At 39.2% G+C, this 60948-nt stretch overlaps 2 protein-coding genes across 4 annotated transcripts; one reads left to right on the top strand and one right to left on the bottom strand.

Annotated features, from left to right (window-relative positions):
• Nucleotides 1-18057: 18057 nt before the first annotated feature.
• si:dkey-181m9.8 lies at nucleotides 18058-44392 on the top strand. Of its 3 annotated transcripts, XM_036555943.1 has the most exons (21): nucleotides 18058-18261; nucleotides 20487-20577; nucleotides 21884-21949; nucleotides 22037-22203; nucleotides 23336-23502; nucleotides 24577-24650; nucleotides 24816-24962; nucleotides 25973-26077; nucleotides 27284-27517; nucleotides 29009-29100; nucleotides 29182-29370; nucleotides 31907-32089; nucleotides 33611-33709; nucleotides 33972-34061; nucleotides 34340-34454; nucleotides 36452-36570; nucleotides 38495-38608; nucleotides 38698-38764; nucleotides 40503-40596; nucleotides 41316-41484; nucleotides 42031-44392. In XM_036555943.1, exons 1-21 carry the CDS (start codon nucleotides 18217-18219, stop codon nucleotides 42211-42213), a joined length of 2610 nt encoding a protein of 869 aa, XP_036411836.1. In that variant the 5' UTR covers nucleotides 18058-18216; the 3' UTR covers nucleotides 42214-44392. The 3 variants fall into 3 exon arrangements, 2 of the variants coding, with proteins under 2 accessions (XP_036411836.1, XP_036411837.1); XR_005005913.1 differs by lacking the exons at nucleotides 38698-38764; nucleotides 40503-40596; nucleotides 41316-41484; nucleotides 42031-44392 and adding an exon at nucleotides 37387-37661 and having other exon boundaries at nucleotides 38495-38597; XM_036555944.1 differs by lacking the exons at nucleotides 38495-38608; nucleotides 38698-38764; nucleotides 40503-40596; nucleotides 41316-41484; nucleotides 42031-44392 and adding an exon at nucleotides 37387-37763.
• Nucleotides 44393-44462: 70 nt separating this feature from the next.
• Nucleotides 44463-59878, bottom strand: impa1 (inositol monophosphatase 1). Its single transcript, XM_036555945.1, has 9 exons — nucleotides 59834-59878; nucleotides 51775-51870; nucleotides 50055-50188; nucleotides 49859-49963; nucleotides 49697-49742; nucleotides 48476-48584; nucleotides 47330-47438; nucleotides 46714-46865; nucleotides 44463-45093 (listed from the first exon to the last, which is right to left on the bottom strand). Exons 2-9 carry the CDS (start codon nucleotides 51835-51837, stop codon nucleotides 44963-44965), a joined length of 849 nt encoding a protein of 282 aa, XP_036411838.1. The 5' UTR covers nucleotides 51838-51870; nucleotides 59834-59878; the 3' UTR covers nucleotides 44463-44962.
• Nucleotides 59879-60948: the final 1070 nt, after the last annotated feature.

Below are 60948 nucleotides of genomic sequence, written 5' to 3' on the forward strand. Positions count from 1 at the left end.
TGCTTCGAGCGAGAGTTGGCAACGTGGTTGGCCAAGGCCAATAGTTGGATCCGGCACAGAAGCAGCACCTTCGCTGGCTTTGGTGGTATGGTGGGCAGCAGTTGCACGAGAATTGATGCTGCAGGCTGTGAGGAGTTCTGCTGCATGTGGAGAGGAAGGTTAGCACTCAGTCTCTGGAGGACTGGGGACATGCATGGCAGAGGAGCATGCATTTGTGTTGACCGGGACAGCGGACATTCAGAAACCTTTGCTGCGAAGAGACAGCACCCCAGAGACTCTGCTTAGGCTTTTACCTTGAAGGGGGGGTTATGTAGCGTCCCATTACTGACTCACGCTGCCGTGGTAGCATGGGAAGCATGGCTATGCAGAGCGTCCATGCACGGAAACTCTCGATAGCCACTGCGGCGGTAGGAGAGACTTTTATTGTAAATAAGTTGTCATTGTTGTTAGCTTAACGATGTGTACATGTGTTGCATGTGTTATTCTGTGCTGGGCTGTGGGGTAATTGGTGCAGTCTTAGTGCCTTTAAAGCACAATGTTTCCCGCCATCTTCTTCTTCACTGACGCCACAATACACTGTTACAGGTAACCAGGTCAGCTGTAATTGAGTAAATGCTACCTTGCTGCCGGGCTGGTTTCAAGGCGAAATGGCCTTCTTTCAGGTCAGCGCCCTGGCAGGTGTATGAAGGGTTAATGCAGGGTTTCAGATGGACTGCTACTCTAGTTCTGCTGTTAAATGTACTGTGGCAGACTGGGGGCAGTATGTGTGTGCGTGTTTTAGGGAGGGGGGTGTGTTTAACGGCTGACTGCTCTTTTCCATCGGGGCGGCTCCTCTCCTGCCTCCACCCCTCTGGTAAAGCGAGCTGGGCCCCAGCCGGGGCTGCCCACTGGCTCTCATTAAGAGATACAAAATCATTATGGATCTCTCCTCCGTTCGGCAGGCCCGTCCAAAACCTCTGGCGGCTCGCGACTGTGGGCGATCATTAGCAGATGACAAACCCCATTACCCAGCCCCCCACACTGGACTGGAGTGGATCTGACAAGGCCTCTTTAGCCTTCAACCAGATCAAATACACTATGAAAACACTCTGCCTCTAAACACACACACATATACACACTCACATGGAGTCGGGTACGTATGCACTCTTTTCCTCGCACTGATATTTAGGTTCGCTTTCTTCTCTACATGACTTTTTTTCAGTAATGCTTCCTTTCCGACACTGCTTGTTAGAAATTGCAGCTAGTCTGGATGGATGTTAGAAGTGATGAAAATGATTGGCTTGCAATGCACTTACAGTGAAATATTCTTCATGCTTCTTTGATTTTTTTTTCTTTTTTTAACACTGAAAGGTTTTTTTTCACCTAGCTAGACCAGTGATGCGCAAAAAGTTTGATTCGGCCAACAAGAAAATTACCCTAATCCCACCCCCTCACCTAATGAGAAAGCAAACATAGTTTTTATGTTATATACACAGTCATACGCAAACGTCTGAACACTGGTTGCATGTGAAAAGAAGTTAATACATCCTCTACTGGGAAAAAACTTAAATATGATATTTTGGTCTGCAAATTCTAGTGCACAATTACTATTTATTGATTTGAACACACCGGGAAATTAAACATAAAGCACAGTGTGCCATAACTTTTGCACAGGCCACGTTTTATGTTTTATTTTTTCCCCCAATATGTTAAATTCATGGGCGGCACGGTGGCGCAGTGGGTAGCGCTGTCGCCTCACAGCAAGCATGGCCTGTGTTCAACTCCTGGCCGGGCGACCAGGTTCCTTTCTGTGTGGAGTTTGCCTGTTCTCCCTGTGTCTGCGTGGGTTTCCTTCGGGTACTCCGGTTTCCTCCCACGGTCCAAAAACATGCAGTCAGGCCAATTGGACATGCTAAAATTGCCCCTAGGTGTGAGTGAGTGTGTGAATGTTTATGTCTGTCTGCCCTGCGATGGACTGGCGACCTGTCCAGGGTGTATCCTGCCTTCTGCCCAATGACAGCTGGGATAGGCTCCAGCACCCCACCGCGACCCAGAAGGATAAGCGGTTTAGATGATGTATGTATGTATGTTAAATGCAGCAAATAAACAGTAATTGTGTATTAAAATGTGCAGAAGTGTGTTCACTGTAGAGGATGTGTTCACTTATTTTTACTTAGAAAATCAACAACACGTCATTAGACCAAACGTTTGCAACTCCAACTTAATCCTATTTTCCTTTTAAAATTGTATTTTTAAAGTACTTTAGTAACATAATACAGCATAATGTTATAAAATACATTTTCATAAAATTGATTTAAAACTTTTGTACACTGTTTTTGTGTTTTTGGCCTTTGGCCCACCACACACATTGTGAGCATGCTGGGTTAGACTTTCATACTCCATAGACAGTTTACATGGAGTCAGCCATGTGCATTCTTGTACTTGCAGGCAGGACCCAAGCAACCCATTGCTTTTAAATGTATAGGGGCGACACCCCGCCACATTTTGAGTTCAGGAAGCTAATATCTCTGCTTTCCCCAAACTGAATGGACTGCTGACCTATAGGCATGAACAGACTTGGCACGATCTCTGTTTCAGCTGAGGGGGTGAGGCATTTCCCAAACAACAAACAAACATTTTTGGTTTCATGTTTAGTAAGAGGAGCTGCAGCTCACTAATGCTGTAAAAAAGTTGTTCTCAATTTTTATTAAGTATCTGTAATAACTGTGTAGTTACACATCAGTAATGCATATAGTATATTCACTGTTACAGATGAATTACAGTAGTATAGCATACACTGTGACAAAAACCTCATACACAGTTTGCAGCGTTTTGCTCAATGATGCACAAAAAAGTTTTTTTTTTTCAGGTTGTTATGGCTACTCTGCTTGCACAGATCTCCAGGGGGGCTTTCTCTGCTAGTGCCACAATATCGTCAACGCTTCTCCTTTCGTGGCGTAACCAGCAAGCTGACTGGCTCTTTTTTTTAACTGGTGGGACTTGGTGGGTCTGCTAACAGACGCCATGTCAAGTGTTACAAGCTTTCCCACTCATATTTTAACCAGTGACCGTTCTCCTCCTTTATAACATTTCTGACTGAGCAACTTTAGAAAATCCCACTCATTTCAGCCCAAAGTGTCAAACTTTATGTACAAACACAAGATCAGACTGCAAATGAACTTCAGTTCATTAATTTTTAGGGGTAGCCTTATAGTCCACAAATTTTGGTTTGTTATTATTTTGAGCCATATTAACACTCATTTACCGAACACATATCATCGCTGCCACGTAAAACCTTGTATGTCCATTTCTGTCGTTTGTTTATTATTTTATATCATTTCAAAACTTCAGTTACTCTTTGTAACAGGTTAAAATCTCATGATGAACGGACCAATAGAACTGGTCCAAAATCGTGTTAGGTATAAATTAAGGATATTTTTCCTGCTCCTGTAAAGTTACCATTTTGAAGATATGAGGCAATGATATACATCTTGCACTTTTGTTGTTATTGTTTATTTATTTTATGTCTTCTAAGAAAATGAGTTCTGACTTTTATCTCTTACATAAGCACTGTTGACTTTTTTGGAAAACAATTGAGAATAAAGAGCTAAAAATATGCAAAAGTTATGTTAGCATTTCTTTTCAAATTCTGTACCGAAAGTGTATCGTATCATTATGGAAAAGAGCAAAACATATCATATTGTGAAATTTCTACATTGTTACACCCCTAAGAAACAGTGCCCATGTATCACCTACAGTTTTCCTTCATGTAATTGCACAATTGATACAAGTTGATAGACGTTACAGCATATTTTCTCTTATAGAACTGCACATGTAATAAGGTGCTATTTCTCCAACAAGACTTCCATTTTCATTCCTTTGACAGGTCCTGGTTTTATCCAAGAGCGTTTTTCCATCTGGTTGGACTTCACGGTCCCACCCACATAAAGCCCTTCCGCCCAACACACACAAAATGACTGGGTTGCATTGCACTTACGGTGAGACATTCTTCCACAAAGGCCAAGTAACGATTTCTCATGCTGCATTTGTGGTGTGGGTTTTTCTTTTTTGCTTTAAAGTGATGTTCAAGGTTTTTCATCTAGACTTCGTGGTCCCACCCTCGTAGCCAAAGCCCCTCCAGTTGACACACTCATAGACTCACATGGAGTCAGGTTTGCTTTCTTCTCTGCTGGCTCTTTTCCATCAGAACCGCTTGTTTGAAGTCCCTCTCATTGAGTGTGTGGATGAAATGATTGAAATGACTGAGATCAAAATGATTGATTCTGTAGCGGAAGGCTGAAAAAAGCGAGCGAAGATTTCTCGTGCTGTATTCATAGCGTGGCTCTTTCTTTTTTTTTGTTTTTTAGAGTGAAGTTAGAGGGTTTTTTCATCTGGTACAACTTCTTGGTCCCACCCTCACAGCCCCACCGCCCAGCATCGGGTTTTAATTACATCTCTTTGGTCGGGGCCATTAGCTTTACTTTGCACTCCAATCCGACTCTCTAGTGCTCGCTAATTTAAAGGGTTCTTGAAGCCTGCGGGACTTTTTCATATCCTTTCAGGCAGAGCGTGCGCAGAACGCCACCACTTTCATGTGGAAAACAGTGTGCGTGTGACAAAGGCACTTAGCTACTATTAATGTCTGCATCACTAAGCCTCACTGAGGTTTTTAAATGGGCTGTCAGGCAGCGCTGGGCTTTGAACTCAGCATCAGGGTTGCCTAACCAAGAACCAACAAAGGCTGTGGAGCTTCGCTGGGTGTGCGTGTGAGCGTGTGCGTGGGTGTGTGTGTGTGTGTGTGCGTGTGTGTGTGCGCATGTGTGTTGATAGGCTTAATGCACAGCTGGGGTAAATTCACTCCATTGTGGGCAGCCTGATGTTTCTCAGCGTCCTCCAGAGTGAAGTGCAGGGAGAGCCAGTGTAATGAAGTGTGCTCCTATTGTCTGGAAGTAGGGCAGTGGCACAATGTGCTCACGCTGGACCAGGCTATCTCGCCCTGGCTGCGGAGAGCTATTATGCTACCAGCCAGGTGATTCACACCAAGAGACCCCAGAGTACTCTCTTGGAAGAAAAAAAAAAGAAAGAAAGAAAATCGTTTCTAACGGGCAGAGCTGTGCTATTGCTGGTTGTGAGCAACTGTTGTTTTAACTGCTCAGTAGAAGTGATGAAGTGGTCAGTGTTTTCTAGAATGTCCAAAAATTTTAGGCAAAGCTTTTGCAATGTAAGATGTATATATACACCCTATATATATACCCTGTACACACATATATATGTATATATATTTCCAAAATAGCAGCTTTATAAGGACATTGGGTCATTTATTTTAGTCCATTCATCATGAAATTTACATACAATGTAAAGGACAACAGCTTTTTTAAAACAAGTAAATAACTTAAAAACATCAATGGAGATACAAGGTCATATATTTATGTATGTACATTTGCCTATGGAACAAAAATAATACTTTTTTTCCAATTTTTCCAATAATTTTTTATTGATACATTCATCAAGAAATTTCACTAAGAGTAACTGGAGTTTTCAAATTATGTCAAAAAATGAAAAACAAAACAGAAATAGAGACATAAAGTTGTGTTCTTTTATTGTTCAAGGGCATAGGAGGTCATATACTAGGACATGATCTTTTGCTGTTGTAGCCCATCCACCCCAAGGTTGGATGTGTTGTACATTCTAAAAAGCTTTTCTGCTCAGCCCTGTTGTAGAGAGTGATTAACTGAGTTTACCGTAGCCTTTCAGCCAGCTCAAACCCTTCTGGCCATTCTCTGTTGAACTCTCTCAACAAGGCGTTTCCATCCACAGAACTGCTGCTCACTAGGTATTATTACTTTGTTGCACCATACTGAGTAATTTTGGAGACTGATGTGCATTAAAATCCCAAAAGATTAGCAGTTACTGAAACACTCAAACCAGCCCGTCAGACACAGAGATCACATTTGTAACCATTCTGATGATGTGAGCATTACCTGAAGCTGTTGGCCTGTGCTGCCACATGATACATGTGTGTATAATAGTTCGTCTTAGTGACTAATAACAAAAGGTTAATGTACATATACTGTATCATACTGCAAATGTTAAAAATATGCATATTTACATATCATTCCCTTACATATCATTCCCTTAAAAACAAATAACAACTGCATGAAGAATAATTTCCAGTTTTTTATTGTGCATGTACTGCTAGTTTCAGCACATCTGGATTTGTAAGTGTCTCCTGAGCGGCCTTCAAATAGAGCAGCAGAACTGCACAGCAGGAGGAAATGGGGCTGGACTATCACTCCTAGCTGAAGGAAAACTGTATTAGTTTTACTACTTTTCTTATCTGTCTCTGTCCACTCGCTAACTCTCTCTATAAATAGCCCCTGTCCTCTGTCCACACACTGCCAAAACCTACTTTTACATCATGCTGCTCAGTAGGCAACCAGTGTCAACTGACACTGACAATTCACAGATACAATACTTTAATCATATAGTTAAAATCTTAACCATAGGATAGAAACAACAGCATTGATTTGTGCTACTGTTGATAGTGAGTTATTGTTGATGAGTGATGGAATGGGAAGAACAATGATTTGCAACTATGTGTTCATTTGATGAATTCAGAATGAATGAAAATGATTTTTTTTGTGAATTGTTATGGTTCTAGGAAAAATCAATATAGAACCTTTATGTCAGGTAGAGGTTCCTTCAATTTAAAGCCCCCTAGTGGCCATTCTGTGGAATGGAAATCACACACACACACACACACACATCATCTAAACCGCTTATGCTTCTGGGTCATGGGGGAGAGCTGGAGTCTATCCCAGCTGTCATTGGGCGGAAGGCAGGATACACCCTGGACAGGTCGTCAGTCCATCGCAGGGCAGACAGACAGACATATACATCCACACACACATTCACTCTCAATTTAACATGTCCAATTGGAGAACATGCAAACTCCACACAGAATGGACTCTGGTCACCTGGCCGGGAATCAAACCCAGGCCCTTCTTGCTGTGAGGCGACAGCGCTACCCACTGCACCACCATGTATGTCTACACCATTGCAGGTCTGTCTGTACGTAAGATATGGTGACTCTGTGTTGAGCTGCTAGTGAGCAATGAGGGGTCAAAAGGAAAGGGGTAAGAACCCCCTGCTGTGTAAACAATTCACATATCTCCACAAAGACGACAACGCAGAGATAAAACTGACCGCACAAATGCAGCTTTCTTCACATAAACAAAATGCTGCTACAATGTACAATATCATTTAAAAACAATAAAAACACTTTCTGAATTACAATCAGCCAAGAGCCAACAAGAAATGAGCTAAAGAGACATGTGAATATCTGTACATCGATATTAATATCTATACATATATCGCTGCTGTGGGAACAAAATCTCCATTTTTGTCATTTTTCAGTTTTAACTATTTTAAAAAAGCCTGTTGTCCTTCACAGTGTGTGTAAATTTTTTTGGGAATGGACCAAAAGAAACGGCCCAAAATAACTTTGACTTACATTAAACCATTGACTTACATTAAAAGTAAAGTGTGTTTTTTCCTTCTCCTGTAAAGTTACCATTTTGAAGATATGAACATTTGTTAAAATTCACATTTATAAATAAGCACTAGGCTACAGAAGGAGTGATACTGTAATACAGTAAAGGAGCTTTGTTTAATTTCAGTGTAAAGTGCCAGAGGTGTCCACTGTGGTTAATAAGCGCCACAGCTCTGGAGAAAAAGCTGTTTGTGCGCCTGGTTGTGCTGGTTTTGATAACCCTGAACCTTCTACTAGAGGGGAGTGGCTGGAAGATGTGGTGTCCAGTATAAGAGGGGTCAGCTGTAATTTTCACACTCATTTGTAAGTCTTAACATTAGTTACAAAACATGCTCATTTGCTGACATGATCTGAAACATGCACTGACTCTCTGTACCGAGCTCTGTCCTTTTCATATTAGCGAGCGTATCTGCGGTTTCTGCTTAGTTGCATCATCACCACCAGCCACAGTCCAGTCTGCTAGTCTTCAGATAAGCTTCCCAGTAGCACCTTTGCTTATTCTAGCAAAACCATTAATGACTGTAAATGCCTCACCAATTGTTGTAGGCTGAAGGCCAGTGTTTGGTTCCTTAATGCACCAGCAGCCTTCTTTTCAAACTAGTCAGCACGCAACACCACCCTGGGCCTCACTGCACCAAGACGCTTTAAAGATAGACTGCTGTCCAGTTCAGCCGCACAATACTAGCAAAAGATTAGTATTGCCATTAAATTGATACATAGAGAGATTGTGAAACACCTATTTAATAATATACAATTTATACAAAAATAAATATATTGGAAAGGAAATAATGTGACATTAAAGAATGAGTGACATTATTTTGGCTACAACAGGTTACTTTTGTTGGCTAGTTGAACTTTCCATCCTGTGATCTGACTGGTTAGACGAATTTTTCCTGCTGCAATCTGACTGGCCAGTTTAATTTCAAATCCTTTGATCTGATTGGCTGGTTGAAATTTCCCTTGTGCAATCTGACTGGCAAATTAAATTTTTAATTCTACAATTTTATTGGCTGTTTTTTTGTCTTGTGATCTGTTAATTTTCCATCCTGTGATCTAATTGGCCAGTTTAACTTTTCATCCCATTATCTGAATGGCTGCTTAATTTTTTCACTTACTATCTGAGTGACTAGTTACATTTTTCCTTCTATGATCTGTTTGGCTTGTTAAATTTTCCATCCTGCAATCTGATTGGCTGGCTTAATTTCTTTCGCTATGATACGACCAGGCAGTTTAATTTTTAATCCTACAATCTGATTGGCTGGTTTAATTTCTCCCGCTATGATACAACCAGGCAGTTTAATTTTTAATCCTACAATCTGACTGGCTGGTTTAATTTCTCCCGCTATGATACGACCAGGCAGTTTAATTTTTAATCCTACAATCTGATTGGCTGGTTTAATTTCTCCCGCTATGATACAACCAGGCAGTTTAATTTTTAATCCTACAATCTGATTGGCTGGTTTAATTTCTCCCACTATGATACGACCAGGCAGTTTCATTTTTAATCCTACAATCTGATTAGCTGGTTACATTTTTTTCTCCTGCTGACTGGCTAGATTAATTTTTCATTGTGCTATCTGATTGGCTATTTACTTTTTCTCTCCTGTGATCTGATTGGTTGGCTAAATTTTTCCTCCTGAAATCTGATCGGTCTGCTGAATTATAGTTATGTTTATGATATACTTAAATTGAATTGCTTGCTATTGCTACATAAATTGCTACATACTGTGATCACAGCATGCCTTGCAATACATTAAAAATGCTTTGGTTAATTTATTAATGTGCCAAAGGTGAAGACCTAACCTGTATTATTTTAACCACATTAATTAACTTCAGTTGGAATCTATGAATACCTTAATTCATCAAAATACCCACAGAAGCTCTGGAACTGTGTGTGGTCAAGCTTCTCACAGAACATGGCAAAGATTTGTTTAAGGTATTCACTCTTAAATTTTCAGGCTTCTTCTAAGGCCAATATTGTGATATCGATAAACAAAAATGTATGTGCAGCCCTCATATCCGATGGCTCACATGATTAGATGCAATAAAACAGATACAAATAAACTACATAGGCAAACTGCATTTAATACAAATGAATTACCATCCATCCATCCATCCATCCATCATCTAAACCGTTTATCCTTCTGGGTCGTGGTGGGGTGCTGGAGCCTATCCCAGCTGTCATTGAGTGGAAGGCAGGATACACCCTGGACAGGTTGCCAGTCCATCGCAGCAAATGAATTACCATGAAAATCTAATGTTTAACTACAATATCAAACATTTAACATGACATTTAGAAGCTAGTTCTCACTATCAGTGAAAGAACTGACAGCATGAAGCATTTGTGTGCCATGAAGCATGATCCTTTCCCACCAGTGTTGACCCCTCTATCTCACCCAGAGAGCTCTTTCATTAGCAAAATTAACACAGACAACAAAAGCTTCTGTTTACACATTTTTATAACTGGAGCCAATCCCTGCGTTCAGCATTTATTGATCAGAACCAATAATGTGGCTAACAATAAATGAAAGCAAAGAGAGCCAGTCAGTTTGGCCTCATTTGTATGAACACTTTAATGCCCTATTGGGCTGCACTCACTGTCACCTTCATTACTGATCTGGTCAACCCATTCTTTCAGTTTGTAAGGACTAGAGCATAAACCAGCTTGGCTGTGGCAGTTATTGCTGGTGATAATAAAGGCATGTTAATTATTTCTCACTCGTAGCTCATTGAAACAAGCGACACTGTGTGGAAAGTGGAGATTATGCTGTCATTAAAGGGGAATTCCACTCTCTTCAGACATCTGGTTCCTATCACCACCACTGTGAACGATTCCGATGGAGCATTTCACACCAAACTATCCTGAATGACTCTGTTTTCATCTTAATCATTTAATTATGCAGTATATTGTGAAAAATTAGAAGAATGTCCCTTTAAATTGACCAGTTTGTAGACAGCACAAATTCACTGTACCGTAACATTGTTTTTATCTTATTAAGAACAACTTTCAAACAGAGGACTGCCAAAAACAATACATCACATTTCCACAAGGACATGGGCCCATTAGTGTCTTTCTTCAGTTGCCAGATTGTCCCTGAATCATGTTAGTTGATGCAAAAAAGGGTAAAAGCTTAGAATTTTCTTAGACAGGTGTCTGACAGCCTCCATACCTTCATAATCACCATATCAGTCTCCATGATGGCAGCACAGGTTCAATTGCCTTGACTTCAGTAGTGCATTTATTTTAAGAATTATACTGCCCCCCAGTGTCATTTTTACAGTACTACAAACTTGCTTGAGTACACAGTAGATCTTTTAGATTTTTGATGCTTTATTCTTCCTCATCAACTTCATAGTTGACTATACTGCACTTACAACTAAAGGTTGTTACGGATGGAGTCTCTTTGGGTTAGCTATGGATAGCTAACCCAAAGAGATGCCATTCACCCATTTAAAAAGTCCATTTAAAAAGTCATCCTTCTTTTAAAACTGTCACCCCTTTCTACTCTGATCTGAGATGTCAGTTAAGATGTCCATTATACATATTTGAATTCCATACATATTTCAGTTGGCCTTGATGTATTTGGAGTACCTTCACCTCCATTCAGTTGATGAAAGCACCACCTCCCACTTTTCTTTTATTTAACCTCTGAATAAACTGCTAGCTTCACACTGATGTGTAGGCTAACTGTGTAATTTGATGGATGAAAACATTTTAAGCAACTGATTTTGCACAACGGTTGGACCAGCTTGCTCAAGGGGGAGGGTTCCACTAAGGCAGTGGTTCTCAATCCTGGACCTGGGAGACTCCTGCCCTAGAGATTTAACTGTTTTCCCTGATTGAGCTTACCAGTCAAACTGAGTTGAAGGGGGTGTGTTAGGGCAGAGTGTCATGATGGAGCTCAGTGACAAGGTGCAAAAATGATTAAACAAATGCATTTTAACTCACTGTCCATTTCAATCAATCATCGTCCCCATCTTAAGGGCTGAACACAAGTGTCAACTTCAGCAGCAGAGGTCATTACGACCTGGTGTGTTTACCTATTCAAACCCATTTCAAAATAATGGCGGGCAAAGCTGTTTATAAGCCATGGCAGTGAACTACTTCAGAATGCTTAAGATTTTAAAACAATACCCAGTTAGCTAAATGTGTCCCTTTTGTGGGCCACATCCTTGGGTTTGTTCTGGCCCTGTATACACCTGGGTCCTTGGCCCAGATGTGGCAGATTTGGCCCACAAACTGCACAGTGAGTAGATCTAACGAATGTGGCCCAAATCTGGCCCAACTACACTGTTGGTGTACAACATGCATGCCAGAACTGGCCCACCTTTTGAAGCTGTTTGGCATCTGGCCCTATTCTGGCCCGCATGACCAACATCTGCCCAATAGCCAACAAAACAATCGTGTAGAAAAGCCAGAATCAGCCCAAAACTCTGCTATCTGGGTAACGTTCAGTTAGCTGTGCTTTAGGTTGGTACTTCATCTGTTGCACATGACTGCTGATACAACTTTATCACTTTACCAGAGAACTTGTAGAGAGGAGAATTGCTACTCTGCAACGTCCTCCGCTTTCTCAAACGCTAGAGGGCGCTCCCCGCCTGAGTCCAAAATGAATGGGTTAACATGGAGCATTTGAGCAAAATCATATCTTATACATGCTTAAATAATTTTAATATAAATGAATGCATTCATATCCTGAACACTGAACAGCATAACATTTTAACACCGCTGCGCATTTAAACTTAAGTTTAAAATAGGAGTTTAAAACAGTTAAATTGGAGTCTTAAATAGGAGTTTAAAACAACACCTTATGTACGTTCGTGATGTCAGTGAACGCGAACAGCCAATGACCTGCTCCACTCACAGCCAATCAGCACTCAGTAGCAGTAATGTTAGCATCCTGCTGCCCAAAACCTTTGCTGTAGAAAAAAGGAAACATACAGGTAAGTTTTCTTTGCTTTTTAATAGAAATACTACTTTTTAAAATTAAAGGAAAGCTCTGGGCAAGTCATTAGAAACTATTTTAACTTTTAAAAACTGTGTTACACCAAGTTTACAGCTAGACAAAATGATTATTGACCAATTTTTATGTTCAAACTTCTTAAAAAAGGTAGCATAGTTTGCCAGTTAGCTTACTCAGGTGTACTGAAACACCACTACTACGTTGATCAGATAGCTGTAAACAAAACCACTCACGCTGATTGGTCCTCACCTGTATCTCAAGTAATTTTGGGGAAGAGTCCGCTGCTAGGTCCGCATGATGTGGTCTTTGCTCAAGCCCATACTAAGAGCAGACAGAAGGCACCAGTGAGCACCGCACTGAACACCAAAATGAGAAATGGGACACCCTACGGCCTCGTGGGCACACGCAAATGAGAACTGTAAGTGTGCCATTTGGGACAGAGCTAATCTTGGTCCTGGGAGACCACTGTTCTGGAGATTTTAGTGCTTTTCTTGGTCTAACACACCTGATTCAGCTCAAGCCTTCCTGAGCTGATGTGTTTTTTTCCTAAATAATCCTGAAACTGCTTCACTGTTTGTCCAAGGTACCTCACTAGTACAAGTGATGAAACTTCTTCAAGCTTCTACTACAACAAAATGTCCAGTCAAGTGTAGAATCTCAACCAAAAGGGCAACTCAGAATCTGGCACAATAAACATTTGGAGCACACTAGCAATGCTGGCCAGAATTCAACACACTTCTTCAGCATGTTAGTGTTTAATGCCCCTAAAAGTTCTAAGTAGTTTAGTTAGAACACAAGTTCTAATTAAGTATTCAAGTTAGAACACAAGTACGTACTAGCTTAAGCATTCTAGGTAAAATCCAAGTGCGGTTTGGGATGCGCCTCAGTTGTTCTAATAGTTTGTGCTACCCATTGAGCAGTCATGTGCATATCATTAGCATAGCAGAGTAACCTAAAGTCTCTGTCAATTTCATGCTGGTCTCAGTTGGTTTATTCTGGTTGGGTGCTAGTTAAGCTGGTCACCCAGCATGGTCATGATGGTTGACCAGCATACCAGCATAACACCTAAACACAATATAGGCTGGTTTTGCTGGTGATCAGCATATTAAAGTGGAACTGCACAGATTTCCAAAATGTGTGCATAATTAAATGGTTAAGATGTAAACAAAGTCATCCACAGTGGCTCGATGTGAAACGCTCTGCTCTAGAGAAACTTATCGAGTTGGAATTGTTCACAGTGGTGATAATAGGAACCAGACGTCTGAAGAGTTTAATGCCTCCCTCACAAAAATGTATTACGTGAAGTGGTTATGAATACGCTGCCTGATGTCTGAGGAATTGTTTTACTAAAGTTCTCAAATAAAAATTTGGCCTATAACATATGTTTTTAAAAGCCATTTATGCCTGTACATGTAGGGCACTGTGTGGGAAAATAGTTGCCAAAGAAAATGTATTTTTCCAGATTTACTACTATTTTACCACAAACAACATCACATATAAAAAATCAGATGATACGTGTTGGTTGGCTGGTTTTGGAGAGTAAATAAAATGGCAATTTTGCACTGTAGACAACACAGCCACTGGGTCCAATCACCACCTCTGTAAAGAAATCTAAGTTGGCAAGTTTTACATCAAAACAGTCTGAATGACTTTGTTTACATCTCACTGAAAAAATCCCCCTTTAACGTCCATTAGACCCGATGACTACTTTAGTCTAAACGAAGCCACACCCCCAGGCTACAGCTATGCACATAGCCCTCGTTTAAGCGGCCAAGGTGGAGGTATAGCAACCATCCATACTAAAGCTTTAGGCGTGAGGCAGAAAGTAGGCTATACATTCTCTTCTTTTGAAGTTCTTTTTCTTAATATAAGTGATCAAGGAACACATAAAAATTCCTTTACACTAATTACAGTCTACAGGCCACCAGGGCCGTATTCTCAGTTCTTACAGGAATTCTCTGAGTTTCTATCAAGTCTAATAACGCTTTCAAATAAAATAATAGTTGTCGGAGATTTTAATATCCATTTAGACAATCCCCAAGATGCACTACGCAAGGCATTTATATCTATCATAGACTCCATAGGTTTCACCCAAATCATAAAGGGGCCCACACACTACCACAACCACACTCTAGACTTAATACTGACTTTTGGTGTAAACATAGATAACTTAGCCATTCTCCCCCAGAGCACAGCAGTCTCTGACCATTACTTAATCTCTTACGAAATTCACTTTAGTGGTAATGTGCGTTCATCACCATGTTATTGTGTCAAGCGGACAATAACTCCCTCCACAGCTGGTGGCTTTATTAGAAACCTTCCTAAATTATCAGCCGCTCTCATCTGTCCATCTAATCCTACTGAGCTAGATGCTATGACCAAGCTCTTAGAGAATAGTTTTCGATCTACTCTAGATAGTGTGGCCCCATTAAAAAGTAAAATAGTAAGGCAGAAAAAACTCGCCCCCTGGTATAATGACAACACTCGGGCTTTAAAACAGAACGCCAGACAACTTGAGCGTAAATGGCACTTGACTAAGCTAGAAGTGTTCCAGTCCGCCTGGAAGGAGAGCCTTACAGACTATAGACAAGCACTTGCTACAGCACGCTCAGCTTATCTCTCCTCTCTCATAGAAAACAATAAGAATAATCCTAGATTACTTTTCAGCACAATCTCTAAACTAACAGAGAACAAAACAGTTAGTGAACCCCAGATGCCATCAGCCTATAACAGCAACGATTTTATGAATTTCTTTAGTGATAAAATTGAAAAAATTAGGCAGAAAATTCAGAATACGCAATTAAACTCTAGAAACCTGCTTCCCCATAATGCCAGCCTGAACCTTGAAAATATTATAATTCCTGCAGAGAGGCTGGAATCGTTTACCTTACTCCAAGAAAATGAACTATTTAAAATAGTCTCTTCCGCGAAATCATCTACCTGTATGCTAGATCCGATTCCTACAGGTTTACTCAAGGAAATTCTGCCAGAAATAACCAAGCCTATTCTGTCAATAATAAACTCTTCTCTTAGCCTTGGGTACATCCCAAAATCTCTTAAACTAGCAGTAATTAGACCGCTGATTAAGAAAGCTAACCTCGATCCATGCGAACTTTCAAATTATAGACCCATCTCGAATCTCTCCTTTATATCTAAGATCTTGGAAAAAGTTGTAGCAAAACAGTTAAGCTCCTTTTTACATAGGAATCAAATACATGAAAAATTCCAATCTGGTTTTAGGCCACATCATAGTACAGAAACAGCACTAGTAAAAATTGTAAATGATCTATTATTATTTTCTGACCAAGATCATGTGTCCTTGTTAGTCCTCCTCGATCTTAGTGCGGCATTTGACACAATAGACCACACTATCTTACTAGACAGACTAGAAAACCTTGTAGGGGTAACAGGAACAGCTCTTTCCTGGTTCCGGTCCTACCTCAATGATCGGTATCAGTTTGTTAATATAAACTGTCTAATTTAACACTTAAACTTAACAATTTCTCAGTTGCATCAAGCTCATATGTAAAAAACCTTGGTGTCATTATAGACCCTGATCTGTTCTTCGACACACATATAACTAATATTACTAGAACAGCCTTCCTGCATCTCTGCAATATTGCTAAATTGAGAAATGCATTATCTCTACAGGATGCAGAAAAGTTAGTTCATGCATTTATTACTTCAAGGCTAGATTACTGTAATGCCCTGCTGGCTGGATGTCCCAGCAAAAGCATTAACAAGCTTCAGCTAGTCCAGAACGCTGCAGCCAGAGTTCTTACAAGAACCAGAAAGTTTGACCATATCAGCCCAGTTTTATCAGCCTTACACTGGTTGCCAGTAAAATTTCGGATTGATTATAAAATTCTCTTGCTGACTTATAAAGCACTAAACGGACTCGCCCCGCTGTACCTGAGTGAACTTCTCTCTCACTATGAACCATCCCGCCTACTTAGATCACAAGGTGCTGGCTTACTATTAGTACCCAGAATTAATAAAGTTACGTCAGGGGGGAGAGCTTTCTCATACAAAGCCCCCCAGCTTTGGAATAGTCTTCCTGTTAATGTTCGGGACTCAGACACAGCCTCAGTGTTTAAGTCTAAGCTAAAAACCTACTTGTATATTCAAGCCTTTGGTAATTAGTTTTCCCTGTTAGTTCTATACCTGCCAGAGTCTCTGCTAACACTGTAATTTGTGATCGGTCACCCATTACAGAACTAACTCTGTGTGTTTTCCTCTCTGTGTGTTTTCCTTTCTTTTCTTCGCCGAGTTGAACAGCTGCCCATCCTGTGCGTCTGATGCTGCTGCCTTTTCTGCCTCGATCGGGTGCCACTGCTCGCCAGCCCTCTGGACCGGGTTACCAACATTGAGCCTCCTGCTGTACAACGCCGTGCAAACCTCACCCTCACAACCTGACCCCACTGATACTACTGCTGTTGCTGCATGAACTATTCAAAATTATTCACTTGAACCAATCAATCATTCAAACTAATTCAAATTAATCAATCACCCATTGACTGTGTTTTTCCTCTCATTCTTTTGCCGAGTTGAACAGCTGCCCATCCTGCTGCTGATGCTGCTGCCTCTGCTGCCTTGATCGGGTGCCACTGCTCACCGTGCAAACCTCACCCTCACAACCTGACCCCACTGATGCTGCTGCTTCTGCTGCATGAACTGAACTATTCAGATTAATTGTTTCCTTCACGTTTTACCCTGTTTTTGTACTATAATACTTTATACTAACAATGTTTACTATCCGGTGTCGACCAGAGGAGGATGGGTTCCCCTTCTGAGTCCTGGTTCCTCTCAAGGTTTCTTCCTGTTTCTCTTAGGGAGTTTTTCCTTGCCACTGTCGCCACTGGCTTGCTCATGGGGGCTCGGACCCGGACTTCTTTTTGTAATGCTCATTTCCTTGTAAAGCTGCTTTGTGACAACACCTGTTGTAAAAAGCGCTATATAAATAAACTTTACTTACTTTACTTACATTGCTGCTGACTGGCAAATCAACATCCAAAACACAATGTATGCTAATTTTGCTGGCCAGAAGCAATTTAAGTTAAAGGGGAATTCCACCGATTTTTTCAAAATCTCTGTATAAATTTGTGGTCTATGCTGGTTTTTGTAGCAGGGGTTTGAAACGTTTTCTTGTTTTTTTTATGTTAGGTCAGTAGAGACTCTTTAGCTATATTACTACTAATCCCCTGATTAGGTGATTTAGGCTGACAAAATATCCTAATAATTATTTCAATGTTCGTAACATGTTCTAATAAAGAGATGTATGCTCTCAAAATATCCTACCTGTAGTTTTGCTGCTGGTAGCATTCTCTGATGCGGTGGTTTAGGCTATCCAAATATCCTATCTAAAGTTCTAAGTGGAGCACTACCTATAAATACGGGCTACAGTAGGACGTTTCGACACGGTAACCCCGGTTTCTCTGGCAACCACGCAGTTTCGATGATCTTGTAATCATACGTCCCTAACCCGCAGTACTGAGTTAGCCATGTGTATGATTTGTAGATCTCACACACTGACGCAAGCACGGCTAATAACGACGACGGCCGAAAGAAAACCGAAACTCTCTCTGTGGCATGTAAACTTTGAGCTATGACAGAACTTGTGGACATGAAACTACTCTCCTTTTGCACTTGACGGCAAACAGCACACTAGCACGCTGTCAGCTTGTTTTCCGAAGGGGTTCGAGGACAATATCAGCCACTGTTATGTCGCGAGTGACATCTGATTTGGAGTATAAAACACTAGCGGAGGTGGGTTTTCGCGTAATGTTTACGTTAGCTGGCTTAGCTAAGCGGCTAACCCGGCTAGCTAGTTTGGTTCACAAGGTTGTAGCAGCTTAGCTTGATGGCTCCAGAATAGGACGACTTGCTAGACAGACAAGCAGTGGTTTTGGAGGGCAAGGCTAGCTGTAAAACAAACGGTTTGGCTGTCAAATAGCTGACTGACGAGGCTGAAGTTGGATTCCTATCCGCCAGGTCCTTGTTCGAATTGTCCCGTTCCACCTTAAGTGGTGCAGCAGTTACATTCTGGCGCTTAAGGCAACATTTAAGGTGGAACAGGGAAATTCAAATTAGAAGCTGGGGAATAGTAAGCCAGCTTTGGCCTCGTAAATAATTTGCTATTCAGAACAGAAACTGGTAACTAGCCTGAGAGGCTGAGGCTTGTTGTGTGTTTAACCGTCTGACAGGAATACTAATAGCTTAACTAGTTGGCGATGTCTCCATTTGAGACGGCGAAGCTCCTCATCCAATGCTTGATATCTCTCTGTGTGAATGAAGGTCCTATGTGGTCTTAAAGGGGCACCCTGGCCAAAATTTAAAAAGTAAAATGGCTAGATCTGTCGTAAACATGCCTGCTCGCCTCGAACAGAAGTGGCACAATAGTCTTAAGAGGGCGATTTTCTGGTTAAAAATTGGAAAAGCCTCCTCTGATGATGCATTTTGAAGGTGGGAGCCTCTAAGGGGCCGTGGTTAAAAAAAAAGTAATGACAGAAGTAGATCATTGTATTCCCTCGCGATAATTTAGTATTCCTTTGCAAAAGCAAATGCAGTGGATTTTTCAAAGTACTGCAAAACGTCTGCGAGGGAACGCAAAATGGCACTTTAGGGGTCCCGTAAATATTCGAAGGAGCAGGCTGTTAGATTTGTCCCCCCCAGCTCGTTGGCTAATGTAGAAGGAAGGCAGATAACGTTAAGAAAACCACGTCTGCCTTTATTAGCCTCCACATCGGTGGATTTTTTGTTTTATCACTGTGGGGAAGGTTTCCAAATGATTTTATGATGTCCGTAATGCATGCCGGGTAATGTAGTGAGGAGACGCTAATGGATGCAAATCCAACAATTGTGAATTCTCTCAAAGTGATGAGGCTGAAGGATGCAGTGTCTATGCTGCACAATGTTACGTAACATGACAGATAAGATTAAATGTTAGTTTTAGGCCCGAGTACACTTTTAATAAACACATATCGCTGTTGTTGGAAGAAAACCTCATATCTCCAAAATGGTAATTTTACAGGAGAAGGAAAAAACCTACTTCACTTTTAATGTAAGTCAGTGGAACCAGAACTTTTTCCAAGTCATTTCGGGTCTTTTCTTTCATCATGAAATTTACTTACTATGTAAAGGACAACAGGTATTCAAATTATGTCAAAAACTGAAAAATGACAAAAATGGAGATACGAGGTTTTCTCCCGGCAACAGCGATATGAATGTCTTAAAATTGCTGTTATTTATCAGGTTGAGAATGCTGAAACGTGTTCTCTGGAGTGATGGAGCACCTTTGAGTACCTTTGGGATGAGTTGTAGTGACTTTTGTGATCCAGATATAATCCAACATCAGTACCTAACCTCACTAATGCTCTTGGGGCAGAATGCAATCAACTTCTCACAGCAATGTTTCAACATCTAGTATAAAGCCTTGGCCAACTCACAGTAAATACCCTTAATTTCAGAAGAAAGCTGGATGAGCAGACTTCTACAAACATTTGGACATGTAACATCTAAAGTTTTTCAGGAAATAGTAGTTTGTGGTGTGGCTTGATACCAATGTGTAGATCATTTCCACAAAAATATATATTCCAGCAAGAGACTGTCTCTCTGTTTACTTGCAGTGTTTTTATTGATGCAATATATATAATTCATGTGGACATTATGTACACAAACCGTCACTTTTTAATGTAAGTACCACTTTTAAAGCTTTCTTAGCTGTGACTAAAATCTCACTAAAATGTGACGGACGAGCAGAACTTTGAACCTCCCATTGGCGCAGTCTGCAGAGAAAACTGAAAGCAATTTCTTTTCTTCGTCAAGCACAGGCCCATGTCACAGTCTGATCAAGCTGTCACAGAAAGCGTCTGAGGCTGATCAGGGTGGTTTCACCCAGGAAGCGACCGGTTTTGCGGCTTTGTAACTTGTTTGCTTGCTTGTCTGCTTGTTTTTTTTTCAAGTTTTCTCATGATGTTAGTCTTTGTCAACAGTGTAACTATTGCTTCCCAGCGGAAGTTCTGGCTGATGTCAGGGAGGTCACATCAGCTTTTCCAGATCTGCAGCTGCATGTGGACTATTACTGTAAGTTTGGATTTTATGGCTTTTGTGTAGTTGTTCTTTCCTCCGTTTCTTCCTCCAGCTTCCAGCACAGCATTTTAAAGAAGGACTATTTAACCTCTTTAATTCCTCGGGACCACCGGTGGTTCCAAAACGCACTGTCATATTCTTTACTTCATAACTTTCATATTTTATGAGCTGCATTCAAAAGGTGGGTGTCATATGAGAGCTGTAACTGTCTTCTTTCCAGTCAAATAGATGGGTAATGTAATTTTAAAACTTTATTATAAAAGAAGCCGAACTTGCAATTTTTTTTCCTACTGAAAGTCGACCCATTTTTCCACAATTCTGAGCTAGAAACTGGGTCTCAGATGGCGTCTCTTCAGTGATCTGCTCTGTAAAAATTACTTTTATAAAAAAATACAAAGAGCGTCTAAGATTTTTGGCTTTCAGCAGTAAATTGTAAGCATATAACATTATGTGTATGATCATAAAACACATTTTCTGTTAATTTGACGGGAGCTTTTACATTACAGTCATTTCATGCAGGTACTGAGTAATTTGTCTTACGAATTGGGCATTTAAATTCAGATGGAAAAACCAAAATATACCTAAGAGCATAAGTGGTTTTAATAATGTGTTTAATATTTTGAATGTCTGATTTTTGGTTGCAACTAGCAATTGATTTTTCATCCCACTATTTTTCAATTTAATGATTAATCTAGCAATTATGCCTTCTGCTGATTACTCACTGTGCCTTGTACAGCTCTGTCATCATTCAGTTCTACATGTACAGCAAGCAGTTTCTTCTGTTATGGTGCAGCTAAAGAGTAGCCATACGCTTGCTGTAGTGTATTGCAATCTGTCCAAATGACCTTATGTCTCGTATGACCATAGAGACCCCAGCTATTGGCCACCTCAAAACCAAAATTTGGTAATCTAAGGTAACTGTAAATAAAGAAAGCATTTTGCTTACACAAATGACTGTATTTCAGGAGAGATATGTGTGTAGATTAATGTCAGGGACCTGTTTGACTCTCGAAGAAAATATTTATTTTTTTCGGTAATGACATTTCGTTTACTTTGACGCTAATATTACTAGAATGATGGGCGCTGCCAAAAGAATGTCTTAATCTACTTGTTTTAATTAGACTGTAACAGTTTTTTATACAGTTATCATGGATGTAATGCCTAGTATCAACCAATATCTCTGAAACAAAATCAGTATTGTTGTGTGACACCAATACCAGTGCACCTGTATGTATCGTCCAATAGTAGCTAATACTTGCAGTCCTAATGTTGTAACGTTGGGATCTTTTTGCCTCTACAGATTATCCGAACAATGACAGAAAGAAGCTGGTCCATTTGCGTGGCACCGTCCCTATTGCGTATGAAGGTAATTACAGTGCCCACAAGAAACAGCACGTTTCTCCAACACCATATGTGACACAGCTCAGGAAATGTGATATTATTGGTTTCCAAGGTAACAAATACAACATCCCAGTGTGCATCTGGATCCACGAGACCCACCCTCAGAACCCTCCACGGTGCTACGTCTGCCCTGCCCCCTCCATGGTGATTAACAGCAGGAGCAGCAGTGTGGATGCCAAAGGCCATGTTCTTCTTCACTGCCTCAGCAACTGGAAGACTGTGAGTCAGCCATTCAGTGAAATAATGAAATAATGACTAATGCCTAATGAATTCTCAAAGAACAGCTGGAGTATAAGTACAAAAGTAGGAAAAGAAAAAAAACTCCACCAATTTTTTTTTACATTTCTGCATAATTCAGTTGTTGAGATGTAAACAAAGTCATTCAGAGGGGTTTGATGTGAAACAGTTAATTGCAGAGAAGCTTACCTTACAACTTTCTTTATAGTGGTGGTGATAGGAACTGGATGGCGATGTCTACAACACAAATATATCCATTTTATGTACTATTCAAATCCACTATTTAAACTACAAGTGACTTCTGATGGTAAAATAATCGCAAAAAAATCTTTGGCTTATAACATCCTGCATGTGTCTCTCCACCAACTGAATTATGCAAAGATTTAGAAAATACAGGGTGATTTAGAAAGATAAATTCGATTTCAAAATGATTTATTTCACTTGTAAATCATTACAGAACAATGCAGTAAATTGTAAATGGTTTAAATGAGGATAAAGTTCATTATGTAATTTCACAGTTGCTCAATTTGGCCTCCTCCAGCTGTACGGACAACATCAACGCCATAGTCAAATTCATCCCATACTCGATCGAGCATGTCAGGTGTTGCTGTACTCACGGCTCTTTCAATGCGATTTCGGAGATCATCTAGTGCTGAGCTGAGCTGTTGGAGGTTCACTTCCATGCCAACAGTCAGAAACTCTATGACCTCCTCTTTCAGTTGCTATGTGATTGGTTCCTAGACGCCTCACGGTTGTAAAAATATGGCGCTTTGAAATCGGATGAATCTTTTTGAATCACCCTGTATTGGTGGAGTACTGAACTTATAGAACTGCAGTAGACCTTCTTAGTACTTAGAACTTTTGTGTGCTTGTTAATCATCCTAAGGAAGGAGTGCTGTTCTTTTCTTTTTGATGCATTCCTGATTTAAAATAAAATGATAAAGCTGCTGAATGAGAGGTGTGGCCAATTACAAATATAACTAGGTTAAAATTAGATTTCTTTCCTTGCAAATATACCTGAGCCAAAGTAAAGTACACTAAAATAAACTGACATGAAAAAGGAGTTTCTATGATTTAGATGAGCACATCAGTTCCATCTCTGCATGTTTGCCAGGGTTGGTCCAACCTATCCATTGTCTTGGAGGAGATGGTTTCGGCATTTCAACGGGAAACACCCCTTTTCGCCACTTATCCAGTTAGAGCTGCCAAACTACCTCCTGGCAAAGAACATCCACCTGTGGAATGGCAGGATGGTCCCAAACCTACTTCAGCTCACGGCAGGTAGGGGCTGGTCGATACAGCAAAAATATTATATCACAATGCTGCAAGACATTTTTACTACACACAATATGCATCACGATATTCTGTTTTTTGGAGATTAAATATGTTGAAATGAACAAAAAAAAGCATGTAGGGCCACATCTGAAAAATATTATTGTAATAATAAACCTGCAACTATAATGACTTTACAGATTATATTCTGTTTAATGATTATTTTGAGTCCTTGGCTAAAATAAGGCTCCGCCCATCAGGTAAAACTCTGTTTCGCTGGTAACATAAAAACTATTTTGTTTTGTTTTTATTTAAAAACCAAGCTCATAATAAATCTAAATCTTTCAACTTTAAATGAAATCAAAAAGATCTAAAAAACCAAAAAAGTTAAGTAATACAAAAAAATGCGATATTTTCACAAGTTTAAGTTTATTGATTAGGGACATTTTTTTTTTTTACTTTTTTACTGTCTTGCATTGAAATAGATGATAACGTAATCTTTGTAAATATCTAAGGTTCAAAGAATACTGTTTTTGAAAAGTTATTTTTTATAACTGTGGGACCACAGTCTGAACTAATTGGGTAGTATGCTCCATGTACAGTCAGTGGTTCAGCTCCTCCATTATTGTTCCCCCGCACTCTTGTTCACACACCATGCAGATTCTTACAGTGGAGGCCCTGGAGAGGAACTGGATCTTCCCATTTTGCGGTTGCTTTTGTTAGTTTGCTACTTTTTGACTTTTCCATAGGTCTCCCGTGATCACTGAAAGTTCAGTCCACTGAAGGTGCTAAATGCATTACTTTAAAAGACATTTAAAGGCTGTATTTGAATGAGAGCACTACAATCGCAGATTCTATCATAGCAACATGGCGCACTCTGCAGCTGTGCTTCAGCCTGTACTACTACAGATTATGCTACAGATTATTAAGTCTGTCTAAATAAATTCATTAATATAGTTTAAAGGTAGTGCCATTAATATATCACAGACCTAATAAAAATATAAAATAGAAAAATTAAAAATGCCAAATGAAGTATAGTCTAGTAAGATTATTTCTTTGTTTTTTTGTTTGGCCTAACACCAGCACTAACTCAGTGCAGAGGAAGTCCTCTCATCCTGAAATGTCCTCATCATCAATGACCCAGTCTACCAGCAACAGTAAGCTCTCACTCACTATCCAGTGCCTGTTTTATATGGAATAGTTTCCTTGTTCCTTTTAAATCATCACTGCTAAAGTGCTCTGCACATTCCTTGAGCCTTACATGGTTACCAGCTTCACAGTGCTTTCGTTTTCAATTTCTCACTCACTGTAATGTTCCTCAGCTCTGCCCAAAAGTGCAAGGGGCGCAGGAGAAGGGAGCGGTGTAAAGCGATCCTACACACAGGAGTTGCTGGACTTTGGAATTACATTTGGCACGTCTGATGTCCAGGACAACCCTCCAACAAACCCATTCATCACCAGCGCCACTGGTAAAGCTTCGTGTTTTTTTTTTTAGGTTTTATGGAGACCAGAGTGAAATATACGTGGTCTACGAAGGCGTGTCCTTCGGAGGCTGCTTAGACCCGCAAAGGCTGAACCGAAATGAGACGGTCTTCCCTACGGCGGCACTGCTGTTCCCACGAAACCCCGCTCTTGTCATGTTATTTTAAGATCTTTAAAGATGAAGCCAGAAACTTTGATTTTAGTTGTTTATTTTTTTCATTTATTAGAGCTGGAGATGCTTCCCCGCCGGCTACTGATGAGATTTGTATCGTTAGCCATTCGCCTCAGTTTAAACCAAATACTTATATTTAAAAGTGAACTCAGTGTCGGCTGGCGAAGGATGCACCCGATGGATCCTTTGTTGCCGTGGAAAAGAAGGACACATTTCTCAGCTGCATATGAAGGAGACTTCGAAATGGGACAGCCAAGTCGTGCGGCTGTGATGCAGTCGGCCTTCAAATGCAGCCTCCGAAGGACGCAGCCCCTGAAATGGGACACACTGACAGAATACAGTGTCAAAGTTTGTATCTGTTTATAGATACTAGATACTTTAAATGATCCACATTATGAAAGAACACATTTTCCTCACTTGAACTCTATATATGGAAACTAAATGGCAAAAACACCTTGTTTTGAATCCACTGTTTTTGTGATGTCACCAAAAAAGCAACACATTTATATATGTCAACCTATTCAACCTACAGCAGTTTAGCCCTCCCCATTCACTTTGAAATTATGAGGAGTGTTTCAGGCTGGACTGCTTTCTGAAAGTGGCCTTCCAAGTAGAGCAAAGCTCAAATAAAATACAGGGAAAAAAGTAGGATATGGGCCGTTTAAATTAATTTAAAGTATGTCAGAACCTAATTATAGAACATTTTATTGTTTTTCAGCAGGGCCTAAGGTTCTGATTTAGTTTTCTTTGTTTTTTTTATCTGTGGTGTGCACAGCAAACGGTGTATCTCTGTGCTTTGCAAGATCGTTGTTTTGCCTTTTCTAGCTCCGAACACAAATGTCTCCAATCCAGATGACATCGACAACCTGTTTAAAAGCCTTCAGCTGGAAAGGGTTGTCAACATTTATCAGCTTGACCAGAAAGACAACGGTAAGGAACAGTCTCTTGAAACTACACGCTTTGATTCCAACACAGTTGGTACAGTAAGTAAAATGCAAATACAAGCAGAAAGTGGTGATATGTAAATCCACTTTGACCTGCGGTTAAATAAAACAGCACAGAAAAAACAGATATACGGTGTTTTACCTTATCAAGATCATAGTTTTTTGCAAATATATCCTAAATGGATGTCTGCAACACTTTTATGCAATGAAATGTTAAAAAGAATAGACTGGAGAAAAGACTTGAACAGACTGTACAATACACAGCAGTAGCCATATGTCACCAAAGCCTAGAGACTTAACTTTGCTACTATTGGTATCTAATAGTGACTATTGACTCTGTATTATATTTATTGTGAAGAATCCTCTGGGCCTATCTTGTGCTTTGTGAATATAGTTCTTGTGATCTATGTTCTTGTTATTACAAGATTTTGTTATTAAAATTACAAACAATGTCCAGAAACGCCCCCAACTTCTTTGGCCTCAAGCTCCTCTAAAATGGACTGATGCACAGAGGAAGTGTGTACTGTCATCTGATGAGTCCACCTTTCAAATAGTTTGTGGTAATAATGAACTGGGCCAAAGAAGAAAAGCACAATCCAGGTTGTTACCAGCGTAAAGTTTTAAAGAATGCAGAGAATGCAGGTGCTAAACTGGCCTGCCTGCAGTCCAGACCTGTTTCCTGTTGAAAATGCGTGGTGCATTATGAAGCATAAAATATGAGGCCCCCGTAAGACTTGTGCAACACTCAAATGGCAAAAATTCCGCTTTTAAAGCTGGATCAATTAATGTCTTTAGCCCCCAAACTATTATCAGGTGTTGTTAAAGGAAAGCTGATATAGCGCAGTGGTGAACATGCCCCGTTTATGTGTGGCAGGCATCAACTTTTTTTAAATTTGCAAGTATGTGTGTTGATATACAAGCAAGTTTTAATGTTATTATTGTTATTCAAAAGCAACACCTACTTTGCCCATTTGAGAAAGTAATTTGGCAAATATTTGTGTACTTGCCACAATGTTACCGCAGAGCATATGTAGCTTTAATAGTAATCATTACATTTGGTAACCTACATTTTGGTAGCCTCATTTCATGTTGTGTGTATCCCTAGAATTAGAAGATAAAATGATACTAAATACACATATTGCTGCATAAATTGTGAACGAATAAGAACTTCTCTGTACTCGTCCCCTTAAAGATATCCCACGTGCCTGGAGATGTGATGACAGTCGCTTTGCCCAGCCAGGGTTGTTGGATAATCGGCATAGGGTGTTGGTCAGCCGCCTCCCCACGGGAGTCTCTCCTAACAGGATGAAGAATAAGCTCACTATTTACTTCCAAAGGAAGCAGAATGGTGGAGGGGAGGTTGTGGCGGTGACATACCCTTTTGCCCTGCCAGATCAGGCCGTGATTACCTTCAGACACTACAAAGGTATTTGAGGAGATGAATGACGGAAATAGCAGGGGCATAAATCTCTGGCCTTTCTGATTACATTATGATTCTTTAGGAAACCATTCATAGTATCAGTACATATTAAATACCAGAGGAGTGTAAGTGACGTCAGACAAATTTTATAAGAGAGCAAAATTTTAGCGGTCTCTGTTTAATTTTGATCTTTAACGTCAAAGCTGTGGTCATATTTTAATGAAAAAAATGTTTTGGCATTAGATATAATGAGTGATAATTATACATTTGATATGTGTCTTTTTTGTCACTTACGACCCTCTGGTTCAGCAATTTGATTGAAATTCACAATTATTAAAAATACACTGGATGTAGATTGATGTAGATGTGATTGAAGGAACTATTTACATAGTAGTAAAATAAACAAGTAAACAATACATTTTTTTTTGTAGTTTTATGTTTGAAAATAGTTCAGAAAATAACAAATTATTATTATTGTCATTATTATAATTAGTATTATTATATTTATTTATTTTTTTATTATTGTTATTGACGCAGTTGGAACAAATGCGTCACAGTGGTTTGAAGCTTTTTTCCACCTCTATCAAATCCTGAAGTAGATTATAAGCACAGACTTTAATGTTCTTTAAAGGTTAACTAAGGACGCGTCCACGTGTGATTTTTTTTTTTTCTGTTTTTAAAAAATGTCCACAGCAACATTATTTTTGAAAATGTCTCTGTCCACAACAGAGCGCACAAACAACTCATGTCAGCTTGTGATCATGCCTCATAAAATTTAATGTCAAATGCCTCAGGAACAATATTGTGAACAGATGCATTGCACAACACATTGAGTGCAGAGCTGAAGAGATCTTCTATTTTGATTTTTAAAGTATATCACCGCCAGAAAATAAAAGCTTAAAAAGTAATAAAAATAAATACCTCATGCTGTGATGGGGCTTATGTTTTCATGGCTATATCACTGTCGCTGTAATGCCCACGCAGTCCTGATCAGGCGGACAAGTGGAGTTCTTCCAGATATCATAAGTCCAGTAGAGTTTTTTAAATGTGATTTTGGTTATTGATCACATATCTTTAGAATCATTGAGAGACTTTTAGTATTTGCAGTTGAATAGACACTCCATCTAAAAGAACCGTGGGCAGTAGGTTCTGGTGCCCATAAGCAAAGCAATTTGAGTTATAAACATGTTTTCAAGCTGTTTGTTGCAGAATATACTGAAACAACCTAGTTGTCAGTCACATTTACCAAGAGTTCTGCATGTTTGTTAAACAAAAACAACATGAACCACGTGCAAATTAACACTATGATGAAAACACAGAAATCTCCACCTTAGAGAGCATTTTCAGAAAGTTTTAAGTAACATAAAATGCCTGTGTTGTGTGAGCTGGATAAGTGTGGACAAGGCCTAAGATTCTTTCAGATATGTGGGTTGTTTTTTGATTAAATGCTGTCATGCTGCTATCTAATGATCTAATTTGTGTGAGTGTTTGATCCAGATGCAGAGCATGTCCTAAAAGAACCAAGACGGGTCATCACGGTGGACGAACAGCAAATTCTCATCCAGCTGAAAAAGTTTCAGGGTTCTCAGGTAAGTAGACTGCAAACGAGCTGACACACTCAGACACTTTCCTCCAGATTTTTCCTCTAACTTAGCGGCCTCCGCCGCCAGGTACCAGTCCCGGAAGGCATTGGGGGAGAGAAAGCCGAGATGTTCAGGAGCATCCTGAGCCTGGAAGGCTGCAGTTTCAGCCCTACCGACGTGCTGGAAGCGGTGCAGGCGTGCCGAGACCTCCCGTCCGCACTCAAATACCTCTCTCATGACTGCCCCATCTGCCAGGAACAGATGTCCTTCAGTAAGGTTAGATAACACTGAGCCCTTTCTTCTCAAAGTTCACAGGGTTGTTCTCAGTCATCTGGGGGGTTTACTGTTTCACCTGCTTTAGATCACCTGATCTGAAACTGTTTTGTTTTTTTTTTCAATGTTAAAGGAATAGTTCATCAAATAATGTAATTTACATCGTTTTTCACTTATCCCAGATGTAGTCTATGAGCCAAGACATGTTCGGCCCAGATTTTGCTTCTTTAGATTAGGAACTACAAAGGCTGATGTTGCTAACAAACAACAAGTCAATAGTCAGTCAAATCTTTTCCTTAAGAACAACTTCAAAACTTTTTTCAACCCATGCAAAATAAAGGTTCCACAGACTTGCTGATGTGGTTTAGAGCGCAGTGTGACTTACCCTAAGCTGTAAAAATGAACAAAACTTCATTATGTAGCCAAACACCGCAACTGGTTTGTGGTGTTCGGCTACATAACTGGACTGGTCTACACATGCACGCATGACACGCAGCTAAATGGACGTTACAGATTATGTTTGTGATTTCTGTTGTCACTTTTTATAAATAACTGTTAATCATGAATGTTCAAATTGAATATATATGTTTAAAAATGAATACGCAGAATTTTCTGCTCTAATCTAGTGTTCATATACCTGATGTGACGTGAAGGGGAGTTGGATTCTGGGGGGGAGGCAGAGGTCGGCACAACGCCATTGTCTAAGCGTTTGGCTATATGGTGAAGTTTTGTTTTATAGCTCACAGTGTCATACTATGATCTCTATGTTCTAAATTACAACAACAAGGCTGTGCAACCTTGACTGAAGACCTGGATACAGTTTGGCAGGTTGAGAGAAGTTTTTAAGATTCATTCACAGAAAGTATTTGGGAGACTATTGACTTCTAGTGTTGGTTAGCAACGTTAATAACAATAATAATAATAATGACAATAACAATTAATATGTTCAATTTATCATCAATTAACTTTTAATAAATGCAGGAATTTTACCAGCATTTTGGCATCAGTGTTTTGTTGAGCATAGGGCGGAAGCGTGCAATATTGTTAATTGTTTAAAGTTAGCCTCATAGCTCCCGCGCTAAAAACAGAAGCAACATTTGATCAACAATGTCTGGGGTAAGCAAAAAAATTGTGTACATTTGATATATATGTGTGTGTGTGTGTGTGTGTGTGTGTGTGTGTTTGTGTGTGTGTGTATATATATATATATAAGTCTTTAGCTTCTGTTAGTGAATGTGTATGTCTGTGTGTCTGCCCTGTGATGGACTGGCAGACTGTCTAGGGTGTTCCCTGCATTCCACCCCATGAGGGCTGGGATAGGCTCCAGAACCCCTGTGATACAAGAGGATAAGCCGCTTAGAAAATGTGTGTGTGTTAGATTGACATTTATTGAACGATTAATCGCGTACAACGTTTATTTATGTTTATTTGTTTTTATTCATTCATTCATAATTCAGACTTTAAGATGGCTGTTACTTTTGATTTTAGGTATGCAATATATGTTTGGTCATTTATATACAGTATAAATACATACAGTGTCTCAAACCACGTAGGCAAGTCTATATGAAACTGCTTAAGTGGTTTGAGATAAGTGTGTCATGATTTAGGAATGCAGTTTCAGAATGCTGATTTCAGTACATGTTGGCAACATTAGCCTTATAGCTTTAGTGCGAAACTAAAGAAGCAAACTTCAGAAACCAAACGTCTTTTTTTACATTTAGGATAATAAAAAAAAACATTTTTTAACTTAAAACCTTCTGTTAATCCAAGGCACAGGTGCATTGCCGCATCAGGACAAAAAATAGCTAAACCATTATCAGATCTTATCTCTAGGTAATACTGATGTATTTACTTCTACTGCTGCCACCCATGAGTTGAATCAGTTGTACTATATCAAAAAAAACACAACACAGCACAGCACTTGGATTCTCTAGGACTGAAACGAGACCCAATTCACTTAGTTATACGTTATAATCCTGATATTATAATTATCATGTGCTAAAATTAAGTGAGTAGTTCTTACTTTAATGTATTAGCCTTTTAAATGCTACACTCTTAAAAAAGATGGTGCTTCAGGGGTTCTTTAGTAAAGAAAATGGTTCTGTATAGAACCATTAGCACTCAAGGAGCATGCCTATAAGCATAAATGACTGATAGAGAATGTGCCATGTATAAGTTGTAGATGGTTCTATATGGAACCTTTTTGCAAATGGTTCTATATAGCACCCAAAAACGTTCTTTAGTTGTTACAATATCAAGCTTGTAACAATAGAGGAACCCTTTTGTGTGCTATATAGAACCGTCTATAGCACATTCATGCGCATTTTCCATCAAACTGAAGAACTGTTTCATGATGCAAAGAACCCTTTAATCATGCAAAGGGTTCTTTGAGTGATCATAGTTCTATATAGGACCATTTTCTTTACTAAAGAACTCTCGAAGCACCATTTTTGTCAGTTTTCGCGTCAGACATAAATTGAATCACTTAACTGATCAATTCAAATTAAAGTGAAACTCCTGTTTTTTCTTCTTTTCTCAGATGATCACCATGACACACTGCTCATGTACATTCTGTGAAAGCTGCTTCAAGGCCTACTTCTCATCCGTTATTAAAGAGAAGAGCATTGTCCATGCGGTTTGTCCACTGTGTAACCAGCCTGATGTGCGCGGGGCAGGACGCAGGGAGGAGTCCATGGAGTACTTCAGTCTATTGGACACGCAGGTGTGCAGGCCAGACTCTGCAGAGTACCTGGAGGTCACTGAATGTTTTATACCAGGGGTCATCATTTTTGGTCTTGAATAGAGCTTCAAATATTTGTCCAAACCTGATGGTAGTCAACTGCTGTTGGGGCAAATATGTGTCAGATTTCACATTCTGGATCACACAGACCACCTCCCACTTTTAACAGATTTTATCCTCCCCGCTTAATGCTTGAGATTTTCTTCTTACTTTATTCTTCGCTACTTAAATCGTTTTTAATGTGGTTCGCTAAAGTCATGAGAAAACAGGACATAAACAGTGAGTCGATTCAGGAAAGTTGTTTAGTGCAGCCAAAAGAATGTTTAATTTGTTTGGCCAAACGTATTTTTATGTTCAGGATGTTCTATGTAACGTGCTCTATGTGCAGAAATAGAGCTTTATTTTTAAACAGGTGAAGCAAAGCAGTATGGAAAGTTCTTCCGGACTATAAAGAATGTGCGATGCGGTTCAAAAGCATCATTTGGCAAAGATATTCATTAAAGTGGGTAAACTTATTTTTGAACAGCTGGTGATTTTATTAGAGAATATTATTTTATATTGTTTTATATTTTGTTCATCCCCACTCTAGTGATCCCTGGTATTTTCACTACATGGTAAGCAGCGCTGTCCTTCAGATGTTACCCCCTTGGTTTGTGATGAGTCAGTTTCGGACAGAATTTTATCGTACACGGGTCAGCTTAGTGTCAGCGTGTTGAATCTGCGTGTTCAGTGTGCTATCATGTTTTCTATCACTGTATAAAATATGCTTAATTTATTGTTGAATGCACTGTGGCTGGACCTGATGACCCCTGATGTAGACAATTACATTTTCAATGCCCAGGGGTCCACATGTGGTTCTGGAGCAGAATTAGATTTTTTGAAAAATAAAAAAAATAAAATAAAGTAAAAATAAAATCATCCTCCTTTGCAGTAAAATAAAGCTCTGCAGATCATTCAACACAGGTTTAACAATTAGGAGGCAAATGGATTTTTTTTGCGTTTGTAAACGCAACCACTCAGCTGGTTTCTTGATACGTTTAATCTGCAATGAGAAACTGTCAAACACTGAAAAGTTGTGAGCTTTTCGCTCACCAGCTTCTTGTTCCCGTTCCACCTTAAATGGTGCAGCACCTCAGGCATCATTTAAGGTGGAACAGGAAAATTTCGTAAAAAGTTGAGAGACATTTTATGAAAGACTATCCACTTTCAAGGTAAAGTTTCCTGCCAGAGATGGGAGAAAAGCAGCTATAGTTGAGCTAAAGCTTAAAGCAGAGCAAAATAAGTCTGTGTTTTTGTTTATATTTTTAGCCTATACTAGTACATTAGCACATACTTTACAGACAAGATGGTAAAATAGACATAAAATGTTGTGGCTCCCAAGCTGGTTTGATTTTTGCTAAAAGGCCAAAATAGCCCTTTTTTAACGTTTGGGTTGCTGACCCCCGGTGTAGCTGATCTTTCTGCATCCTTCTTCAAGCTCAGTTGTGCTTCTATTGCTCACAGATCAGGCATTATCTGGACCCCCAGACCCACGAGCTGTTTCAAAGGAAGCTGAGGGACCAGGCTCTGCAGGAGATGCCAAACTTCCGCTGGTGTGCTCACGTAAGCACTTCTCTTCCTCAGATTCCCGTACACCTACACTAAGAACCTTACATGTTTTGTATTTTAACATGACTTAGATTTTACTTAAAGTTTGTGGAGACCAGTCAGCACGATCACATTTACGTTTATGCTAGCTGCCCTCTAGTGATTATCATTCGCTATTAGCAACATTAGCATTTTTAGGTGAATGTAAATCTCTCTCTCTTTCTCTGTCTCCCTCTCTCTGTCTCTCTCACTCTCTCTCTCTCTCCCTCTTTGGCAGTGTTCTTTTGGGCTCCTCCACGAGGCTGACAGACTGAGGATGGATTGTCCCAGTTGTGGAAAGAGCACATGCTTTAATTGCAAGAATCCTGTAAGTACAGCTTCTGCAAGAGGCCAACGCTGCATGTTCAGCGTGCTAATTTGCAGTTACATCATAAAAGGACCCGTTCCACTGATCGCGCGAGTTGTTTTGTTAATGATGGATGAAAGTAGTTATGAAAGTTATGAAGTAGCATAATGCATTTGTGAACTTCTTGTTTTTGTTCATTTTTAGCCTCACCAGGCCTTTTTTGATCATGCTTAAGGTGCTGTTTTTCTATTCTCTTTCATTTGGACATCTTCATTCATTACTGAATGCCTGTGTTGCAGTGGGCTCCTCAACATGAAGGACTTTCTTGTGAGAAGTTCAGAGAGTGGCAGCTGCTCAACAGCCCTGAATATCAGAACTCGCGACTGGAGCTTCTTCTCAGCAGGAACAAAATAGGTCTGATACTAGCTACTAAACCCCCATGATAATAACCCAGGTTATTTGCGGTATGTAAGTGTAAGGGTCCAGCCCTCTGCTGGCTGCCGGCGGTGGCAAGGTGCCCAGCCTGCACCACCAGCCGCCAGCGGAGGGCGACGGCAGCAAGGTACCCAGCCTGCGCCGCCAGCAGAGGCCAACAGTGTCAAAGTGCTGTAACTTCAGGGAACTCCAATTCCCAGAAGCCCTCGGGCTGATTAGGCCCAACCTGACACACCTGTGGACTCCTGTACTTAAGGCTGTGGCAAACAGCAGCCCTTTGTCACACCTTTGTAGAGGGGTGACCAGTACAGTACACAGCCTAGGTGGGTATTTAAAGAAAAAGAAAAGAAAAGAAAAACAAAAAGAAAAGAAAAAACAAGAGAGTAATTGCCCCAAAACTACTCACTAACTGCTTCAAGCCATACAAAAGGTGTTTGCTCCACTAAGATCAAACAAGTGAAACATTAAGTCTGCCTTCCCCTCATAATTACAGTGGAAGTGTCTTTTGTTTTCTCATCTTTTATTTCAAGTGTCTAGTTCAGCCTTTGTTTGAACACGCTGCGGTCAGCATTTCCTTTGTTTGCCCTTTTCTCCACCTTTTTATTTCCTGTCCCTTGAGGTGTTTTACCCATTGTCACCTGTGCTTCCCGGTGGCGCAGCGTTAACTCCACGGGCCGCCAATCAGTACCTGGCCCTGGGGCACCTCAGCCCCAACGTGCCAAATTCACATTACATTGCCTCAATAAATTTATTGAACATCCTTTCTCATCTTTGCACTTGGTCCGCCTCCCTGCCGTCCTGTAACAGTAAGTTAGAGGTGGGCAACATGAAAATATTTTGACATTTTTGTTGATTATTGCAGTGAAAAGAAATGATCACAACCTCTCCAGCAAACAGTTTAAAAAAATTAAGATTTTTTCTACAGATGTAAATGCACAGTTACTTTAAATTTGATTAACATATTAACTTAAAAAATAAAGATACAACAGTTGTCATGACTTGTGCAAAAGTTTGGACACCTTTTGGGTTGCAAAGTTTTTATTAGAACTGAATTAACTCAATTGGCTTGTTAGGAAAATGATTATTAGGAATTGTCAGCTAATTTCTCTGACTCTTCAAACCTTGATATCACTCAGCAAGCATGGGCTCCTCCAAGCATCTGGCTGAGCATATAAATACATACATACATACATACATCATCTAAACCGCTTATCCTTCTGGGTCGCGGTGGGGCGCTGGAGCCTATCCCAGCTGTCATTGGGCGGAAGGCAGGATACACCCTGGACAGGTCGCCGGTCGGCATATAAATAAATGAAGCTATTTGCCTATGAAGCATGGAGAGGCTATAAAAAATTAAAAAGTGCTTCCAATTTCAAAATGTCATTTGGCCAAGGGTGTCTAAACGTTTGCACACAACAGTATGTCATAGTGCGCTTATCCTGAGTACTTCTCCATATATGTGCCATATTTTAAAATGTATTAAGTTCAAAATATCAAAAACAAGTGGCAATTATTTTAAACAGACCATTCCAAGACTAACTTTTTTTTTGGCAACGTATTCTTTCAAAATTCGTTCAGAACGCTGTCATTTGAACGTTTTTTTTGCAGACTTTTGCAAGGTTGTTCACCGAATACCTCTATACAGTTCTGAGGTCATGATCCCATCAGCGAACACAAACTCACCATCGCAGTTATAAGAAAAACAGCCAGAGACTTTGATGTTTCCACCTCTGTGCCTTACAGTAGTCATAGTGCACTCTGGTTGGAATTCTTCACACAAAGAGTCTCACATCAGTTGATGTTTTCTTGTTGATGATTTTGTCTCATCACCTGCCCTTAATTTAAATAGACTAACTTTTCTAACTGTTCTTTTTAATGCATACTTCTGCTGTGGTTCTTCCGTAACATTTTAATGTGTCTTTTCCATTATCAACATTGTGAATTTAAAAATATTTTTGTGTTTTTTTTTTTTACAGATTGCCCAAAATGCAAGTTCCGGTTCTTTCTGTCTAAAGGTGGTTGTTTACATTTTAAATGCACTCAGTGCCAGCACGAGTTCTGTGGAGGCTGCAGTCGACCTTTCAGAAACGGCTCTGTGAGTCTTAACACTCTCCTCTCTCTCTCAATGCTGTACCTACAGTCAAACCTAAACGTTTTAAATCTACTGGTCATTGCAGAAGTACATTTTTGTAGATTTTTTTATTTTTTTAATTGAAAATAAGTTTACACAATCTCTACAAGGAACACGCATAAATATGACATTTTACTGCCAATTTTAGTGCACAGTGTCTATTCATTTGCTGAATTTAGCGTATTGGAAAAAAAGAGGAGGGAGGAGGTATGAACTTCCTCCAAACGTCATTCAACGAGGGGCATCCAAACCTCTGCCCTACGACCACATGAACAGATTGAATGTTACTTGTAACATTCACAGCCACCAGGAGGTGCAGATTTCTAGGCCTTGCTCCTATAATTCATTAAAATTAAATTCTAATATAATCTTGGCCTGTCAAATTATTGAATGAATTAATCGCATATATTTATTTATTGCATTTGTCTTATTTGCTAAAATTTAAAATAAAAAAAAGCCATGCAGTTCACATGAACCTGAAACTGATCATGAAAATCTTATGATTTCTATAGAGTTAACATAGTTTCAATTTTCAGCAGAACTTTCCAGTGAGAGTAACAGTGGCTGCATGTTCCAACCAGTGTAAATACTGATGCTGTGCATTTTGGAGATGTCACATTTTGTTCTGACAGTAATGATACCATATACATCCACCAGCCACTTCACAAGTACACTTCAGTGTCCACTTACCAAATAGATGTACTTTGTTGTTCTACAATTACAATCTGTTCCTGTGCATGATTTCTTATAACCTCTTTTTATGTTGTTCCTCATGGTCAGGACCCCCCACAGGGCAGGTATTGTTTGGGTGGTGATCATTCTCAGCACTGCAGTGACACTGATGTGGTGGCGTGTTTGTGTTCTGCTGGTCGGAGTGGATCAGACACAGGTTTTAAACACCTCAGTGTCACTGCTGGACTGAGAATAGTCCTCCAATCAGAAATATCGAGCCAACATCGTCCTGTGGGCAGCGTCCTGTAACTGTTGCTGAAGAAATAGAGGCTGACCAACACACCTATGTGTGCAACTATGCAGCAAGTTAGTGGACCAGCAAGGTAGGAGTGTCTAATAGAGTGGACAGTGAGTGGACACAGTGTTTAAAAACTCCAGCAGCACTGCTGTGTCTGATCCACTCGCAGCAGCGCAACACACACTAACACACCACCACCACGTCAGTGTCACTGCAGTGCTGAGAATGACCCACCACACAAATAATATCTGCTCTGTGGTGGTGCTGTGGGGTTCCTGACCTTTGAAGAACAGGGTAAAAGGGGGCTAACAAAGTATGCAGAGAAACAGATGGACTACAGTCTGTAATTGTAGAACTACAAAGTGCACCAATAAGATCAGTGGAGCTATTAAAATGGACAATAAGTGTAGAAACGAGGAGGTGTACTTAATGAAGTGACCAGTCTGTGTATTTAATATAAAACGTCAGTGGTTCCAACTCCTCCACGACTGTAGCCTCTCGCTCTCGTTCGTACAACTCATGGATTCCAGTTACAGCGGAGACTCCTGAGAGGAACTGGAGTTTTCCACTTTGCTATTGCTTTTGTTAGTTTTCTGCTCGTTGATTTATCCTTAGATCTCCTGCGAGCACTGTCCAGCCTAGTCTGCAGAAGGTGCTGAAAGTATCGCTTTAAAAATCACTTAAAAGCCGTATTCGAGAGAGCTACAGTCATGGATTCATAGCGTCATGCAGCGCACCGCAGCTGGTTTCAGCCTGTACTACTACAGATGGTTTGAAGGGTCAAACTAGGAAAATGCTTTTAAAATGAATAATTTATTCTGTTAATATAACTATTAACATGTTAACTAATAAAATATGCTTTAGTAAGATCAAGTACAACACTAATTAAGCAGTTCTTTATCTGTGGTGTCTGTTTAGACGTGTGATTTCTCAGCTGAATGCAGCGCTAAGGGGTTACATGCCCACCACCCCAGGGACTGTCTGTACCACCTCAGAGACTGGAGTGTGGCCAGATTGCGCAATCTGCTGCAGGTGGGTAGTTGTGCTTTCACTGAGCCTCTCTGTTTAGATGTCCTCCTGTCTGTTTCACAGGCTTAATAACCTCGAATTTTCATTTTCAGCACCATGGAGTTGCGCATCCACTCATATTCAGACAGAGGGACGGCTCTGCGGGGAGCTCTCAGAGAGGTATTTAAAAGATTGAGAGTATTTTGTGTGTGAAACCACAGTCAGAGATTTTAGAACAGTGGTTGCTGTGGTGTTCCTATGCTGCTATGGCATTTTAGAACAGTTTTATACAAAATATTTCTTAGTCACAGGACATTCAAAAAAAAAGCATTTCTGTAAAAAGCGCAGATTAAAATGTTCAGTTAATACCAGATTTGTGTTTGTACGTAGAAGAGGTGATATTTTATTCTGATTTGAATTTGATGAAGTTATTGTATATACAGTCTTTTTTTGTAGAAAGAAGAAACAGTCTTTGGATTTTTTTTTTTCATGCTTTTGTCATTTTTAAACATTGAAACGAACAGGAAAAAAGTCAGAAGTGCAAACTCAAACCTGACTCAGACACTAAGTGTAATTAAGTTAGCTCGACAGCTAATAAAGCTTAAACGTTAAAGCAGTTGGAGACACCTGATGACTGTTTTTGATAACTTAATTGAGTCACCTTTGGTTTCTATGGTATTCCAGCTTGATATTTGGGCGTTGCTTGGTGGTTGTTAGGTGGTTGCTAAGGTGTTGCTAGGCTGTTGTTATGATATCCAGGTGCTTGCTTATGTGTTGCTAGGCTGTTACTATGGTCTTCCAAGTGGTTGCTAAGATGTTGCTAGGCCATTGCAGTGGTATCCCAGGTGGTTGCTAAGGTGTTGCTAGGTTGTTGCTGTGGTATCCAAAGTGGCCTCTAGGTATTCTTATGTGTCTATCTCTGGTGGTTGCTACTTGGTTGCTAGGTGGTTGCTATGGTGTTGCTATGCTGCTATGGCATCAGTTGGGTGGAACAGATGTATTTACACATTTACAAAAAATTACAAATTTAATTAGGTCTATATAGTAATTCCAGGTAGTTACCTTTGGTTTCTGTGGTACTCCAGCTTGATATTTGGGTGTTTCTTGGTAGTTGTTAGGTGGTTGCTAAGGTGTTGCTAGGCTGTTGTTATGATATCCAGGTGCTTGCTTATGTGTTGCTGCACTGTTGCTGTGTTAGCCCAAGTGGTTGCTAAGGTGTTGCTAGGCCGTTGCTGTGTTATCCCAAGTGGTTGCTAAGGTTTGCTAGGCCGTTGCTGGGGTATCCCAGGTGGTTGCTAAGGTATTGCTGTGGTATCCAAAGTGGCCCCTAGGTATTCTTATGTGTTTATCTCTGGTGGTTGCTACTTGGTTGCTAGGTGGTTGCTATGGTGTTGCTATGCTGCTATGGCATCAGTTGGGTGGAACAGATGTATTTACAAATTTTACAAAAAATTACAAATTTAATTGAGTCTATATAGTAATTCCAAGGTGTGGGCAAGGCTTTTGTTATGATATCCAGGTGCTTGCTTATGTGTTGCTACGCTGTTGCTATGTTCGTCCAAGCGGTTGCCAAGGTGTTGCTAGGCCATTGCTGTGGTATCCCAGTGGTTGCTAGGGTGGTACTAGGCTCTTGCTGTGATATCCAAAGTGGCTGCTAAGTATTCTTAAGTGTTGTATCTCTGGTAGCTGCTACTTGTTTGCTATGGTGTTCCTATGCTGCTATGACATCAGTTTGGAGGAACAGATGTATTTACACACGTACAAAAAAATTACAAATGCATATGCAGATGTAAGTGGGATTATAATTCCCCGAATGTAGCATAAATGCTGTAATTTCTGTGATCTTTGCATTGCCACTTCATTGTTTGTTTGATTTTCGGTTTGAAAGTGCACTGAGTCCCGATTGTGTCTGTTTTAGGTGTGTGTACTGTGTTGGAACTCAAAGAGACGGGCAGCATGAGAGAAGAGGCCTGTGGACGTGTGGCGTTCAAAGAATATAATGGTTACTGCACGTATGTCGCACTTTCACTTTTTATGCCGCTGCTGCCCCCGATTTACACAAAAGCCTCAACAACTAAATATTTTTAGTGTGCATTTAGTTTGTCCTTCCTTTGCCTTTATTACAGCTTCCAGTCTTTTTAGGAAACTTGCTTTCAGTTCTTTAAAGAAATTTGAAAGATTTATCCTCTCACAGTGGAAGGATGGACAGAAATGTTTGTGGAGTTTTTTTAGAGCTGAAGCAAAAGTGGAGCTTGATTTTCCTCTCTCTCAAAGATGAAATCTTTAAGTGCTGTTTATCTGATGGGGACAGTTTTGGTGTCTACCAAGTCTTGCATTTTTCATTTTTTTCTAATCTCCACAGAAATATCTCCTGAAAAATGAATGTCTTGTACCTAATGGCCATTTTGACTGGAAATTAAATAAATTAAGCACTGTCTCTGACTTGCTCAGTACTGTATCTGGCACAAACCAGCTTTTCAAAGTGGATATCAGCCTCCTTTCTGATTAAAATTAGGAATTACTTTAAAAAGATGATGATTTCTTGAAACACATTCTGTCATATTTATCAACCATGACCGTTTAATGTTTCCCCTGCATTAACTATTGAATGGCCTAAACCATTAAGTGCATTAGAGCAAGGTGAACACTAACCTGCACAGTGACCAGGGCTGCGGTTGCAGGACCTCCATTAATCACCTTGAATAATCTGCCTTCTGTTTTTATGTTGAAGCCTGCATTACAAGGAGTGTCTGGTGGAGCTGATCAACCAGAATGGACTGGATCCTGTGGTGCTGTTTGACGAGTCAGAACTGCGGGCAGAACTGGACCGGTGGAAGGTTCCCATCCCGGACAAACAGCCTCACGAATCAGAAAGGCTGTACAATGAGCGCCTACGGCAGGTTAGACAGCCATGGAGTCACCGTTAAGTCTGTCAGTGTAGAGGGAGGCTGACATTATTAATATAAGTATTATTAATAATTGTTGTTGCCTGAGATGCTGTAAACATAACTGGACATCAGAAGGTATTTGACGAAGTTTTCATTAATATGTCAGTTTTTTTAAGAACATGACCAAGTTACATTGGTTATCAGTGTTTGTGAAGGTGTTGCTAGGCCATTTCTGTGTTATTCCAGGTGGTTGCTAAGGTGTTACAAGACCATTACTATGGGATCGCAGGTGGCTGACAGTAATTTCTTTTGTGTGCCTTGAGATTTGATCACCAATTTTTATAGGGGATGTCATTATTGTAAATACATCTAAAATTCCAAATTCTTAAGAGCTTCTTCTAAAATTACTTGTTGTTAGATAAGAGCATCATTATTAGAATCATATTGTGCATGTATTTGAAACCAAAGTCCTTTTGTATTATTGGAAACAACAATCACAAACCATTGTGTCCTTTCTGCTGTGTTCTCATTCAACTGACATGGGTGTTCTCTCTTCAGATCCTGATGGAAAGGGTTGGTTTGTCTCGTGCTGCTGCTCCAGGACTAAAACCCCTGGCTCCTCCAACACCGTCCCCCTCTCCCTCCTCCCCCCCGGCTGCTGGCGCACCATGGTACTCTGTGCTGAACCCAAGCAGATCTGTACCCGAGGACTCCCAGCTGCTGCTGCTGCTGAACGACTAAGACCGGACCTTCATCACACGCACCAAATACACCCACCCTGCCAGTGCGGCCAGCACCAACTAGGTCCTGTCTTACTCACAAACCATGAGTAGGTCTGAGGTTTTGTTGCAGCTGAAGAGTAACACACCTGATCAAGCTGGAGCAGTAACCTTCACTGCTTACCCATGTTATGTGCAGTACAGTCTGTAAGTATTTGCACCATGACATATTTTTGTTCTTTTGGCTTAATAGTCCAGCACATTGGGTTTGACATTAAACAATGACCATCAGGATAAAGTGCAGAATGTCAGCTTTACTGTAAGGCATTTATGTCTGTATTTGGTGAATGTATGTTTTGTACATAAATACCCACTGATGAACCGTGAATATTAAAGCTAGCTTTTCAGTTCAAGCCATAAATATATCAAATATCAAAAAAAAAAAAAACAGCTCTACAATAATAATTTCTGCTGGAGCCCTTATGGAATTCTATTTTCCATTTGTTTGCACTGAACCAATGGCAATTCACATGAATATACAGGGTGATTCAAAAAGATTAATCCGATTTCAAAATGATTTATTTCACTTGTAAATCGATACCGAACAATGCAGTAAATTGTAAACGGTTTAAGTGAGGATAAAGTTTATGCCATTTTACAAGTGCTCAATATGAACCTCCTCCAGCTGTACAGACAACATCAACGCCATAGTCAAATTCATCCCATACTGGATTGAGCTCTTTTAGTGTGATTTCGGAGATCACCCAGTGTTGTGGAACCAACGACGAACACTCTGAACTGTTGGAGCTTCACTGCCGACAAAAATCACATTGCACAGTTATGCTGGATACACTCTTATTGAAGTGGAGAACGCAAAACGCTTTCTGCTCAGGGGTCACATCTCCTCGCAGACTGAAGGGAGCCATCTTCTGGTGACAGTCAGAAACTTTTACGTTGGTATGTGATTGGTTCCTAGGCGCCTCACGGCTGTAAAAAAATAGCGCTTTGAAATTGGATGAATCTTTTTTTAATCATCCTGTATTTTGGCCATTCAAGTAAGCATGGACAATTGGAGCTAAAAGACATTTCTTGTTTTACTTGAAGTTTTTATCAGACATATTTTATCTGTTTTACCTTGTATGTAGCAGTTTTACAGTGACACTTTCAGTGAAGCATAGAACTTCTGCAGTTTCCTTTCTTAACAACTGACTGAAACCTGGTTAGACCACAGCTCGTCTTCCCAGCAGTGACTTATGTAAAACTTCCTGAATGCCTAGAGTGATGTCGTTCTTGCCACAACCAATATAAATCAAAATCTGATTGGTTGATTCCACTGTCAGTTTCTTTATATTCTGGTAGTCAAGCTAATGTTCAGCTCCTGAAGTCCTAACCAACAGGAGAGCTTGTTTTCTGCTGGACATTTCAGAAATTGTTTAAATACAGGCGTGATGATTCTATTTGAAACCTCATGATGTCCTGCTTTACTGCCACTGACTGCCACTAACTCTATAAAGTGAATAAATGTAATGCATGATCTAATAATGTGACAGATCACAAGTGGACGAGAAACATCTGAGCAACCAACTGTCTAATAACTTTTTATTTGCTAAAACTGGATGACAGTTGACCCAATATGGATGTTCGTACCCTCAAATTAAAGCTGACATTCTGTCCATTATCCTCACAGTCACTGTTCAGTTTCAAATCCAACAGGACAAAGCCAAACCAGCTATAATTGTTATTGTCCTAATACTTACTGACCTGGCTGTGTTCTCTCTTCAGTGCTATTTTAATATGTTAATAAGGACAGAGTGAAATTCCCTGATCTGGGTTGCAGAGCAATGATCTGAATCATGCTGTATAAACTCAACCAGGTGCACTAACTCTGCTTTAGCCCTTAAAACTACAGTAAAGCACTTACCATATTAAAATAACTCTCAATTTGTTAGAGTCTGATTCCAGCCCTGCAGATGTTTCATATTGTGAGAGTTTTTTAGAGAATAACTGTGTTTTAACTTGTAAATTGTTAATGTGCATGAATGCAGTTTATTGAGCACAGGAATGCACTTTTTGATGTCAACTGAGTAGTGGGTGTTTAAAAAAATGAGTGCTGCAGTGAAGACATTATGCCAACACTATTAATATTTTATCTTTAACTTTGTGAATAACTGTGAAAATAAAAGGTTTATTTTTTTTACTGTGTCCCTGTTTGAATTTTCAAAATTCTTCACAATAACAAATAACAGGCCATAAGTTGAAAAACACAAATTACAAAAAAAAATGACAACACAAGTTTCAGCTGGGGATGCACAATGATATCAGATTTATATCGGTATTGGCAGATAATTAAAAAAAGATTTTGACAAACAGATTTCACTTTTTACCGATATTTCAAACACACTTGACTGATTGATTGCTTGACTGATTGACTGACTGACTGATCAATTGATTGTACTCCAGTAGAGCAGAATGTCTGCATTTTACTGCCATCTGTAAGCATACGTCAGATTTCTCCGTAATGCTAATCCAGGTAGATTTAGTCCCAATTTCTACATTCTATAAAATGATTAAATATCAGCATTAACAGATGTGTAGGTGAAAAATACTGCCGTAGGCCTAGAGTTGGCAAAAAAGTACATCTTATGAGCTTTGAAGTCATAAAGACTGATATAAATATAATTGCCAGTGTTTTGTATAAAATTCATGGAAACATGGTTATCACATAAGAGCAAAATAATAATTACAGTATACAGTAAATAAATCTGGCATATTCATTGTTTGGTCTGTAGAGGTGCGTCGTCCCTGACAGCAGGATATGCCTTGATCTCTTTGACGATTTTTTCTGCAATTGTCTTGTTATTAGCAGCAATGATTCTCCTAGACATCAGGTCCATTGGTCCACCTGCAGAGCATCCACGGTTTTCATTAAAGCCAGACTGGTATGACAGTCCCTGCTTAAGCTGAAGTGATGGCTCAGTTAAAAAAAAAAACAATCCTTAACCCTAAATGTAGTCAAGCAGCCAAGGCATGCTTGGTGTCCAAAGTTTGCTCCATTAGTTTTGCTGCTACGTGGGACTATGAGGCTTATGTAGCTAACAAGTAATGGAAGCTTATACACCAACAATTAGCACCGCACAAACTGCATACCTATGCAGACTTGTTGAGTAATAGCTAATAGACTTGTTTATGAGGGTTCTAACACTGTATGACACACTGTTATCTGTAAACATGGATGGCAATAACAGGCAATTCGAAGCATGAGCTTTGTCAATAAATTTGTCCATTACTGACTACATTTGGGGTCAGGAGAACAATGCAAATGAGATTTTTTACTAAAACTATTACTTTAAACTAGGGATACACAGAAATTGACAAACGAAAGAGAAGAAAAGACATTTTTGACCAAAAGAAAAAGGTTAAACAGGCCAATAACAAGATGTCAAAATCTAAGATGTTAAACAATTTTAATGGTAATGATAAATTTCACAGTTTCTACTAGGGACATTAAGAAATCACTGTAATGACTGTTCAGTCAAAGTATTAAATGGAGTGAAAAAAACCCAGAACTTCACCTTTTACAGGTCTGATACAATTTAAAACGCATCCTGCTAACAAGCCGACACCATCTGGAGCCTCAGTTTTTTGCCGAAATGACCAAAATTCACAAACGATGGCTGAGGTGCAAAGAGTACAAAAAAAATAATAAATAAGAATGAGTTTTCTAGAATAAACAACTTTTTTTGTTGTCAAGGGTCTTTGATGTCATGGTACATATTGTATTTTTTTAATTGTTTATTTTTAGTAAACCACTTTTATGTGTTGTCAGCCTTTTTTTCCCTCCCCAATTTAGTCGTATCCACCCACTCGATCGAAAGGGTTTTCGGTTTTGATTTTCTGCTGAGAATTGGTCCTGAATTTCTGAATTTTCATTTCAGCGCATCACTATATAAACACAAAAGTTAAAGGGCTGCTGAAGTAAAGAAGGAGTGTCATGATGGTGGGCTGAAATGCAGTAAATAAAAATCTTTAAATAAAACTTTCATTTTAGTCACAAAAGCCAAAAAGTGTTGGAAATGTAACAAGATGCTACAAAGAAAATAAGAGCACAAAAAGCAGGGGTAAGAAATATCACAATATTTTAACATATGGTGATAAATTACATTACAGTATGCTTTTCTGAGTATAGTGTGGATATTGTCAGTACTTAAAGAACACTGACCAACTGCACGTTTCATTACAAAGACAGCATAATTAGGCCTGTTTAATTAGTCTTCGTAATTCTTTGTATTCGTAAGTTTTGATGGTATATTGTGTCTGTTCTAATGTATCAAACCTCATAAAAATCAAAACTCTGATGCAAATCATGTTATATTAAAATGTCTACCAGTATCTCAATACTGTATTTCTGCGATATCGCCCACCCCTTATACAAACAGAAGAATGAAAAGGAGAACTAATACACTAGACATATGCTGCCTTGAACAAATGTGTTTTAATGTGGATCTCTGAGAGCTGTTCTTACCCTCGAAATCCATGAGTACTCCTCCTGCCTCCTCCACGATGACTGCAGCAGCTGCAATGTCCCAACAGTGGATCCCAATCTCATAGTATGCCTCCACACAGCCAGAGGCAACCAAACACATGTTTATCGCAGCTGAACCGGCACCACGCATCCTTAGAGAGCAGCAGAGAGAAATGAGAGAAGAATGAGAATCTGTTTTCTCTCAATCGCCATGTTTCTATCATAATTACACAGAACCATGCAGCTGAGTGACTCAGCATCAGGAGTAGTTACTAAAGGTAACATTAACCTGTGCTACTATTAGGGCAGCACAATATGGAGAAAAACATAGTACTGCTACATGCTGTGATTGCAATATTCAAAAGTTTGTCATATGCACAAACAGGCAGTTACACTGCACAATAAAATTCTTAGTCTGCACCACCTCCCAGACTACAAGCTCTAAATATAGAAGCAGAGTAAGGAGGGGAGGTTCACATTGTTGCTGTCCAAAAAAGATAGTATCTCCAAAATACTATGTTTTAGGGTGAGGTCAAAAACCTCTTTTAATGTAAGTGAATATAAGGAGTGTGTGTGTGTGTGTGTGTGTGTGTGTGTGTGTGTGTGTGGTACGTACCCGTGCAGTGGCAAACACAGAATCTTCCTCATGTTGGAGAAAATCCTGTCGACCACTTCTGGATCTCTGTTTGAACCGAACTCCGTGGCAATGATTGACTGATTGATTTCTGAAACAGAATTTGGATGTATCAGCAGTGTAACTTTTAATGTTTATAACTGTACGCAAGTATATTCTGCTGTATACAGTACATCAGTTCAGGACTCTGTATTATATACTGAATATTATATCCACCTACATCCACCTTATTTTTCACATGACCGCTGTATTTCAGGATTATGGCCAAAATATCTGGTCAGGGATCGGAAGCGTCGCTCATGGCTGTTTTAGCTAAGTCAAGGAGCATGTGCTTACTTTTTACGAGCTTAAGCTTCCCTTATTTAGATATTTCGATTATTCATTATAGGTAAACATTCTCAAAAAATGTCTGTTGTGCATCTCGAGAGAGAGTAGACAGCAGGACGTTTAAAATCTTTTTTGCAAGACAATATTTACTTGCGTTTAGTGTGACCTTAGTGTTTTAGGGTTAAAGGGGTTAAGCTAAAATAAAGAATACTGCACTTCAATACATCAACACCTGTAAACTCATGAAAACCTGGCTGTTAGACAAACGTGCGTTTGAGTATGATTGGAAATAGTAATTCAACTAAAAGGGCTGCTAACACTCATGTAATACTTACAATAATAATGGCACAATATGTGGCGCAACCATCTAAGCATTGGCCCTTTCATCAGGAGATCGCGAGTTCGATCCCTGGTGATGCTACAGCCATCTGTGGCTGGGAGTCCAAGAGATCAGAATTGGCCTCGCTCTCTGGGTGGGTGGGATGTCTCCCCCATCGCTCAACATGATGCTAGCCAGTATAGACATCTGTCAGCTTAGGTGACAGAACCGGCGGTTGGCGCTTTCCTCCGAGTGTGTTCAGCTGTCTAATGACGTTGTATCAGCAGCAGTTCAAGAAAATGCGGTGGTGCCTCACAGGTCTCTGAGGGAGGCTTCGCCCTCCTAGGTAGTATCTTGTGATTGGGGGAGTCTTAACTAGTGGGTGGAATTGGATATGACCAAATTGGGGAAAAGCCCAAAAAAATAATGAAGCTAATCCTAATTGTTTAGATTTAAATGCACATTTCCAAGAAATCACTAACCTTTCTGGTCTGATACGTGGAGAGGTTCTCCATTGCAGAATGCTCCCTTCCCTCTGCGGGCCATGTACATCTTATCCTCTATGCAGCTATACACCACACCAAACTCTAACTGGAAGAGAAGCACAAACACTGCACTGTACACAAGCAAAACAATGGCATATGTTAATACACTGATCAGGCATAACATTATGACCACCTTCTTGTTTCTCTGCTCAATGTCCATTTTATCAGCTCCACTTACTATATAGGGGCACTTTGTAGTTCTACAGTTACAGACTGTAGTCCATCTGTTTCTCTGCATACTCTGTTAGCCCCCTTTTACCCTTTTCTTCAGTGGTCAGGACCCCCATGGACCCTCACAGAGCAGGTCCTATTTGGGTGGTGGATTCTCAGCACTGCAGTAACACTGACGTGGTGGTGGTGTGTTAGTGTGTGTTGTGCTGGTACGAGCTGATCAGAAACAGCAGTGCTGCTGGAGTTTTTAAACACTGTGTCCACTCACTGTCCACTCTATTAGACACTCCTACCTTGTCAGTCCACCTTGTAGATGTAAAGTCAGAGACGATAGCTCATCTGCTGCTACACAGTTTGTGTTGGTCATCCTCTAGTCCTTCATCAGTGGTCACAGGACGCTGCCCACAGGACGCTGTTGGCTGGATATTTTTGGTTGGTGGACTATTCTCAGTCCAGCAGTGACACTGAGGTGTTTACAAACTCCAGCAGCACTGCTGTGTCTGATCCACTCAGACCAGCGCAACACACACTAACACACAACCACCACATCAGTGTTACTGCAGTGCTGAGAATGATCCACCACCCAAATAGTACCTGCTCTGCGGTGGTCCTGTGGGTCCTGAGCACTGAAGAACAGGGTAAAAGGGGGCTAACAAAGTATGCAGAGAAACAGATAGACTGCAGTCTGTAATTGTAGAACTACAAAGGTCACCTATAGAGTAAGTGGAGCTGATAAAATGGACAATGAGCGTAGAAACAAGGAGGTGGTCATAATGTTATGCCTGATCAGTGTATAGTCACTATCATAAGGAAACACTGTATCTCTGAAACAACTAGCAGAAAGAAAAAAAAAGTTAAGATTTTATCCCAACATATTTTGGATCATTTCTACTGGTCCATTTCTCATGAAACACTGAAAAAAAAACAGGAAACATGAAACAGCTTTTAAAACGACAGTGACAATAAGCAGGTTGCAAAGTCTCTTACCGTCTTATTAACAGCAAAGCCAATGCAAACAGCAACGAAAGGGTATCTGTGGAACATTAAAAGACAATATCACACAATAGATCACACTATAAACACAGTGCAAATAAAATAGTGTAACACCTCTAAAACCATATCAATATATATCTGAGATGATTGCAGTACCCGTGCACAAAGTTAGTGGTTCCGTCCACCGGATCAACGATCCAGGTTGGATTGTCTGACAGAACGCACGGCTCTCCAGCAGCCACGGACTCCTCGCCGATAAAGCTGAAACATACAGACATTTCAAATTGGGTAGAAATAAACATAGCCGAACAATGAGCTTCAGTACAGAGTAAGAATGCGACTATCACGATACCCATGCTTCGGGAACTTTTCCTTCACGGAATCGATTATAAGCTGCTCCACTTTCTGGTCAGTCTTGGTGACCAGGTCCACCGAGGAACTTTTGCACAAGACCTTCATGTCATTGTGTAGAGCATCCCTGACGATCTGCATTAAAAACAAGGACACACAGTGTTACTGATGTGAAGCACCACTCTAATGAAGCACCAGAAGATACTAAAGTGCTGATAGCACCCTCTTGTGGAGAATCTTCAGCTAGCTAAACAAATGTGAGTGCATGAGGTTCAGTGAGTAGGTTAGCTCCTTAGTTACAAGTTGCAGTATTGGCATAAAGCTGGAACCAGAAGAACATGCTGCATCAGATACTGAAGGGAACAAATTTCCTTGAGGCACAACATGACATAAAGTGAAGTAGATCACAAACAGCAGCCACATGTAGACTAACAAGAATAAGCAGCACCCGACTGAGATGAGAGGAATTCTTTTATCTTAATAATCTTAATATGGCACCTTTAGATGTGTTTAAAACATGATATTATAATTTTTCTCCTACTGGAGAAAAAAATAATCAAAAAAAAAATAAAGTCATTGAGCTTCGATCAAGGATTACAATCATTTTGTCTTTTACCTAAAATGATTTTCAAAGTTTCTGCTTAATTCAAGCATTTTCATCAGTCATGAGCAGTTTGATGTGAAATTGTAGAGAAATTTACAATTTACCAATTTACTCTTTACTGCAGTGTGATAGGAACCAGGGGTCGCGATGTCTACAACACAAATATAGCCAATTTTATTTACAAGCGACCAGTGCTTCTAAGTTTTAAATGTATTGTTGATGATAATAAGATAGCGGTAAAGCTGAAAGAAAAAAAGTTTTACTTTGGGGACTGTTTTGCCTACACTGTTAGTAATAAAGGTTCTGTGCTGGTACATTTTTCGTTCATCAAGGTACAAACAATGTAAATGTTCCCTCAAAGGTACAACAGTGGTTTTAAGGTCTAATTGTGAACCTTAAATAGGTTTTTCCAGTTGAAAAGTACATATTGGTACCTTTTCATAACCAAATGATTTAAAATAGAACAGTAAAATAAAAGCCTGGAGACGAGGCGGGGTGTGTGGAGTCAACACAACTTAGAAAATTATGGTACAATTATGTTCCCTGACTAAAGGTACTGAGGGAACCACCTCAGTGACAGTTTACTACCTTTATTTCTGAGAGTGTAAAACACCCTGAACGTACCTCTCTGCCATGAATGTGTTTTAAAAAGAGGTTTTAGGCTAAAACAATCTCACAACTTCATGGAAGAAATGGTTATAAGGGAGCTTTAGAGGTGGATGTCTGGTTCCTATCATGACCACTGTGAAGAATTCTGACTGTGCAAGTTTCTCTAGTATGTAGCATTTCATATCAAACCACTCTCAATGACTGTGTTAAACTTAATCATTGAATTATGCAGAAAATCTGGAAAAAAAATGGAGTTTTACTGAAGCAGATTGAGTGTTGTAGGTTTAGATGGTCATCTTAGGTGAAGTGATTCAAATCAAGCTCAAAAAAAAGGAAAATATCAGATCTGTATAAGAATCAGTAAGAAGGTCTGAGTATCTGTATTGGTAAAAAAAGTGGTGATCTGTCATCTCCAGACAGTAGTCGCTGGGGGTGGGGGGCTGAGACGCAGGGGGCTGAGACGTAGGGGGCTAAAACCCATCCACACATGCTCACACACAAAACGCACCTCTCCTGCCTTCCTGGCCACAGCCACAGCGTGGTCCATGGCTTCCTGCCAAAGATCAGCCATCTTCAAAGCAGCTTTCTTTCTAAAAATAAAAACCTGAAAAAAAGACAATTAGACAATTAAAGCAATTAGAATTGGGTTTCCCCAACAAAACTCACGATGCTACAGTATAAAGAATATATTCACAACCGTCACCTACACCAAAAAACTGCACCTGATCAGCATTGATAGAAGAGAGCGAAGCACAGCTGAACACAAATCAAATTAAAACATACATTTTGTTTCCGTCACACACCATTTATTAATTATAATTAATTAATTAATTACTGAAACTGAAAATAATTACATTACTGAAACTGTGTCAAACTGTGGCAAATTTATTTTTGACCAAAAAGGAGAACATCAGTGTGAAAAAAGTAAACAATTTTTATTATATATGACATCTATAGTATGTTTTGTGCATAAGAACTTCAAACAAATGACTGTTTTAATTTTATTTGTGAAGGCCTAATTGTTACAGTGTATTTAAACTACCTCCACCATGTGGAGGCCACACTTTAGCCTGGCTAGCTTTCACTGTGTGTTGTTTACATGCTTTAGAATGATGCTATATTACAGCCACCAAAAGATTAAAATACGTGTGAATTCTGCGACTCATGCATACAATTCAGTAATCTGATGCTGAAATAAGTTACTTTATGGAGCAAAAAAGTCTCCAGGGTGATTCTTGATAAAAACCTAAACAACTACTGTTTAAGATGATTTCCCTATGGAAGAACAATAAGATGCCCAATCTGAACCTATTTAGCTACATGAAACATCCATGTTACATTTGACCCCATTAGTTTGTGCCACACATCTCTCTAGCATAACTCAAGCATTCACATTAATTCATTACCAGAAAAGATGAACTGCCATGTAAGGCTGGTCCTTTTACTCCTTAAGTACTTTTCCATTATTCCTTATAAAGTGATCTGGCTAAAAATAATTCAAAATGTGTCACCCCCTCAGCGCACACTCTCCTCTCCTCTCAGCCCCTAATGGGCTTTAGTCAGTCAGCCACTAACAGCTGGCCTCCACGCTCCATTTGCAGGCCTTTGCAGCATAAAACACAGAGCGAAAGCTACAGTTTGAAGATCTCTGTCTCATCCATTCTGTTAAACCCTCTCCGCTCTCTCTGAATAGGCGCTGGCAGAGGCGGTGTGAGCTGAGTCAGTTCTACTGCATAGATAAACTGAGATCAAGTATGTTAGATTTAAAGTCTGCGGCTGCTTTATTCCACATGACGCTGCCAGCAGTGGCTTCCGTTTACTCAGTTCTATGTACTTCAGTACAGTTTCGACAAATTGCTACTTTTCTTTCAAATGATAATACTTTTCCTCTGTTCCCAGTGGTGGACGAAGCACACAGATCATGTACCTGAGTTAAAGTAGAGATACCCAAGGTAAAATATTACTCCAGTAGAAGTAGAAGTTCCTCCCTTTAGACCTCCACTTGAGTAAACGTACAAAAGTATTTGCCTTCAAATGTACTTAAGTATCGAAAGTAAAAGTACTAAAAGATTAATTATGACTTTAATGTCCTAGACTCTTACACCAACTCATTTTAGGTGAAAATACTCCAGTGTCACTCTGGACATAGTCTGACACTGATGTCTATTAAAATTATCATAAGCACAAAACACTGAAGGCAAACAGCTTCCATCAGGTAGAACCGAGTGGCTTTTTGCAAACAAGCAAAGTTTCAGTTTAAGATTTATTTGCAACATACAATGGTTACAAGTTTCAGTTTAATAAAAACTTTAAACTCAGATTCATAAATGAGTTTTCCTTTACTATATTCCATCTGTAGGTCTCTGTTCATAAACATAAACTAGCCAAAACAAATTTACTATAAAATGAACACGTCAGTCACAACTGCATATGAGTACATATTTCTATATTGTGGTCTGTTTACACAAAGTTAGGTTAGTTCATCATTTATGTTGAATAGACACTCCCAAAATTTTACGCTGCTGCACTGATGTTGAACCGTGTGCTGCACTGGGTCGGTCTGTCCAACAGGTCAAAACAAGCTCAAAGTAAAGTGCGCGCTGTGCCCTGATTGGTGTTCTTGCTTCACGCTTCTTTCATTTTGACCTGTTACATTTTTATACACACATAAGACAAAAGGAACGACAGATTTCTCATAATGTAGTGGAGTAAAAAGTAAGATATGTGGCTTTGAAATGTGGAGTGAAAGGAAAAAGTCACCCAAAATAGAAAAACTTCAGTAAAGTACAGATACACAAAAAAACTACAGTACAGTAACGAATTACATTTACTTAGTTACTGTCCACCACTGTCTGTTCCATCTTAGTCTTTCAAAAGAGAATTCAACATATTTTTCACATTTTCTGCATTATTTAATTGTGGAGAGGTAAACAAAGTCATTCAGAGTGGACTGATGTGGTGTGCACTGTAGGGAAACTGTACAGTGGTGGTGACTTGAACCACGGGGTCGTGATGTCTTCAATGCAAATATACCCATTTGTTTCCTATCCAAAACAACTATAAGTGCATAGGTCACACATAGAACAGTCTGAAAACAGCTGCTATAGTGTAAGTGAATTTGACCGCAGAGATTATAGGCCTGTCTGTACAGCAACCAGAAAAACATGTTCTTTCTTCACCACGCAGGGTTGCCAGGTGTGCCATTTTCTCAAGAAAAAGTCTGACAGTTGCGGGGGTGCATTTTTGTTACTCCAGCTGCAGAAAAAAGGTTTGAATATGAAAACAAATTGTCTTATAATTGTAAATTGATCCTAAGGTTGAATTGTTGACAACCTAAAAACACACAGGCATGTAGAGTAAGCCCTTTAACCCTTATTGACAGTGGTGGACAGTAACTAAGTAAATGTAATTCGTTACTGTACTTAAGTAGTTTTTTTGTGTATCTGTACTTTACTGAGGTTTTTCTATTTTGGGTGACTTTTTACTTTCACTCCATATTTCAAAGTCAAATATCTCACTTTTTACTCCACTACATTATGAGAAATCTGTCTTTCCTTTTGGTTTATGTGGGTATAAAAACATAACATGTCAAAACGAAAGAAGCACGAAGGAAGCAGACCAATCAGGGCACAGCGCGCACTTTACTTTGAGCTTGTTTTGACCTGTTGGTCATACCGACCCAGTGCAGCACACGGTTCAACATCAGTGCAGCAGCGTAAAGTTTTGGGAGAGTCTATTCAACATAAAAGATGAACTAACCTAACTTTGTGTAAATAGACCACAATATAGAAATATGTACTCATATGCAGTTGTGACTGACGTGTCTTTTTTCTGAATTTATACAAACTTTCATTTTATAGTAAATTTGTTTTGGCTAGTTTATGTTTATGAACAGAGACCTACAGATGCAGTTTAGAAAAGGAAACTCATTTGTGAACCTGAGTTTAAATCTTTTATTAAACTTAAACTTGTAACTAAGTAATAAATCTTAAACTGAAACTTTGCTTGTTTGTAAAAAGTGATTTCAGAGCCACTCAGTTCTACCTGATGGAAACTGTTTGCCTTCAGTGTTTTGTGCTTATGATAATTTTAATAGACATCAGTGTCACTAATTAATGACATTTTATTAAAAGATTGGTTTACCAAGAGTGACACTGGAGTATTTTCACCTAAAATGAGTTCATGTAAGAGGCTTGTTACAAAAAATGATAATAGGACATTAAAGTCATAATTAATCTTTTAGTACTTTTACTTTTGATAATTAATTTAAAGCCAAATACTTTTGTACTTTTACTCAAGTGGAGGTCTAAAGGGAGGAACTTCTACTTCTACTGGAGTAATATTTTACCTTGGGTATCTCTGCTTTAACTCAAGTACATGGTTTGTGTACTTCGTCCACCACTTATTGCTTATTGGCTCACCATGTACACGTATCTTCTGAGTTTTCATAAATAATGCTGGTAAAATTGTTAAAAAATAAGTCCCTTTGGGTTCTATATTGTCTTACAATGCCTCGATAGTATCTTTCCGCCATGAATATGTATAATACAATCGTAAAAACAATTCAGCAGCAAATTCGTAACCATTCCATGTATTAACTTCATATGATGTAGCTTTCAGACGCAAGTAATGTTTCGGACGTCTGGTTCCCATCACCACCACTGTGAACAGTTCTGATTTGGCAAGTTTTACTAGGATGAAGCACGGAGGAGTAAATCAGACCACTCTGGATGACTTTGTTTACATCTTAATGACCTAATTATACAGAAATTTGGAATAGGTGGAATTCCCCTTTAATATCCTCCTTCAAACTGGACTGCTTAACTAACTCGTAACTAACTCGTTTTTGGAGTTTCAGTGTTTCATTTTCACATCGAAAGAACCCCAAAAAGGAGAGCAACGGCGCTTATCTTCAGTCCCCACACTTAGGTGCTGGATGTAGCTCAATAACCGACTCCATATTCCGATTATTTTGCCCTGATATGTTTCACTCAGACTGCTGTTGGTGACCACGGTAAAGTTAGTTTTATTTTCGATATTCATCTTTTCGGCGCTAATAACATTTGATCGGACTACGGTAGTCAGTAAAGACTCATTCATGACAGTACGACCACAGAGAGTGATGCACACCTGTTCTTTTGCAGTTTGGGTGACATTTAACGTACCGCTATTTTGTGTTAATACCATAGAACTGAGACACGTTTTTTCAGTCGGAAGGAAAATCATGCACTTCTAGACCACACCTACATCCATGCACACGCCTCTGTTTTCCTCCAAAGCGTTTCAGTGCATTTAAATACATATTTTAATTGTTCATGCTAACAATAGACACCGCCAGACAATAAAACGTCAATAGCTCCATAAACACTGTGTCCATGCTTATCTGATTGTGTTATTTGCTCTAAATTATGGTTAGAAATACACACCACTTTAATTTAGAGAAAGGACTTTGAATAAACCTGTAACAAAAATGTACTTGCCAATACTTGTCCTAACAGTACTGAGCATAAAACTCAAAAACCTGATATTACCTGTATACTGATATAGCTAGTTAGCTTGATGACGGAGGTTCAGTAATCGATTAGCTGTCTTGAAGGTTCAATAGATCCTTAACCATCTAAAATATTAGTGTAAAAAATGAGAGTGTAGAAAAGAAAACGTCTTATTTAAGTGGATCAAATTGCAACTCAAAACTTTTTTAAATCTATCAAAAACTCAGTGAGTCAGACTTAAGTTATTTTTCCATTTTCAATTTCGACATTTTAGATGTTGAACATTTAAAATACTGCTTAGATTCAAAGTGCAGCATTCACTGCAATTAATACAGCTGAAATGCTTTTGAAGGTTAAAATACAAATATTTATATAAAGTAATTATTGCAGTACATTCAAAACTCAAACGTTGTGTATGATTCCTGTAACTTACCTGCACCATACACAATTGTTTGTAGTGTTGGGTGTAATACAGCTGAAATGCTAATGAAATTCAAAATTGCTAAAAGTTAAATCAATATATCCAAAATTTAAATACATAAAAATTAATAAAAAGTAATTACAGCAATATATCCAAAATCCAAAGGCTGTGCATGATTGTTGACACCTCATTGCACTATATTCAACTGTTTTTAATGGTGTAAATAATGCAGCTGAAATATTATTGAAATTCAATATACACAGAAATTAATAAAAAGTACTTACAGCAATATATCAAAAATCCAAAGGCTGTGCATCATTGCTGACACCTCACTGCACCATACTCAACTGTTTTCAATGTTGAATATAATTTAGCTGAAATATTATTGAAATTCAAAATACATAAAAATTAATAAAAAGTAGTTACAGCAATATTTCAAAAATCCAAAGGCTGTGCATCATTGCTGACACCTTGGTGCACCATACACAGCTGGTTTTTAGTGTTGTATGTAAGATGGGCAAAATACTATTGAAGTTAAAATTAAATAAAAAAATATAACATATTTATTGCATTATATCCAAAATCCAAAAGGTGTGTATGACTGCTGACACTTCACTGCACTGTGCACAATTCTCTGTAGTGCTGTATGTAATGTTACTGGAATATAACTGAAATTCAAAATATATAAAAAAATATTTAAATGAGATATTGCATTAGATCCAAAATCCAAAAAAATGTGTATGATTGGTGATACCTAGCTGCACCATACACAGTTATTTTTGGTGTTGTATGTAATGTGGCTGAATTATTGAAGTTCAAAATAAATAAAAAATTATATAAAGCAGTTATATATAGTTATATATAAAAAAAAAATATTTAAATGAGATGTTGCATTACATCCAAAATCCAAAACTTGTGTATGATTGCTGACATCTTGCTGAACCATATACAATGGTCTTAGTGATGTATGTAATGTGGTTGAAATTCTATTGAAATTCAAAATACATAAACACTAATATAAAGTATAAACCTATTTCAGCCAAATTATATACAACATTAAAAACAGTTGAGTATGGTGCAGTGCAGTGTCAGCAATGATGCACAGCCTTTAAATTTTGGATATATTGCTGTAACTACTTTTTATTAATTTTTTTATACTTTGAATTTCAATAATATTTCAGCTGCATTATTTACAACATTAAAAACAGCTGTGTATGGTGCAGTGAGGTGTCAGCAATGATGCACAGCCTTTGGATCTTTGATATATTGCTGTAACTTCTTTTTATTAATTTTTGTGTATTTTAAATTTCAATAATATTTCAGCTAAATTATATACAACATTAAAAATAGCTGTCTATGGTACAAGAATGTGTCAGCAATGATGCACAGCCTTTGAGTTTTGGATATATTGCTGTAACTACTTTTTATAAATGGTTATGTATTTTGAATTTCAATAATATTTCAGCTGCATTATTTACAACATTAAAAACAGCTGTGTATGGTGCACCAAGGTGTCAGCAATGATGCACAGCTTTTGGATTTTGGATATGTTGCTGTGACTACTTTTTATTTTTATTTTGAATTTTAATAATATTTCAGCTGTATTACACCCGGCACTAAAAACAATTGTGTATGGTGCAGTGAGGTTTCAGCAATCATACACAACTTTTGAATTTTGAATGTGCTGCAATAATTACTTTATATTAATATTTGTATTTTAACCTTCAAAAGCATTTCAGCTGTATTAATTGCAGTGAATGCTGCACTTTGAATCTAAGCAGTATTTTAAATGTTCAACATCTAAAATGTCGAAATTGAAAATGGAAAAATAACTTAAGTCTGACTCACTGAGTTTTTGATAGATTTAAAAAAGTTTTGAGTTGCAATTTGATCCACTTAAATAAGACGTTTTCTTTTCTACACTCTCATTTTTTACACTAATATTTTAGATGGTTAAGGATCTATTGAACCTTCAAGACAGCTAATCGATTACTGAACCTCCGTCATCAAGCTAACTAGCTATATCAGTATACAGGTAATATCAGTTTTTACAGGTAAGGTATGCTCAATACTATTAGGACAATTATTGGCAAGTACATTTTAGTTACAGGTTTATTCAAAGTCCTTTCTCTAAATTAATTACATATAATTAATAACACAATCAGATATGCATGGATTAAAATATGTATTTAAATGCACTGAAACGCTTTGGAGGAAAACAGAGGCGTGTGCATGGATGTAGGTGGTCTAGAATGATTTTCCTTCCGACTGAAAAAACCTGTCTCAGTTCTATGGTATTAACACAAAATAGCGGTACGTTACCGTCGTCTGTTGGTGGCAGCTTTTCCGTTTGCTTGAGACGCTATTATTTCACTGAAGTAGCAACACTTCTACTTCAGTGTAGCGGACACTGCTAATTTATCTGTACCTGGATGGGAACGTTTGCCCACCTGTCCGGACTGTGAACCAATCCGCATACAATACTTATCAGTCCACTCTTCATTTCCTACATAACAAAGCGCTTGAACGCTCAAACACCGCGATATTAGCGCAGCACAGAGTGGTCAACACAGCAAAGAAACACAATATATGACATGAAGAAACAACGAGCACTTATAATATCGCTATTAAAATAAAAAATATAGCTCACTGACCGGTCCGGAGGACTTCTGGGTATGAAGAAATAGCCGAAACACTCTTCTTCTACTTTCAAGGGGGAAAACAGCGTGAAGACACTGCCAGCGCACACCGCCACCTAGCAGACACGGTGCATGTTCCGGTGCAGTATTGAAAATACTAATACTGAAAGAAAACTGAAATCGTGCGCAAAATGTCCTGCATTTGTACATATTTTGTATGTGCCCCTGAAAGGATTTTATAAGAGCTTTTACAGTCACTGTGTGAGGACGTGGGAGGCAGTAGATTTTATGATTTACTGATAGCTGTTTTGTGTACGCACAGAAAACCGTACTGTTCCCCTGTCATTTAATTGTTCACCCCATGATTATGATGCCAGAAATGGCAGCTGGGCTGCTGGTTTAACCTACATTTATATGGATCAGAGACTTTCTGCTGAAATGTCTTCCTGTAGATTTTGGTTTATATTGGAAGAGAGGAGGCCTCTATCGCTCTGCTCCAGGTGGATCATCTACAACCCCAATTCCAAAGAAGTTGGGACGCTGTGTAAAATGTAAATAAATGTACATAAAAACAAAATGCACTGATTTGCAAATCTCATAGACCCATATTTTCCACAGACCCACATATCAGATGTTGAAAGTGAGATGTTTTACCATTTCATGAAAAACATTAACTCTTTTAGAAAATGATGGCAGCAACGCATCTCAGAAAAGTTGGGACAGGGCCGTGTCTACCTCTGTGTAGCATCCCCTCTTCTTTTAACAACCGTCTGTAAAAGTCTGGGAAGTGAGGAGACCAATTGCTGCAGTTTTGGGAGAGGAATGTTGTCCCATTTTTGTTTGATGTAGGATTCTTGCTGCTCAACAGTCCTGGGTCTTCTTTGCTGGATTTTTCATTTCATGATGCACCAAATGTTTTCTATTGGTGAAAGGCCTGGACTGCAGGCGGCCAGTTCAGCACCCAGACTCTTCTTCTGCGAAGCCATGCTGTTGTGTTTACGCATTGTCTTGCTGAAATATGCAAGGCCTTCCCTGAAAGAGACACTGTCTGGATGGAAGCATATGTTGCCAAAAGCTGTATATTTCGTTCAGCATTAATGGTGCCTTCACAGATGTGCAAGACACCTATG

The sequence above is a fragment of the Colossoma macropomum genome, unplaced genomic scaffold (assembly GCF_904425465.1).
Source record: "Colossoma macropomum unplaced genomic scaffold, Colossoma_macropomum, whole genome shotgun sequence".
Classification (NCBI taxonomy): domain Eukaryota; kingdom Metazoa; phylum Chordata; class Actinopteri; order Characiformes; family Serrasalmidae; genus Colossoma; species Colossoma macropomum.

Coding starts and splice junctions, on each gene's coding strand:
- si:dkey-181m9.8 (XM_036555943.1), top strand. CDS start 18,217: ATGTCGCGAGTGACATCTGATTTGGAGTATAAAACACTAGCGGAG. Junction 21,950..22,036: donor CGTCCCTATTGCGTATGAAG/GTAATTACAGTG, acceptor TTGGTTTCCAAG/GTAACAAATACAACATCCCA. Junction 22,204..23,335: donor GCCTCAGCAACTGGAAGACT/GTGAGTCAGCCA, acceptor CATGTTTGCCAG/GGTTGGTCCAACCTATCCAT.
- impa1 (XM_036555945.1), bottom strand. CDS start 51,837: ATGGCTGATCTTTGGCAGGAAGCCATGGACCACGCTGTGGCTGTGGCC. Junction 48,585..49,696: donor GCTTTGCTGTTAATAAGACG/GTAAGAGACTTT, acceptor CTTCTCTTCCAG/TTAGAGTTTGGTGTGGTGTA. Junction 47,439..48,475: donor CCACGTATCAGACCAGAAAG/GTTAGTGATTTC, acceptor ATTCTGTTTCAG/AAATCAATCAGTCAATCATT.